Source organism: Oryx dammah, unplaced genomic scaffold (genome assembly GCF_014754425.2).
Source record: "Oryx dammah isolate SB20612 unplaced genomic scaffold, SCBI_Odam_1.1 HiC_scaffold_16, whole genome shotgun sequence".
Classification (NCBI taxonomy): Eukaryota; Metazoa; Chordata; class Mammalia; order Artiodactyla; family Bovidae; genus Oryx; species Oryx dammah.
The window spans coordinates 905244-967513 of NW_024070200.1; the positions used below are offsets into that span (position 1 = coordinate 905244).

General features: G+C 57.9%; 2 protein-coding genes across 3 annotated transcripts; one reads left to right on the top strand and one right to left on the bottom strand.

Moving 5' to 3' along the window:
- The first annotated feature begins 35166 nt into the window (after positions 1-35166).
- TMEM179 (transmembrane protein 179) lies at positions 35167-46989 on the top strand. Its single transcript, XM_040256821.1, has 4 exons — positions 35167-35603; positions 41483-41620; positions 43214-43292; positions 44727-46989. The coding sequence occupies exons 1-4, from the start codon at positions 35299-35301 to the stop codon at positions 44904-44906; spliced, it is 702 nt and encodes a 233-aa protein (XP_040112755.1). The 5' UTR covers positions 35167-35298; the 3' UTR covers positions 44907-46989.
- A 1439-nt stretch (positions 46990-48428) lies between these two features.
- On the bottom strand, positions 48429-55227 carry CUNH14orf180 (chromosome unknown C14orf180 homolog). Of its 2 annotated transcripts, XM_040256822.1 has the most exons (5): positions 54888-55227; positions 51027-51153; positions 50581-50707; positions 49084-49119; positions 48429-48723 (listed from the first exon to the last, which is right to left on the bottom strand). In XM_040256822.1, exons 2-5 carry the CDS (start codon positions 51135-51137, stop codon positions 48518-48520), a joined length of 480 nt encoding a protein of 159 aa, XP_040112756.1. In that variant the 5' UTR covers positions 51138-51153; positions 54888-55227; the 3' UTR covers positions 48429-48517. The 2 variants fall into 2 exon arrangements, with proteins under 2 accessions (XP_040112756.1, XP_040112758.1); XM_040256824.1 differs by lacking the exon at positions 54888-55227 and having other exon boundaries at positions 51027-51911.
- Positions 55228-62270: the final 7043 nt, after the last annotated feature.

A 62270-nucleotide genomic window follows, 5' to 3' on the forward strand; every position in this document is an offset into this window, starting at 1 on the left:
AAAAATATTTCTCCCTGTTTCTTCTTCTTTCCGTCTTCCCCAGTATATCTGCCTAGGGCATCTATTATACAGCTTTTGGACCTTCTCTTACTTCTCTCACCCTTTCCTGGAAAGGTTTATTCAGCTGCAAGTGACAAGCCCCACGTGTGAGTGGTTTGAGACGCGTGGTCGTATACTGCAGTGCTTTGTGGACAGCTCCCACTTATTTATCAGGAAGCTGAAGGACGGAGGTCCCAGGGTGGGTCTGGTGGCTCTAGAATGTCGGCAAGACCCGAGGCTTTTCATTCTCCGCCTGTCCTGCCATCTTCAGCGTGGAGATTTGTTGCCTCTTTGTGACAATTTGGCTGCCAGAGCTCCAGCCATCAGCTTCACAAGTGTTTAAAGGCAGGAAGCAGGGGATGCCAGGTTGGCATGCCTTTCCATATGAACCTTTCTTCTTTTGTATGAAAGAAAGTTCTTGCCCAGAAACCCCTCAGCAGATTCCCAGCTGTGCGTTGTATGACAACACTTGCTCCGAGAGAGACTGGGAAAATGAAATGCTGACCCTTTCCAGACCGCAGGCTGGGAGCTGGGCAAGGGGGGAAGCTGGTGGCTCTAACAAACCGCAATGCCCCTTCCTGCTTGCGTCTCACGTCCAGATAGACTTTCATGACCACACTTCCTGGGTTCCTCCCCCAGTGCTCAGCCCAGTCTGAGCTGCTGGCCTTTCCGTGACCTTCACCTGTGGACTTCACGCCAGGGGCTCTGATGCTCTTCCCTGGCAGCCGTTTTGCCCTCTGGAATCGGGATCTCTCTGAACTTTCCCGTTTCCTGTGACAGCTCCACCTCCTCACGAGTTGATCTGTTTATGATTTTAGTGCGTCCCTTGCACTTTGTTTGTGCTCGGTCGCTCAGTCGTGTCTGACCCCTCGTGACCCCATGGAACCCGCCAGGCTCCTTTATCCATGGGATTCTCCAGGCAAGAATCCCGGAGTGGGCTGCCCTCTCCTATCCGGGGGATCGTCTCCACCCAGGGACTGGGCCCATCTCTCCTGCGTCTCCTAAGCTGGCCGGCAGGTTCTTCACCATTGAGTCACCAGGGAGGCCTGCCCTCTTGCTTTCGCTCAGTTCTCTGGGGTTTCCTAGTTCTGAGTTTGCATTTGTAAATAAAAGATCAGGCTGATGACAGTGTATCGTGAATGGTGCAGCTGACAAGTCACGAGTCTGGCTGTTTTTAAGGTGGTCTTCTCTGTCTCAGATAACACCACCCTTATGGCAGAAAGTGAAGAGGACCTAAAAAGCCTCTTGATGAAAGCGAAAGAGGAGAGTGAAAAGGTTGGCTTAAAGCTCAACATTCAGAAAACGAAGATCATGGCATCTGGTCCCATCACTTCATGGGAAATAGATGAGGAAACAGTGGAAACAGTGTCAGACTTTATTTTGGGGGGGGGCTCCAAAATCACTGCAGATGGTGATTGCAGCCATGAAATTAAAAGACGCTTACTCCTTGGAAGGAAAGTTATGACCAACCTAGATAGCATATTGAAAAGCAGAGACATTACTTTGCCAGCAAAGGTCTGTCTAGTCAAGGCTATGGTTTTTCCTGTGGTCATGTGTGGATGTGAGAGTTGGACTGTGAAAAAAGCTGAGCGCCGAAGAATTGATGTGTTTGAACTGTGGTGTTGGAGAAGACTCTTGAGAGTCCCTGGGACTGCAAGGAGATCCAACCAGTCCATTCTGAAGGAGATCAGCCCTGGGTGTTCTTTGGAAGGAATGATGCTAAAGCTGAAGCTCCAGTACTTTGGCTACCTCATGCGAAGAGTTGACTCATTGGAAAAAACTCTGATGCTGGGAGGGATTGGGGGCAGGAGGATAAGGGGATGACAGAGGATGAGATGGCTGGATGGCATCACTGACTCGATGGACGTGAGTGTGAGTGAACTCCGGGAGTTGGTGATGGACAGGGAGGCCTGGCGTGTTGCGGTTTTTGAGGTCGCAAAGAGTCAGCCACAACTGAGCGACTGAACTGAACTGTCTCCCCAGAGCCGTGACCTTGGTGGACACCTGCAAGTTGGCTGCCGGCTCCCCGTCTGTACAGCCTGGGGGCCTGCGGGCCTGGGGTATGACCTTGTTCAGCTGGGCATGGCTCTCGCCTCCCCGCAGCCTCCTTCAGCCGGGTCTCCAGGATCCAGTGCCCCCTGGGACCTCAGGGGAGGAAGCGAGTCAGACCTAAACCCAAGCAGCTGAGACACAAGTGAGCCAGAGGGAAGCTGTTCCAGACGGGGAACAGAAATTCGGGGTGCTCTGAGGCAAGAGAAGCGCTTGCCTGGAGGAGCTGCAGGGGTGGGCAGGGCCTGGCGGGGCGCGGCGTGGTGGGCCCTGGTCTCTCTCCACAGAGCCAGAGATGGCCTCTAAGCAGGGTGGTGCTGGGACACACTGGTATCTAAGGAGAGCAGGAGGGGCAGGTGTGGGGTGGGCATCCAGGGGACAGAGGATGGTGGATTCCAGGCTGGGGGAGGGTGAGTGGGGCCCAGGGATGGTGCTGACCTGGGGAGAGCAGTGAGGAGTCTTGCGGGGTCTGCCGCCCCACCCCGCAAACCTCAGGAAGGACTTTTCCCTCCTCCTCCTCTTCCTCACAGGTGGGGCAGATGGAGGAAGCGGGCGCTGCGGCTCCCCCTGCCTTCTGCTGAAATCCACCAGCCACCTGCCAGGGGGTACGGAGGGGGCAGGGCACAAGGCCCAGGCCACAGGGACCCAGCCTTGGTGAGAGCCACTTAGGAGAGGCTGGCGCCCCAAGGATGCAAGCGGGTCCCCCAGCACAGAGGTGACCCCAGAGTGTTTCTGGGGGGGAGGAGGAAGGCCAGAAGGCCAGGCCCCCAAGGTGGGGCGGGGCTGCCTCCTGTGAGCAGGGGATGGGGCGTAGGGGGCAGAGGTTCTGGGTTCCTGCCCCGGTCCTTGTGGACAGTCCCCGGGCCGCCGGACTAGGGTCGTGGGAGGCAGCCCGGGCAGCTGCCGCAGGTCACGCGGTCAGCGCTGGGTCGCGGGAGTGGGCGGCCGGCCGCTGGTGGGGTTGGCGCTCGTGGGTGTCCGGCTGCCCCCCAGCCCGGGGCCCGTTCCCGTCGCGTCTCTGCTGGAGTCTTGCCGGCACTGGCCACGCGAGGGGGCCCGAGCTCCACCCACGGCCCTGGCTCCCGAGACAGGAGGGCGGTGGGCGCGGCCTCCGGGACCACCCGGCTTCCGGTAGGAAAACGCGGCCCTCTCCCGGCGCCAGAGCAGCCGCGGGGGCTGGGAGCGGCCCCCCCAATCCGAGTCCGAGGGGATCGTTGGGCTTGGCGCCCCCAGCCCGCGGAAGAGGGCGGGGAGGAGGGAGGAGGCGGACTCTGCCCCAGGGGCGGGGGGCTTTCTGGGGGAGGCGGCACCTCTGGCCGCAGCCCCGGTGGGGGTGAGAGAGGGGCTGGGCGGTGGGAGCGCACCCCGCCCGAGGAGGGGTGTCCATCTCATGGACTTAGCAGCCCGGGAGGTCGCGCCAGGGCCCCTTCCGCCTCCGCCAGGAAGTTCTCCTCCCCACGAGCCCCCGGAGCTGGGGGGCAGATCCACCCGCTTGCTGGGGCTGGAACTGAGCTTCTGGGTGAATAATGGACGCTGCACAAACAGGTATTAACGCGGCTCCTGGGGCGGAGGAGACGCATCCTTATTAATATTTATTAAACCCGCGGCCCGTCATTCAAGAGCCTCATAAATATTAATTTCCAATTAAACATTTATATGAAGGAGATTGTTTCTCCTCCCCCTCAAAGAACCTGTTTGAAGCTGGGGCCGCTGGTGGCCGTAGGGGACGTGGGGTCTCCAGGGAGGGGAGCAGGGGGCGGGGCTGGCAGTGGGGCGATCCCCTGCGTGCCTGGGCCCTGGCCAGCGCCTCTCCCACCACCCCGCACGCCGAGTCTTGCAGAGGGGCCGCTGCTGACCAGTCAGGACACCTGCAGCGGTCCGGGCTCCCGTGTCGCTGCCCAGCTGGTGAGTTACCAGTGAGGTTTAGGGGGCAGGGCTGCGGGTGAGGGTCTGGCAGAAGGGGGACGGGCTGCCCCTCAGACAGGCTGGCGAGGCCCTGGAGGCCCCTGCAGACTCCAGGCCACAGTGGCGGGGTCTCCTGCCCCGTGGGCCTCGGGTGTTGACATGGAGGGCTGATAACCGGTGACCCTCAGCCCCTGCCCGGAGCTCCCACTCCCAGCGTGTGTGACAGAGCAGGGTGGGCTCTGCCTAGGCCGGGACACTTGCACTAGGCCGGGGCGGTCGGGGGCCGTCTCTGCGGCCCTCTGCTGGGCTCCGACCCCAGACTCCACTTGCCAGGGTGGCGTCCTGCAGCACCCCGCCTTTGATGAATCTCGGGGCGAGGATCTCCTGTCTCCCTGCGCGGCAGGCTTTCTGCAGTTGTGATGCATGCGACCGCCTCCCCGCGTCCTGGCCCACCCTGGGCAGCGCCAGCTTTCTGTGGGCCAGCCCGGTGGGCGGGAGCCACAGCCCTGCGGTCTCCACGAGTGTGGCTCAGTTGTCGCGGTGCCCGTGGGCAGTCGTCCTCCAGGCGGCCTGTGCCCACACTTCTCTCACACTCGCCCTTGCGGTCCTGCCTGCGGCCCATCTGGAGCCGGCTTTTTATAAAGACCAGTCTTCTCTCCCCAGTGAGGAGCTGCGTTCCCAGCACCGTGTCTCTCTGGCCGGGTGTGGGTCACCGGTGCCCTCTGAAGCCCATGTGTCCCCAGGGGTTCCCCCGTGGGGTCATCTGTGTTTTCAGGGAGCCAGCGCTGTCTCCCTGCTCTTTTCCGGTCTGTGTCCCCATTCCTAGGCCTTCAGTTTGTGGGCAGATTTAGGAGGAGTTTCCTAAAAAAGCCTGCTGGGGCTCGGATTTGCAGGACGCTGGTCTGGACACTCACCTGGGGACAGTCAGCCCAGCCTTGCTGACGGCCTCTCTTTCTGGCTTCGGTCAATGTCAGCATCCTTCCTTTGAGTCCTAAGATGCGCAAGCGCAGTACGCTTGGCTGGGCTTAATTCCTGGCTTGGCTGCTGTTTGTACTCTGAGCCGTGGCTCACCTCCTGCGTGTTAGCAGCAGTGTGGAGTCTTACCACGATTTCTGGAGGTTTATCTTGTGGCCCGTTAGTGCCAGAGGCTCTCGTGTTGAATTGCTTACATTTTCTACGAAGACGCTCACATTATCCATGCATCACGAGGGTCTTCTCCAACCCTCCCTTCTCTGACTTCAATTTTTCTGTCCCACACGTTTCCTGAGTCTTTCAAAATTATGTTCAAGAGAGCGGTGGTGGAGACATTCTTGATTTACCTCTGATCTTGACGAGTCTTAGATTTGTCCTTTAAGCCTGCTGTCTCCTGAGGGGTTTTTGAAGATTGAGTTTATCAAATAAGAATGTTCTCTTGCATTCGAAGCCTTCCAGGAGTTTTTAGAGATTAGTAGGTGTTGAACTTTGTGCAGACCTTTGCTGTGTCTGCCGAGATCACTCGTGGTTTTTTCCTCCTTTGCTCTTATCAGGAGACTCCGCTCGTCTGAGGGCGAGCTGTCCGGACCCTCTGGACCGGAGAGTTGGTGTTATTTTGAAGCAGGTCTTGTGGACTGGTATGGATCACGAGGAGCACCATTACTTCATGAACCTCTCAGAAAGAAAAAGAAAGCGCTGCCCGTGAACCCAGGAGCCGGTGCCTGTGGTGTACAGCCCGAGTTTACGTTCACGTCTGGACCTCTCTGACGCAGGTCTGCACAGCACGTGCTCGTGCAAGCGTAAAAAGAGAGGAGACGGAGACAGATGGGCTCGGAGGCCCTGGGGTCCTTGTGCCAGGAAGGGCGCTGCCGACCACTTCCCACCCTGAGCCTTCAGGCCTCTGTTTTCCGCACAGAATGGTCCCGGGTCCCCGGGAAGGTGGGCAACGCCATGCTCTGGAGAAGATTCACCCCCGCTGTGCCCAGCTTCAGCAGCTGGAGGTTTGATGCTGGTGCTTCTGGAAAGGTGGCAGAGGCTTTCCAGAACCTGTCCGGGACAGCGGTCAGATGGTGGCTGGGACTCGAGCTCCTTCCTCAGATGGCCGTCCTGAGCTTTGTCCCCGCCTCCCTGGTGGGACGGGAAGCTCCCCGAGGACCCCAGCTGTCCCGTGTCCTGCCCCGCCCCCCTTCCCTGCGCACACACTGACGTGGTTCTGCGTGGACCCCTGCAGGTGGCACAGCCTCGTGGTGAAGGGTGTCCCCACCAACACCGCCCTGTGAGCGGCCTCTGACCCCCCGGCCACACCCACGTTCCTGGGGTTCCTCAGGGTCCCTGAGTCACTCGCCCGACTCAGAGAGCCCAGAAGGCTTTCTGCCCACAGTGATGGTTTTATCATAAAGGACGCAGACCAGGACCAGCTGAACGAGGAGACACCTGGGTGAGCCCTGAGCTGCTAGCCTGGCTCCTCGTGGCTCAGGACGGCCCCCTCCTGGCCCAGCCCTGCAACCCGCCCGGAAGCCCACCTGAGTGATTCTCACGTGGCCTGACTGCCAGATCCGGGCCACGCAGCTGAGTTAGGCTCCAGTCCCCTCCCTCCCCTCACGCCTGATCTGCTGGTGTCGAGTCCCCCGCCAAAGCCACTCCTCAGCGTGAGCTCAGGTGCGGCCCTGGGCCTGGGGTCTGGGGAGTGCAGACACCCTCCCCCCCAGGGCTCCAGGAAGGAGCTCTTTGATTCCCCGTCCCCCTAGCCTGGCCCTAGGGAGGCAAGTGACACCCTGCAGCTTGGGCGGAGGGAGGATGGGAGGGAAGACGCAGGAGGCGCGGGGCCCCGAGGACGTCTGTCTGTCATCCCCATTCTGTTCAGAGGCGTGTGAGTGAGCGGTGGTCCTTCCTGTTCTTTGATTGCGGACAAGCTTGTCCCAGCCTCTCTCAGGGAGTGTGGAGAGCCCGGTCTCCGGGGGTACTCGGTACTGGGGGCGTGATCCTGGGTCAGCTGTGAGGATGAGGTGCCCCAGGGGAAGGGAGTGCCGCCCGGGCCCCCAGGGAAGGCTGCCCTGCAGGACGCTGCCCTGGTTAGTGCTTCCTGCCCCTCGGCTGGGTCGCCCTACCAGCTTGCCTGCGGGTTCACACACGTGGCCCCGTGCAGGGCGGAGAAGTCAAGTGGGAGGTGGGGGTGCAGGTTGGCGCGGCTGGGCTGCCAGGCTGTGCCCACGAGGCTGGGCACCCAGGGATACTGCACGGGGTGTGGTGGAGGTCTGAGGGGCTTCAGCAGAGCCCGCGCCTCCCCTTGTCCTTTCCGGAGGGGGCGTCTCTGCAGGGGCAACGGGACCTGTGTCTGCCATGTGGAGCCGGCTCTCACGGGGAGGCAGTGGTGATGCCTCAGCCTGGTGCTCAGGGACACACACTGTTTGTGTCCCCCAGGTTCAGAGTACCGTTCAGTTCAAAGCACCGAGTGAAATGTCTGTGTCCATAGCTTAGGGCGGGCAGGGCGGGGGCAGGGCTCAGGGCTGGGCGGGTGGGCCCCAGCTAGGGCACGAAACTCGCGTGTGGCCACAGCTGTCCTCCCCCAGCCCACGTGGACCTGGAGCCCGCTGTTCCGGCCGCCTGTGCCCCCTGCACGGCACCCCCCCATCCCGTGCTGCTCCTGCCTGCTCTCCTGGCTGATCTTGGGGAGGGTCCGGGCAGCTGCAGACGGGGGCTGCGAGCTGCCCCTCACTCGGCAGGGTGTGCCCTGTCCTGCTTCCCCGCCGTGTGCCACCTCCGGGGCCAGCTGGCACCACCCACAGGTGCTGGGGGACAGGCTGCTGGGCTGAACCCAGTTTCCTCCCCTGCCAGGTTCCTGCTTGAAGCTTAGCCTCCAGTGTGGCTGTGTTTGGAGAGAGAAGGTAACTAAGATTAAGTGAGGTCAGGAGAAGGCTGCTTCGGTCCACTCTCCACAGGGCTGAGGCCCGCAGCTCGGTTGAGGCCCACGGTGGGGCTGCAGAAACCCAGGCTGGGGCCATTGGAGCCTAGGGCTTGGGTCTCGACAGCAGCTGGGCAGCCAGGTCTTCAGTCACCCTGCTGCCCACAGAACCCGAGGGTCAACCCATGGCGGTGATTTTCCATGGCACAGATGTTCTGATACAAGCATTTAATCAATGCCGCTGGGAGTGAGAATGGATTGGCCTGAATGTGTCCAAATCCAGGCAGAGGACTTCAGAGCCCGGTGAGTGGCAGCACGTGCAGGCTGGCCACGCCGATGGGGTGACGGCCGAGGCCGGGGCTCTGGTGAAGCCGGTGTCCGCACCCAGCAGGAGGCGGCGCGCAGCACTGAGAGGCGCCGGGGCCGTCGTGGCCCCTGGGCCGCACCCTCGGCCCGCTCTTCAATTACGTGTCCTTTTCCCTTCCAGACCGTCTTTTGTCGGAGTTGCTTTTATCTTCTGGATTCCACCAATTCACTAGTCACGCGCATGGCAGTGCTTTTATCCAAGTCTCTGTTTGCTTTTCACTCTGTGGGAAGCTTCTGGTGCTCGTTCACGCTGGACGACTCATCACTACGCTCCTCATTGTCGGTTCTGTGCCTCGTGTAAGAAGCACGTTGCTCCACCAGTATCACAGTATGCTCTGTTCCCTGTAAAAGGCTCAGAAAAACCTGAATGAACTTTTGGGCCCATCCAGTGGTTTGGTTTTTCACGTTTCAAAAAACTTAAGAGTCTTTAAGGCGATTTTCATCCCCCTGCAGCTCCGTGTGCCTGTGGCGGGAGGCCGGCACTGAACCGATCCCTCCTCCCGTGGAAAGGCGGTGTCCTTGCGCCACTTGTGAGAAAAGCAAGCTTTCACGCCTACGCTGTACGGTGTGGCAGCCCAGAGCCACGCGTGCCATTTACATGTAAACAAATTGACATGAAATAAAATTTAAAACTCGGTTTCTCAGACCCCATTGGTGGTATTTCAAATGCTCAGTAGTCACACAAGCTGATAATTATAAAAATGAATAAAGGTAGAAAAGGTGTAGAAACAGGATTCTGTAATTGCATGAATGCACGTGGACATCAGCACTGAGTAGAGGTCATCCTTCTGAAGGATGGAAGATTTACAAAAACTGGCCACATTTCAGAAATATCAACCTGTGGGGCCTGCAAGATGCATTCTCTGCTGAAAGAGTAGTCAACTTAGAAATCAGTAGTAAATGGTATTAGCAAACCCCACAGTTTCAGAATAAAAAAAAAATGCTTCTAAATAATCCAGCTTCAAAGAGGTGTTCATCGGGAAATGAGAAAATAGTTCTGAACAGTAACTGCTTAGCAAAACTTGTGGACAAAGTGGGGAAGAGCCCGTCTGTTTTATGCATTTTTGTGTAAAGCCAGTATTTTGGGATCTTAGTTTCCTGACCAAGGATAGAACGCACACCCCCTGCAGTGGAAGCACAGAGTCTTAACCACAGACTGCCAGGGAAGTCCCCGTACCTGAGACGCTTTGGTCTGGGACTTCCAGCCTCCAGGATATGAGAAAATAAATTTCTTAAAAATAATTTCTTAAGCCTCCTGCTTTGAGATATTTCTTTACGGCAGCCCTAGCAAACTAAGACATATGCTTTTCTCTCTTTGCTTTTAATATATTTTCTTTATCATGAAGTTCTGCAGTTACACTGTGGTATAATTAGGTATGTAATTGATTTTAAAATTCTGCCTGGAACTTATGAGTCATGGATCTGAGAATAGACCTTTCATCAATTCTGGAAACTTCTCAGCCCCTGTCTGTGCAGAAGGGAGCTCGCAGAGAGGGGCTGAGACTGCTGTCCTTGCAAGGGTGACCTGTGGCTGACCTCTGGGGACGTGGGTTTCTGGAGAGTTCCCGCCACCTCTAGAACTTGCTGTGGCTAAAGCGTTTGTGCAAACAATGTTGTTTATTGAACCTCTGATAGATAGAGACTGCTGGCATGAGCAGCCCCTGATAAGAACCCCGGGCCTGGGGTCTGTGTGCTGAACCACTGCAACTAAAAAGGCCGCTTTCACTCTCTGCTTCTTCTGATCTAGTTCTCTCCCCACTAACAACCAAACAGGAACCATACTTTGAGGCAGAAAGTCATTTTAACACTCCAAAATATTGGGTCTGATTTTAAAATGTTGAAACTCGGTACTATGATTCTGCACTAGGTGAATATATGCAGACACACAGTCTCTGTGTTCCACACACATTCTACACCCCTGCCCTAAATCCTTTGATCATCCACATCCTCCAACAATAGAGCACAGAATGGATTTAATTAAGTATGCAAATACTAAGCTAGAATTTTGAGGGTGGGGGAGAGAGGAAAAGATGTGGGTATTTGGGTTGCTTCTGACATTTTGCAACTACGAAGAGGCTGCAGTGAGCCACCCTGTGCCGTGGTGTTTTCCGGGCGCGTCCTGGACCGTCTGGGTCATGCGGGAAGAACGTGTGTAGCTTCGTAAGACGCCGCCCAGCTGCTGCCCCAGTGTTTGCTCATTTGCATTCTCCCAGCGTGTGTCAGGGCACCTCTTCCCCCACAGCCTCACTGGCAGAACGAGCTGTCACTCCTCCTGGTTTCATCAATATGGAATTGTATCTGAGTGCACAGTTTTTTGTTTTTTGTTTTTGGTGTGTGTGTGGAGGAATAAACACCTGCAACTGTAACCATTAAAAAAAACCTTGTGGGTTTTTGTTTCAGTGTTTTGGCTGCGCTGGATCTGGGTTGCTGCCTGGGCTCTTCCCTAGTTCCCTGCGGGCTTCTAATTGCAGCAGCTTCTTGTCTCGGGGCCAGGCTCTGGGGCGTGCCGGTCCAGGAGTTGGGGCACACGGGCTTAGTTGCCCCTCAGCATGTGGGATCTTCCCGGACCAGGGATCGAACCTGCGTCCCCTGCATTGGCAGGCGGACTCTTCACCCCTGGACCACCAGGGAAGCCCTTGCCCACTTTTAAGCGAGCAGCTCTGTGGCACTGGGTACGCTGGCACCGTTGTGCACCCAGCCCCACTCTGTGGCGCTGGGTACGCTGGCACCGTTGTGCACCCAGCCCCACTCTGTGGCGCTGGGTACGCTGGCACCGTTGTGCACCCAGCCCCGCCGTCGCCTCCAGGACTCTCTGTCTCCCTGAACAGAAGGCCTGTCCCTGCCGAACACTGACCTCTCACCCCTCCTCCCCAGCCCCTGCCCTGCCATCTACTTTCGGCCCATGAATCGGGCGCTCTAGGGCCCTCCTGGGAGTGGAATCACGCAGGTCTCTCCTCTGGAGACTGGCTTAGTTCAGTGAGTATGATACCCTCAGGGTCTGTGCGAGTCGAAGCCTGTGTCAGGAGTTTACTCACTTTGAGGCTGCATGCCTTACTGTGGTTTTAATCTGCGTTCCCTAGTCACGTGTGAGGTTGAGCGCTATTTCGCGTGTTTAAGGCCACTTTACATCTTCGGGGGGACTTTCTGTTCCTGGTTTTCTCCATTTGTTTCCAGTGGGTTTTTGTTCTTCCTTCCGTCTTCAGCATTTAAGAGCTGTCAGTGTTGCTCCGGTTTAGTCACTAAAGTCTGACTCTTTTGCGACCCTGTGGACGGCAGCCCACCAGTCTCCTCCATCCGTGGGATTCTCCAAGCCAGAACTCTGGAGTGGGTTGCCATTCCTCCTCCAGTGGACCTTCCCAACCCAGGGATCAAACCCACGTCTCCTGCATCGGCAGGTGGATTCTCTAAGCCACCTGCCAATTCTCTGAGCCACCAGGGAAGCCCGAATTGGGAATATCACCCTGTTATCTGGACTTCCCTGGTGGGTCAGCTGGTGAAGAACTCGCCTGCATTGCGGGAGACCCTGGCTCGATTCCTGGGTTGGGAAAAACCCCCGGAGAAGGGAAAGGCTACCCTCTCCAGGGCTCTGGCCTGGAGAAATCCATGGACTGTACAGTCTATGGGGTGATGCGTGTGCTATGCATACTTTTTCTTAGTCTCTCAGTTTGTTTTCTTCTGACTTTGCTCACAGTGTCTTTTTCTATGCAAAATTTTAGCTTCTGTTTACTCAGGTTTATAACCCTTTTCTCTTATTGCCTCTGGGTATTGAGTCATGGCATTCACTCCTAGGTCCTTCTGCACTGGTCTGGTTGGAGCTTACTGTTGGGTATGGTGTGAGGCATGATCTAACTCATCTTTTTCCAAGTGGCTTCTGAGTTGTCCCAGCACCATTTGTAAAAAGTGCGTCTTTTGAAGAAGCCGCTAAATTCCGGCGTGGCTGTGCTGCTTTGCATCCCCGTCGGCAGTGTCTGGATGAGCGACCCAGTTTCGCTGCAGCGTCAGCAGCATTTGGTGTTATGCATTTATTTTTAGCCATTGTGATATGTGTGGTTTTAATTCTTATTTTCCTAATTATTCATTATATTGAGCATCTTTTGGTGTGCTTATTTGCCATCTGTGTATCTTCTTTGGTGAGACGTCCACTTGCGTCTTTTTCTCGTTTCCTTTTTTCTCAAGCTTGCTTATTTAGCCCCACTGGGTCTTGGTTGCTGCGTGCAGGCTTTCTCTAGTTGCGGCGAGCAGGCGCCACTCTCTCGGCTGCGGTGTGCAGGCTTCTCATGGTGGCGGCGTCTCTCGTTGCAGAGCACAGGCTCTAGGTGCTTGGGCTCAGTAGCTGTGGCCTGGGGGCTTAGGTGACCCAAGGCGTGTGGAGTCTGCAGCATGTGGAATTTTCCTGGACCAGGGATGGAACCCATATCCCCTCACTGGACCACCAGGGGTGTCCTGCCTGTTTTCTAATTGGATTGTTATTTTCTTCCTGTTTAGTTGGAGAGTTCTTTATATATTCTAGACACAAGCCTTTAGTCAAGTATGTGGATTGCCAATATTTACTTCCAGTCTGTAGCTTTTCTTATTCTCTTAACAGGGTTTTGCAGAGATAAAGACTTAAATTTTGATGAGGTCTAAAAAGTGGATAAAATGAGGTCCATTTTATCCACTTTGGGGACAGTTTCTTTTCAAACTAGAAACGTACTCATGATGCAACAATTGTCACTCTTTGGCATTTATATCAGAGAAATATACACTTCCTGCTGCTGCTGAGTCACTTCAGTCGTGTCCGACTCTGTGCGACCCCATAGACGGCAGCCCACCAGGCTCCTCCGTCCCTGGGATTCTCCAGGCAAGAACACTGGAGTGGGCTGCCATTTCCTTCTCCAGTGCATGAAAGTGAAAAGTCAAAGTGAAGTCGCTGAGTCGTGTCCAACTCTTAGCGACCTCATGGACTGCAGCCCACCAGGCTCCTCCGTCCATGGGATTTCCCAGGCAAGAGCACTGGAGTGGGGTGCCACTGCCTTCTCCGAATATACACTTAAGTTCATGCAAAAACCTGTCTGTGAATATTCACAGCAACTCTATTGATAATGTCCCCAAATTAGGAACAACTCCGGTGTCCTTCAGAAGTCACACTGGCAAGAGAAAGGGACAGACCGTCGGTGCACTGGGCGTGGGCTCTGCGAAAGCAGCCGGCCTCTGAAGGCTGCCTGCAGTGCGGCTCCACGTCACAGGGTGACGCCGTCAGCGGTGGAGGCAGAGGAGTGGCTGTCAGGAGTTCAGGTTTGGGGCGGGGAGGCTGGGGGGCTGTAGAAAGGTAGTGCGAGGCAGCCCTCTGGAGGCCTCTGCACTGTGATTGTGGCGGTGGGTGGACGAGGGCCTGGGATGCATTCGGAAGTGCATGGAGCGTGGTAGGAGGGGCATAGACCCCCCCCCATCACACGTGTGTGGCTGCGGCAGTCTAGATGGGCCTTGCGGGCTGTACCGACGCCAGCTTCACAGTGCACACACACTGCAGCTATGCACGGTGCCAGCCTTGGCAGAGATGCGCCGTGGCTGCTCGGGACCTCCCCGGACATCTCTTTGCAAATTCTTGTGTCTACAATTATTTCAAAGTAAAATACTGAAAAACACATATAGCATACAGACAGACTCCATCTTTGCCCCTTGATTTGAGATGCTGGCTTTACCATATGCTAAGCTCTCATATATGCACATGCTTATTTCTGGACTTTCTATTCCATTCCCCAAGTCTGTTCATCTACTGTTGCTCCAGGGCCCGGTTACAGCAGCTTTACAGGATGTTTTAAGATCTGGTAGAGAGTGCTGCCTTATAGCTTTCTTTATCCCTCGCAAATGTTTTCCTGGATCTATTTGTATGTGTTCTTTTCCCATACAAACTTCAACTTGTCTCAGTTCAGTTCAGTCGCTCAGTCGTGTCCACCTCTTTGCGACCCCATGAATCGCAGCACGCCAGGCCTCCCTGTCCATCACCAACTCCTGGAGTTCACTCAGACTCACATCCATAGAGTCGGTGATGCCATCCAGCCATCTCATCCTCTGTCGTCCCCTTCTCCTCCTGCCCCCAATCCCTCCCAGCATCAGGGTCTTTTCCAATGAGTCAACTCTTCGCATGAGGTGGCCAAAGTATGTGAATTTCAGCTTTAGCATCTTTCCTTCCAAAGAACACCCCGGACTGATCTCCTTTAGGATGGACGGGTTGGATCTCCTTGCAGTCCAAGGGACTCTCAAGAGTCTGCTCCAACACCACAGTTCAAAAGCATCAATTCTTCAGTGCTCAGCTTTCTTCACAGTCCAACTCTCACATCCATACATGACCACAGGAAAAACCATAGCCTTGACTATCAGTCGGCAAAGTAATGTCTCTGCTTTTGAATATGCTATCTAGGTTGGTCATAACTTTCCTTCCAAGGAGTAAGCGTCTTTTAATTTCATGGCTGCAGTCACCATCTGCAGTGATTTTGGAGCCCCCCAAAATAAAGTCTGACACTGTTTCCCCTGTTTCCCCATCTATTTCCCATGAAGTGATGGGACCCGATGCCATGATCTTCGTTTTCTCAATGTTGAGCTTTAAGCCAACTTGTCTAGCTCCATAAAAAGCCTTGTTGGCATTTTATTGAGATACCATTAAATTCATCTTGTAAATTCACTGACAGGGAACTGAAGTCTTTTTGCTGACTCGTTTTATTCAGGAACAGGGGCTGTCTGGGGCTTCCGTGGGGGGCAGTGGCTATCGCTGTGGCCCTTCTAGTGGGGGGATGGCTCAGACCCCTGGCTGGGGAACTAAGGTCATGCATGCTGTACAGTGTGGCCAAAAAGTAAAGAAAGAAAACAGGGAACAGGGAACCCTTTCCATTAGCTTCAGTCTTTCAGTTTTAAGGAAAACATTTCAAAGTTTTCTTCATAAAAGTTTTGCACGTTTTGTTGATTTTTTTCCCCAAGATTAATACTTACTGTTTGTTGCTACTGTAACTGGTGTTTTCTGTACCATTATATCCTCTAACTAGGCTGCCCTGGTGGCTCCAAGGATGAAGAATCTGCCGGCAACGTGGGAGCCGCGGGTCCATCTGGTTAGTGTTTTGGGTTTCAGTTCAGTTCAGTCGCTCAGTTGTGTCTGACTCTTTGTGACCCCATGGACTGCAGCACGCCAGGCTTCCCTGTCCATCACCAATTCCTGGAGCTTGCTCAAACTCATGTCCATCCAGTCGGTGATGCCATCCAACCATCTCATCCTCTGTCGTCCCCTTCTTCTGCCTTCAATCTTTCCCAGCATCAGGGTCTTTTCCCATGAGTCAGTTTTAGCATTAGATGGCCAAAGTATTAAGAGTTTCAGCTTCAACATCAGTTCTTCCAATGAATATTCAGGACTGATTTCTTCTAGGATTGACTGGTTTGATCTCCTTGTAGTCCAAGGGACTCTCAAGAGTCTTCTCCAACATCACAGCTCAAAAACACCAGTTCTTTGGCACTCAGCTTTCTTTATGGTCAAACTCTCACATCCATACATGACTACTGGAAAAATCATAGCTTTGACTACACAAACCTTTGTTGGCAAAGTAATGTCTCTGCTTTTTAATATGCTGTCTAGGTTTGCCATAGCTTTTCTTTCAAAGAGCAAGCATCTTTTAGTTTCGTGTCTGCAGTCACCATCTGCAGTGATTTTGGAGTCCAAGAAAATACAGTCTGTCACTGTTTCCATTGTTTCCCTATCTATCTATTTGCCACGAAGTGATGGGACTGGATGCCATTATCTTAGTTTTTTGACTGTTGAGTTTTAAGCCAACCTTTTCACTCTCCTCTTTTGGTTCATCAAGAGGCTCTTTAGTTACTTTTTGCTTTCTGCCATAAGTGTGTTGTCATCAGCATATCTGAGGTTATTGATATTTTCCCTAGCAATCTTGATTCCAGCTTGTGCTTCATCCAGCCTGTCATCTTGCAAGATGTACTCTGCATAGAAGTTAAATAAGCAGGGTGCCAGTGTACAGTCTTGACGTACTCCTGTCCCGATTTGGAACCAGTCTGTTGTTCCATGTTTTGTTCTAACTCTTGCTTCTTGACCTGCATATAGATTTCTCAGGAGGCAGGTCAGGTGATCTGATATTCCTATCTCTTTAAGAATTTTCTGCAGTTTGTTGTGATCCACACAATCAAAGGCTATGAAGGCTATTGGTTTCCATGTATTAATTCTACGTTCTGCTACCTTGCTGAAATATTTATTTGAGTTAGTTTTATCAGTGGTTCCTTATGAGTGTTCTAGAAATATGAGCCTCTCATTTATAAACATAGTTTAAATTCTTTTCTCTCAGATGTTAAAGAATCTGCCTGCAATGTGGGAGACCTGGTTTCAGTCCTTGGATTAGGAAGATTCCCCTGGAGAAGGGAATGCTACTGACTCCGGTATTCTTGCCTGCAGAATCCCATGGACAGGGGAGCCTGGCAAGCTGCAGTCCATAAGGTTGCAAAGAGTGGGACAGGACTAAGTGACTGACACTTTCACTTTCACATGCTTCTGTTTAATTTCTCTTGTCTAATTGCATTGGCTAATACCGCTAGAACAACGCTTAACAGTGGCAGAGATACTAGACATGCTTGCTTTACTCCTAGTCTTGGAGGAAAGTCTTCTCGATATTGAACCAACGCTGTATTCCTGAAATTAGTTTCGCTCAGTTGCGGAACATTACCCTCTTTATGTGGATTTGACTTCTGTTTGCTACTGCTTTACTTAGTGCTTTTGCATCACTATTTACCAGTGGTACTGGTTTGCCATTTTCTTTTTAAACTGTATTTATAAGATTTCAATGTATCACTAAAGGGATTTATATGTCTACCTTATTTTTCAATGACCTGAAAAATCTATGAAACATTAGAACTATTTGGTCTTTGGAAATTTGGTAGAAATTCCCTGTGAAACCATCTGGGCCTGATGGCTTTTTAAATGGGGAAGTTCCTTGACAACTTTCTCAGTTTCTTCTCTGGAAATTATTCTGTTTATGTTTCCTATCTCTGGTTAGGTCAGTTTTGGTAACAGGCAATTCTTTAGGTGAATGCATGCATGCTGTGTGCTAAATCATATCTGACTCTTTATGACCCCATGGACTGTAGCCCATCAGGATCCTCTGTCCATGGAATTTTCCAGGCAAGAATACTGGAGTGGGCTGCCATTCTCTACTCCAGGAGATCTTCCCGACCTGGGAACATTTCTTTAGGAATTTTTCCCTTGTATCAAGTGTATTAGTCTCCCAGGACTTCTGTAACAAAGTGCCACAAACTGGGCGGCTTAGAATTTTACTGTCTCAGTTCTGGAGGGTACAAGTGTGAAGCAAAGATGGCATCAGGGCCAGGCTCCTGCTGAGACCTGCGGGGAACTTCCTGCCTCCTCCTGGTTTCTGCTGGTTGCTGACTGCGCTTGGCTGTGGGCATCTCACTCCCGTCTCTGTCTCCAGCTTCACCTGGTGTCTTCCTTCTCTGCGGGATGCTATCCGAATTCCTCTCTTGTTTTTTAAATTGTGTATTTATTTGTCTTGCAGCACATCTTAGCTGTGGCACGCGGGGTCTTTTTCTGCAGCATGAAGGCTCTCCAGCTGTGGTGTGCAGGCTTAGTTGCCCCTTGGCGTGTGGGCTTTTAGTTGCCCAGACGTCGATCAAACCTGCATCCCCTGCATTGGAAAGCGGCTTCTTAATCACTGGACCGCCAGGGAAGTCCCAGACGCCCCATCTGGGGGCTCTGTGAGGACAGCAGCCGCACTGGACAAGGGGCTCACTCGACTCCAGCGAGTTAAGGAGAGTAGAGGTGACCGCGCCTTAACTAACTACCTTGGCAGCGACTCAACTTCCAAATCAGGTCACATTCTGAGGCACTGAGGATGCGATCTCATACCAACACCAGTAACTGTTTTTTTTTTTTTTAGTCAGGGACACAATTTAACCTGAAACATTGGGGTCTTAAATTTTATTTGCATGGACGTCCACAAAGTGGTCCCATGATTTTAAACATTTCTTATGCGCCAATGGTTAATTTCTTCTTGTCGTTTCTTATTTTGTATTTGATCTTTTCCCTTTTTTATGTTCAAGTTAGTTATTACTTTGCTTATTTTGTTAATTAAAAAAAATCAGGTTTTGATTTATTAATCTGCCAGTGTTTTCCTGTTCTCTGACTCATTAATCTGAATTTTATCTTCATTATTTCATTCCTTGAGCTTTCTTTTGGTTTAGTCTGTGGTTCTTTTTTCTAGATATTTGAGCTGGGAATTTTGCTCCTTCTTTCTTTCATGTTTATTGATAAAAGTGTTTGGAGTTATGAATTTTCCCCTTGATCACCACTTTAAATATATCCCTGGGAACCCTATATGTGGCATTTTCCCTTCTGTTATTTTTAAAATAAAGTACACAATCTTAATGTGTGTTTCTACTTTCATTTAAGAGCTGTTTGTTTCCAAAGAGAAGATGTCCAAGAGGAAGGACCTTTCCCCGCCTCATGTTGCTGTTAAATCCCAGTTTTATATTATGAGCTGATTTTTTATTGTAGTTCCTGTGCTTTATGGAGCTTACTGATGTTTTAGGACCCCATCTAGGACCAGTTTCTGTGACTGTTCCATGAGTGCCTGAGAAGGTTCTCCCTAGGCCTATGGTGTGTGTGTGTGTGTCTCTGTATGTGTACGTGTGTGCATGCACACGTGTCTGTACATGTGCACGTGTGTGTCTGTGTGCACAGGTGTGTCTAAGTGTGTGTGTGTATGTATGTGTCTGCATGTGTATGTGTGTCTGCATGTGAGTGTGAGTGCATGTATGTATATGTGCATGTGTGTGCGTGTGTCTATGTGTATGTGTGTGTGTCTGCATGTGTATGTATGTCTCTGTGTGTGTGTGTGTCTGTGTGTGTGTGTGTCTGTGTCTGTGTGTGTGTGTGTCTCTGTGTGTGTGTGTCTGTCTATGTGTGTGTCTCTGTGTGTGTGTGTCTGTGTGTGTGTCTGTGTGTGTGTGTGTCTGTGTGTGTGTGTGTCTGTGTCTGTGTGTGTGTGTGTCTCTGTGTGTGTGTGTCTGTGTGTGTGTGTCTGTCTGTGTCTGTGTGTGCATGTGTGTGTGTGTGTGTGTCTGTGTCTGTGTGTGTGTGTCTGTCTATGTGTGTGTCTCTGTGTGTGTGTGTCTGTGTGTGTGTCTGTCTGTGTGTGTGTGTCTGTGTCTGTGTGTGTGTGTCTGTCTGTGTCTGTGTGTCTGTGTGTGTGTGTCTGTCTGTGTCTGTGTGTGCATGTGTGTGTGTGTGTGTGTGTGTGTGTGAGACCTCTCCCCAGGCCCTGCCCTGTCAGCTTGATGTGAAGCCGTCTGTTTGCTGTGCGGGTGTGGCCCTCAGGCACCCTGACCAGAAGCGCCTGCGGGGCGAGCAGTCTCCTGGGCCTTGGGTGCAGAGCTGGGTACAGCTGTGTGTCTGAGCCACGGCCACATCCCAGCCCGCCCCCACCGGGCGCCGTGAGAGCCTCAGTGCCGGCTGGGGCCCTGGGGCCTGCCAGGGCTGCCCCACGTGGCTCCCCTGCCGCCCGGCTTGACTCCCAGGTGGCCCGGGGGTGGGAGGAGTCGCCTGGGTGTGTTTCCTGGTGAGAGTAGCGAGTGCTTTCCTCGTCCCCGTGTCCGTCTGGTCCTGCGAGGATGCGGGGAAGCCGAGTGCCCCTTCTGCTCCACGACCCCGTGCGTCCCTGATTCTTCTGTTAGTAGCTGGCTGCTCTGTTCTTTCCTGCTTGGCTGTTCCGCTTTGTTCGGGATTGCGTCTTCTTGCATTAGAGGCCTTCTGTCATGCTTAATGCTTTCTGTTCTGACGTTCACTGTGTCCACTCTTTCCTTACACTGTCTGTGTGTCTGTTACACCTTTTTAGGTGGGTCCCTCCTGTAGTGTGTTGAGCAGGCTGTTGCTTGTGAGCCAAATTGAATACTTTTCTTTTAATGGATGCACCGAACCCGTTAACACTTCTTAATGTGACTTGCGTGTTTGGTGTTGGCTGCCATAGTCTGTAATTGTGTGCATGTTATAATGTTTGCTATGCTGTGGGTTCTTTGCTCTTGTGTGGCTTTTGTGTGGCTTTGTATTTTTGTTGTCGTGGTGACCTCTGTGCTCGTACTTTCTAAGTGCCCGTAGTCTCCTGTTTTCTTATTCACACCCTCACTGGTAGTTTCTGGTGGTAACGCCCGCCCCTTGCTGCCTGTGCAAACAGATGAACACATTCTCTTTCTCTCCTATGAAGGCCTGCTTCTAAGCGTGGCCCTATTGCTATCACGACACACACATAGTATTACTGAATTAATGTTCCACCCTCCTCCCCTCCACCACATCGGTCCAGCTGAAGTCTTCTGAGTCATCCTTTGGGTTGGATGAAGTTAGTCATCTGGAAGTTTCCTCAAGAAGGGCTCCTGGTCCAGAATTTCCTAAGTTCTAATATGTTTGAGACCGTTTCCTATGGCCTTGATACTTGAAAGATACCTTGACTGGATATGGATACACTGTTGTATGTGAACTTATTTCTCTCATGCTGAGTGTAAGTAGGCGTGGGGTCCTGAACGGCTAAGCGTGAGATCTCTGGGTTAGAGGAAGGCCTTGGGTTTGCTTGCGGAATATCTCTGCATCTGCTCCCAGCGACGGGTTCCCACCCGGGCAGCAGGCGAGAGTGGGATGGACCCTGTCACGCAGAAGGAGATTTGCTCACTGGAGAGGTACCCAAAATTATGAATCCCGCGGCTCATATATGAACCACTGTACAATCACTCCCTCCCCAGCCCAGCACTCCCCTCCCCAGGAGCCTGGGAGAAGCAGCTTCTCTTTCTAATGCCGAGAACAGAAGGGACCGGCCCTCATTTACCACCTTGGGGATGTAATGGGATAGCTCTCAGTTTTATCCCATTTTGAAATCTAAACACGTGGCAAAGGGAGAGAGACCTGGATCCTCTCCCCCGGGTATGTCACTGTCTGAAACTTCAAGGCTGGTCTGTCCCCCTGGCATTCTGTAACCCAAGTCACCAGCACTTCCAGCTCAGAAATCCACAGCATTGCAGAAACAAGAAGTGTTTTCTCTACAGATGCAGACTCCTTGGTTCAGACTTTGACTGGTATTTTGGGAAGATTGCCCCACTGCTGCCTTGCTGTTATTTTTGATGCCAGGAGAGCTCTTTCGCTCTTGTGAGTCGTCTTGAGTTGTTCTGGAAGTGTGGCTGTTTCTCCAGGAATCATCTCAGAGTGGGTCATTGCAGGTCAATCCTCCCTGGTATCCTCGGGGATGGGCTTTCACCGTAAGAATCCAGGCTCTACTTCTGGACTTTTCTTGGGCTGTGGTTGTGAATGCTGTTCCTGCCCGTCTCTGTCCTTCGCGGCTGCACTCGCGCCTTGGAGCCCCTTCTTTGCTGGTGTTTCTCGCCCCTGTCTCTCTCTGGCCCCTCCCGCCTCTTGCATGCTCTCGTTTCCAGGCTCCTGGCCGCCTCCCCCTTGCCCTGACGCCTTCATTCATCCTGCTCTTTCTCCGGGGTCTTGACTTTGATCTTTACTTCGTGCATGGTTTCCCTGTTCCTTCCTTTTCTCTTCTGATCTCCACCAACCTTTTCACTTCTTCCCACTTCTGTCCATCTGTGTGTTTAGAGTTTGAATTTCTGACTCAAGATGGTTTCCGTATCCCCCAATGCTTTTTTGAGTATATTGGTGTCTCTAGAAGTAAAGAACCCTCCCGCCAGTACAGGAGACATAAGAGACTGCAGTTTGATCCCTGGGTCGGGAAGACCCCCTGGAGGAGGAAATAGCAACCCACTCCAGTGTTCTTGCCTGGAGGATCCCCATGGACGGAGGAGCCTGGCGGGCTACAGTCCACGGGCTTGCGAAGAGTCGGACACGACTGAGGGACTAAGCATGCGTGCGGTTCTGTTTGGAGTATTGCCTCACAGTATTTTAATGCTTCATGTTTTTTCCCAGGAAGTTTTTTTGTTTGTTTGTTTTAATCAGCCAAATTGTGTCAATGTTCATGGTCTGATTTTTGTAGTAAGGAGGCTCAGATGGTAAAGAATCTGCCTGCAATGCAGGAGACCTGGGTTTGATCCCTGGGTCTGGAAGATCTGCTGGAGAAGGAAACGGCTACCCACTTCAGTATTCTTGACTGGAGAATTCCATGGACAGAGGAGCCTGGCGGGCTACAGTCCATGGGGTCACAAAGAGTCGGACCCGACTGAGTGACTAACACTTTCACTTTCACTTCAGAATAGAGGTAATTTCGATCTGTTCATTTTGTGGATTTGGAGGGGGAGTGTTGACAAGATTGCTGGTTCAGTGGCCCCCCTTCCATCTGTGCAGCAAAGAGCAAAGTCCGGGTTCCTTAATAGATTTATTTCTGGGGTGGTGGGGGTGGGACAGGCAGTGTGTCCCCTGAACTACGGGGGCCTGGAATCTCCCTGTTGCACTCCTTTCTGCCTTTACCACGTGACTCCCACAGGGCAGGGCTTCCTTCTGTTTCACTTCTCCTGACGCATTGCTTCTCAAAGCTCCCACTTTACGCAGGTGTCTCCGCAGTATGTGTGTTGCTGTGCAGGCACGTGGGGCCGCCCGCTGCCCTGTTGCCGGGGGTTCTGCTTCTGCGCTGGCTGCCCGGCCAGCCCTCATCTGCAGCCCCCTCCCCAGTGCTGGACTGCTCTCACTCGCTGCAGAGCAGGGGAGCCTGCCTGCTGGCGTCTCGTGTCCTCTCTCCCTTTCTTCTGCACTCACAGTTGTTTTGAAGTTGCGGCGGTCTCATCTTCCAGTCGTGCTGAGGGCGCGGTCTCTGTGCGGTTGTGTTTGTTCTTGATCTTCGTTGTTTCTGGCTGCTCTGCAGGGGATGCAGACCCAGGCCGCTTCCATCCTCTTTGGTTCCCCAAGTCCTGTTCTGGGAGCTTTAGAGCACATTTCTTATGCGAGTGATTTAAAGATCCCGTTCATGTGTTTAAGACTCAGTGGGTTTTATTTTCTAATGCTTTGTCTCTGAAAATTTCTTTCTGCTGGCTTGTGGGCCTTCTCTTACTGGTTTTCAGAAGGTCTTTATGTGTTCGGAGTACTGTGACACGGCCGCATGACTTCCCCCGGGTTCTTAGGTTTCCTGTTGAGTTTGCTGATGGAGAGATGTTGGCAGCGCTGAGTGCAGGGCGAGCTGTTAGGCCTTGACTTTCACTTGGGGATAGGAGGTTTGAGAGCAGGACCTGCATGTATGGAAGGAAGGAGGCAGGATTCAAGGAGGAGATCTTGGGGCAGAGGAGCTGAGGAGGAAGGGGGAAGGAGGCGGCAGAGCGGGGCCCGCAGACTGCGGAGGAAAAACACAGGAGAGTGTGCGGTGGGGGTCCGGCTGAGGTGGTGACAAACGGGGATGTGAGGGCATTATCTGCACAGCCTTGCAGAGTGGGAGACCATTTGCATAAATATTGTTCGCAAAAAGCAATTAACGGTTCATTTACATGCAGCGAACTAGCAATTTGCACTTTTTTTGCAGGAACAATTTCTTTGCCTCTGTGCACAGATTCGATGCATTGCAATTGGCCTTTGATTGTAGGGCACGGCAGTTTTTTGTTTGGTTCTTCTCTTGGTTTCCTGGGCTATAAACATTTTCTTTTTAAAAAGGAAGTGCCAGATAAAGGGTGGAAGTTCTCCAGACTGGTGCTCCCTGCACTGGCCCCTTTACCTTCTCCTGCGCCCTGTCTCATCCCCCCAGCCCCCGGATGTTCCCCATCTGGAAACTGTTTCCACGTTCTGTCTGTGGCCTCAGCCTTCTCACAATAGTGAGTGGGGACATCCGCTCGGTGGGTGGCAGACAAAGCCGTCCCTGGGTGTGGGACAACCTAGAAATCAAACACGTTTTGATCAGGGCAGGGAAAGGGCCCTCAGTTCCATAAGGGCTTCCCCCACCCTACGCAAGCCGTTTCCTTGATCTCTTATGAAGTGGATGCTTGTGTGTAAGTGAAGCTTTCTCACCTGGACACTGATTGGCTGCACTTGTCCCCTGCCCACCCCCCCAACCTGGGGTCAACCTCAGTGATCAAGGGTATGTCTAAACTAGGATCAGCGGCAGGGCATGTCCGGGTGTCTGCTGGCTCTGGGAGGGTATGGAGCACTCACACCCAGTCTGGACCCAGTAACCTCAACCAGGCATGACCTGCCCTTCCACTCTTACTGGAAACTGAAGTTAAGTCTCAGCCTTTAGCCTTCCTTTTGTAAAAGAGAAAAAAATTACCCTGGACACGTTTAGAAATGGCAAGGAAGACTTTATTCAAGACTATTGCAATAGGAGAGAGAGACTGGGCTCAACTCTGAAAACACAGGGACAGGTGGGCAGGGTGAGGGCACGGATGGAAGGTTACCCAGAGGGACGTGGGGCGTGTCCCAGGTGGGAGAGGTGGGGCTCGGCTGGGTGTCAGGAGCTGGGGATTCTTTTCATCTGTTCACTTGGCTGCTGTTTAGTCAATATGTTGCGTCCAACTCTTTGCAACCATGGACCGCAGCACGCCAGGCTTCCCTGTCCTTCACCATCTCCTGGACTGTGTTCTGGTTCATGCCCGTTGGGTTTGGCTGTGCCGAGTCTTAGTTCTGGCATGTGGGATCTAGTTCCCTGACCAGGCGTGGGACCTGGGGCCCCTGCATTGGGAGTGTGAAGTCTCAGCCACTGGGCCACCAGGAAAGTCCCGGGGCGGGGGCGATTCCTGATGAGCTGGACTCAGCCGGCCAAGGACAGGCTGATTGGTGAAGAATGCGCAGAGGTGACTGAGGCTGGGTCGTGAGAGGCCGTGTCGCCCCCAAGGGCGTGGCAGGCGACACAGCAGGGGCCTCATGGGAGAAGCTGCAGCTAAGGTGAGCTCACTGTCACACATCGCCCAGTTTCCAAGGGATGTGAGCCTTTGTGAGAACAAACGACAGCAGAGCCAGCAGAGAGGGTCTGAAACGCAGGACTGGAGTCCGGGAAGTGAGACGGAGGGCGTGTCGGAGAAACAATCGGGGGTAAACTAACCTCGCCGGAAGAGACCACCGGGTGCTGAGCAGGATAAAGGCAGACAACTCCCCCACCCCCCACACACCAAACCTGCTTCTGGACACATCAGAGTGCAAAATGATGATTCAAAGAAAATCCTAAAGTCTTCCAAGCTGGGTGAGGAGGAGGAGGAGGCAGGGGCTGCTGCTGAAAAAGGGCAGGGATCTCACTGACACCTGGCTTCTCCACGCTGGAGGTGATAAGACAGAAGAGTCTTCCCTGTTCTGAGAGGCAATGCCTGGGCAGTCCGTCATTTCTGTGTGAGAAAGACATTTGGCTCATCACCCACCTTTCGGAAAGAACCGCTGGGAGATGCGTTTCAGCAGGAAGGAGGGTGATGCGGGCGCTGCTGGCGACGGGGATTGTTGGAATTCTGCTAAGTGCTGCACACAGATGACCTGATTTGAGCCTCACGGTGAGGCTGTGGCTCAGGGGCTGCGGCTCAGATTTCACAGGTGAGGGTGAAGGTGCAGGTGAGGGTGAAGGTGCAGGTGAGGGTAAAGGTGCAATTAAAAAAAAGGTAGCACATTGTGACGCTCAAATAAATAGGTATCAACGGTAAAAATGTTAACAATCTGAAGCTAAAATTTCATGTGGGGTCAACAGGGGAGGCTTGGGGGAGATGTGAGACATGGAGAGAAATAAAATTACACTGCGAGCCTTGCCTTGTTCTGAGGGCATCTAGGCCCAGACCACTGCCAGAAAATTGTAAGTTTAAGTCTACAGGCAATCGAAAGAAGATTGGAAATAGAATGTAAATATTTCAAAGCCAGTTAAGGAAAAAATGGAATAAGAAAAACTTTGTCTGTAAAATAAGGTAAGGAAGGGGAAAAACAAATAAAATAGAAAATATAAAGTAAGATTTTATTTTATCACAAATCACAATAAATGTCAATGGGTTAAGTAAATGTGTTAAAAGATTAGGACTTTCAGATGGATTTAGAACAAATTTCAAAAAAAGCTGCAAAAAAAAATCCCTATAAAAATACCAAAAAAATGTAAGTAATGCAGTATTTATATCATAGAAAGTAAAATTCAGGGCAAAATATTTAAGAGGGCCAAAGGAGGGTATTTCTAACTGGCAAATAGAAAAGCTCATCAAGAGCACAGGAAAGCCGTAAACTGCAAAATGAGACAGACAAAGCAAGAAGGAAGGTGCAAATCCAGAACCCCGGAAGGGGGCCGTCCCCTCCAGCTGTGTGTCCCCCTCCTGCCACCAGCCCCCCAACTCTGCCCCCCCAGGCCAGAGGAGGTGGTGAGGCCTGATGGGGGCGTTCCTTCCAGAGTCTTCCATCTGTGACTCTCTGACTCTGAAGAGCTCCCATTGTGCCTTGACCCCTGTGTGTCTCTGCCTCTCCCCCTCAGGCCCCTCCCAGATCTCCTGGATCCTTCTGGGCCCTCATCAGGGCAGCCTCTTCCTCCAGCTCAGCGTGGCCCATGGCTTGAGCACCTGTGGTACCTGTGTCTCGCAGAGTTAGAAGTCGGTCCCTCATCCTCCATGTCTGGGAGCTCTGGAGGGGGAACCGGCGCTTGACTCAGGGCCATTATGGAGCAGGTGCCCAGACACGGTCCATGGAGGAGAACAGCTCACGGATGTCATCCTGAGAACAGCTCTGGGTCGTGGCCCTGCCCCCGCACACGCCTGGCCTGCGTTGGGGAGATATTAGCCCAACCTGTAGATGAAGACGCAAAGGTTCAGGGAGGCAAGGTTTGCAGCCTATTGGCCACAGGCCTGGGAGGAGGCCAGGAGGAGGCTGGGCGCTCCTCTGCACTCCGCTCTGGGGACAGTCTTGCCTCAAGGATGCTGGGGGAGCTGCCGGCCACCGGCAGGCCCTGAGAGCGGCCTCCGTATCTGACTCCAGGGGAATGGCCTTGAAGCCACACAGTGCTCCTTCAGACCCCCGCAGCACCAGGCACCTGTGGGCCAGAGGGGACAGACGGACGTGGGCCCAGGCCACCTGCAGGCTCCGTCCCCCCCGAGGCTGTGGGCTGGCCTGCCGCCTCCTGCTCTGGGCACACCCATCTCACGTGTGTGTCGGATAAACAGCCAGACTGCCTGTGCAAAAAGCGCAACACTGCACACGTTGCTTTGCAATTTGCTTTTCAGATTTCGCTCTGTGACGGTTCATCCTTCAAGCCGGAGCCCGGAGCCCTGGCTCCGTATGTCTCGTGTGTACATTTCTCCATCGAGAGGAGGCACGGGAGTGTATCCAGCCTGGCCCTTGTTAGTAAACATTCTGCTTGTTTCTGCGTTTGGGAGGCACAGAGCGTTGTGATAAACATTCATGGACATATGTCCTTACAAGAGGAAGATCTGGGGAGGGGTTGTGTGTGTGTGAGAGGACGGAGCAGAAGGAGCTTCTCAGATGTGCCCCCAACCCCCAGACCCAGCCGCTCTCCCTCTGCAGCCGGAACCCCGCCCCCTGGCCTGGACACACCCGCCCCCGGCACCCACTACTGACCTTTTGCATTTGGAGTGATTTCCATTTTGATTTGCGTCTCCTCACTGCCCGAGAGTGCAGGCACCGTTCCATATCCAGGCTTATGTTTCCACGTGCATGAACTCTCCATTTATCCTTCATCTCCTCAGTCTGCGGGAGCTCTTTGTACAGGCGGGGAATTAAACCTCCTGATTACATGGGCTGCGCGTGTTTTCTGTTGCAAATGGAGAGACAGCTGTGCGAGTTACAGGCCCCGGTGTTTGTTTTTAGATTCAGTCCTCATATATTTTAAACACACAAATGTAACATTTTTATATTTAATATGTAATATACTCATGTAATAGGCTTCCTTGTAGCTCAGACAGTAAAGAATCTGCGTGCGAGGCAGGAGACCAGGGTTTGATCCCTGGATTGGAAAGATCCCCTGGAGAAGGAAATGGCAACCCACTCCGGTATTCTTGCCTGGAGAATCCCAGGGACAGAGGAGCCTGGTGGGCAATAGTCCACAGGGTCACAAAGAGTCAGACACGACTGGGGCTACTAAGACACACACAGAGTAATGTAGTGTTTAAAAAACCGCTAATGTGTTTTGCTTTGCCGTAGAGGATTTAACATTTGTATAATGGTTGAATCGTTCTCTCACTTTTTGTTACTGGACCTCCCGTCTTGGCCGACAGTGTCACCCTGACCTGGAATTATGCCAGTAGTCTCACATTTTTTTCTTATTGCATGTCTTTTGCTTTGCACTGCATGCTGGTCCCTTAAAAATACTGAGTTTATTCTTGTATTGCGGTGAGGTACGGGTTAAGCGTGCTTTCCTCCCCACCTCTGATCGGCTATGGCAACGCCGCTGTGCAGTGAGCGCGCCCGCTCCCCGGCCCCCGCAACTGGACGGATGGGCCCCTCTTTCCTCTGCAGGTCTCTGCACTTGAACCGTGTCTGCCCCTCTAGCCCGTTCCCCTGGGTGGTTCCATACCTGCTTCATGGCAATACTTAACACTTTGTAGAATGTTCTGACAATCACGGAAAATCCATTCTTTATAACTAAACTTTAAAGTAAAAAACTAGGAATTGGGTTGAGTGGCAACACCCCTGCAGGTTTCTCTGGGAAGGACTGGTCTTCGGTGGTGGCGGGAGGATGGCTCACCCAGAAGCTTGGTGCCTCCCTCCGGGCCTCCAGCCTCGTTTTCTGTCCGTCTGGGGCGTGGATGTCCCTTTGTCTCGGCCATGTGCCCCCTGTTCGGGGACTTTGCGGCCGGTGTTCCATTCCCAGCGGTCGGGATGGGATGGTTCCCGGGGGGCTGGGATGGGCCACTCGGAGGCCCCGCAGGACCGAGATCACCTGCCTGTGCCCACCAGCCGCCTCCCTGTAGGCCAGTTTGGGGGCAGCTGAAGATGGGGGCCAGCTCCTCCAGGGCCTCCTGGGGTGGAGTCCATGTCCAGTGACCGGCCAGTCTGGGGGTGAAAGGTCCAGCCCCAGCTCCAGTCTGGGACCCTTCTCGGGGGGCCACTGCGAGGGGGCCGGCTGGCTCGTGTTGCCCCGAGTCGCTGAGCGACTTCTCCAGGTCTCGTCCTGCTGCTCCCGCTCACTCACGGCTGTTTTCCTAGGAGGCCCCTCACCCCCTCCACAAAGCACAAAGCCCCGCGTCTGTTTCCCTCCCACGAGGTCCTAGGAGTCAGTTGCAGACACGGGGTGGAGGCGGGAACGGTGGCCTCGGCGCCGCTGCTGGTGGCGAGGTCATGCTGCGACCCTGCAGCCCCGGTGCCTGGGGTGTGACACTGGGGTGGGGCGAGTCGTGGTTGCTGTGCCCCATGCTGGGCACTTGGTGGCAGGAACAGGGTCACAGCAGCGCTGCGGGATCAGCCGGCTCCTGCCGCCGTGGGAGAAGGCTGTCGGGCAGCTGAGCCACCTGCGGCCCGCCCGAAGCCCAGTGTGAGAGTCCGTGATGAGGGCGGAAACAGTGGCGGACCAGACCCAGGGCTTGGCTTCAAGGAGGCGGGGCTCCTGACCTTGGCAGGCCTGCGCTGCGGCGCCCGAGCTCCCTGGCGGAGCTGCTTCAGAAGCTGGGCTCGGTCCCCCGGCTGCCCGGAGCACTGCCCTCTCCCTGCGCCTGGCAAGGGGCCACCTCCGTCCGGGACCGCTGCTCCCGCTGACTGGTCAGTACTGGTGGCCAGGGGAGACCCGGGCCCCAGGGGCAGCTGGGGCCGCCCTGGGAGCCCATCCTGGTCTGTCCTGACCTCCCCACTGTGGGTTGCCAAGGCCTTCCCCGACGCCCAGAGTCTGCTTCCCAGGGAGCCTCCTGGGACGAACACTTAGGAGCCCCGGCTCCCCCAGCTCCTTGAGCCCCGGGCCCACGGAGGATGACAGCGGACTTCCACAAACGCGACCACGTAGAAATCTGAGCCACAGCTCCGCCGGGAAGCGCGTCTCTGCCGGAGCAGAGTGACGGGCCCGCGGCCCTGGGCACCGGGCCACCCCTGCGGTCAGTGCGTTCCTTTCCGCCCCGAGGCGACAGCTCGCCCTGCGAGTGAGGAGCAGCAGCGCTCGTCGCGGCCTTGCCCCAGGGCTGCGTTAGCTCCTGTCTCCTGCTTTCGCATCACTGAAGGGCCTGAACCGTCTGGACAGACTTCACACGCTCACAAGGTCCGCCGTGACTGTGATCATCCGATGGAAGGAGCTGGCGGGGCAGGCGTGCGAGGCCTCGGGGAGGTGCCGGAGCCGTGCAGGACTCAGGGCCTGCCGCGCTGGCGTGCAGAGTCCCGTGGTCTACGGCATGCCGGGGAGACGTCTGCAAGGCCAGAGCAGACCACCCAGCCCAGTACCTGCTGCCGCTGAGGAGGAGGAGGGAGTAGGCTCAGAAGCCTCTGTGGGCCTGAAGCTCACACGTGGGGGCCCAGCTCCAACTCATTTACTGAGTCCTGTGGAAGGAAGGCTGCCAGGTTTGGCTGCTCCTGGAGCAGGAGAGAGCCCACAGAAATTCTGAGCTGGGATGTGGGCAGCCCTGTGCTCGGGCCACACTAACGGGCTGGTCTCATGCCTCATGTTAGAGGTTTTTAGGTGGGAATGGGTGCTTCGTGGAGTTCATAAGCCCAGTAGGGTCAGAGAGCAGACACTCGGGTTTGGAACAAGGGCCTGCTGTCCACACAGGAGAACTGATCACTGTTTATGCAACAGCTCCGGACCAGCCACTGGCCCTGGTGGAGACAGAGGGCCTGACACGGGGCCTCAGCCGACCACACGGCCAGGCCTGCCCCGCACAGGCTGCCTCACAAGGTCATGTCCACCAGCGGCAGTCCGCCTGAACATAGAACTAGCTCACTTCAGTCGAGAGGGGTTGCAGTGAAAGTCACAGGTGAGCTGTACGGGTGGGGTCCCACTGGCATCTACCTGGGAAAACTCAGGAGAGGAGGGTGTGTGGGCCAAACGCGCTCAGCCTGTGAGTCCAGGCCTGGCCACGAGAGGAGGGAAAACTCCGCAGCAGGTAGAGCTTTCGAGAAGCCCGGGGTCGCTGTGCAGCACGTGGGTCGGGGCTGCTCAAGGCGGGGACTAGGCGCATGCTGTGGTCTGGGGCGCACACCCGCTTCAGGACAGCGGGACCTGCTCAGGGGCCACAGCCCAAAGGACTCTCTAGAAACTGCCCTCTGTCTCGGGAAGCTGCCTCGCCCAAGACAGTTCGTGCCCGCATGGCCACATCCCTTGGCGTGGTCTCCAGGCCTCGGCGTGGGACCGTCCACCGACGGTCAGGGCCTCCTGCGGGCCTGGCTGAGGCCTCGCTGTAGCTGCGACCCGGGCCGACAGCCCCTCTGCCCAGTCCTGCCGCCTCATGCCTTCACGTGGGCTGCTGCAGCTGGATTTCAGTCTTCAGCGTCTGTTTCCCAGGGAAGCAGACCTAAGCTTCTGGCTTAGAGGAGGGTGGCTGTTGAGTTTTGTATGTTTGTGTCCTGTCTGTCCATTCATCTCACAGAATTCTCTTGTGAATTCGAGTGTTTTCTTAGCAGAGTATCTGGAGGGTTGTAGGTATACAGTTATATGTGCATGATGCTAAGTGGCTTCAGTCGTGTCTGACTCTTTTGCGACCCCATGGACTGTAGCCTGCCAGGCTTTTGTCTGTCCGTTGGATTCTCCACGCAAGAATACTGCAGTGGGTTGCCATGCCCTCCTCCAGGGATCTTCTTCACCCAGGGATTGAACCCGGGTCCCCTGCGGCTCCTGTGCTGGGAGGGAGGGGCCTTCCTTACCACTAGTGCCTCCTAGGAAGCCCCATATAGTCATATTATCCAATAAATATAATTTTGTCTGTTTCCATAGATATATAGCTCATTCTTTTCTTTGGCTTGTTTAATTGGGTAGACTTGCCAAACAAATTGTAATAGGTGTGAGAGTGCAACTTCCCATCTTCTTTCTGACTTGAATGGGTGCAGATTTTTGATGCTGCTTTTTTATATACACTGTTTCTAAAAATTAATCGATGGATTAGGTTGTGCTGGGTCCTGGTTGCGGTGTGCGGTGCCTGGGCAGTTGCTCTGCGACATGTGGGATCTTAGCGCCCGGATCAGGGATCGAACACGCACACTCTGCATTGCAAGGTTGATTCTTAACTACTGAAGCACCAGAGAAGTCCCTTGATGTTGTTTTAAGGTAGTTTTTTTTTTTTTTTAAATCATATTCAGGTACTTTTCTTCTTATTACACAGACTTTAAAAAAAGGAATGGGTATTCAGTTATATGAATGACTTTAGGTATCCCTGGATAAAAAATTAGCGATTTTCTCCTTTGCTTGTTGATGTAATAAATTATTGATAAATTACCTAAAGCTAACCTGTTCTTACATTTTTAATAACTTCTGCTTGATCACGTTTTTTTTTAGTTTCTTACTACATTGGACTGTATTCAAGATGCCAATACTTTCTTTGAAATTCTTTCCATCAGTATCTGTAAATGCACTTCCTCGTTACTTTCTTCACTTTTCTAAGAGGATTCTGGCATGAGTGTAACACTGACGTTTAAAACATGAATTTTGGAGTTTTCCACATTTTCTATAGATTGAAATTATTTTAATGCTGAGGGAGTCCCATGACTTTTGAAGGGCAGATGGGACTCATCTCTAAAGATGCTGGAGTCACGCACCTTTTACAGTGGCAGATGTTGGACTTCCCTGGTGGTCCAGGGGTTAAGCCTCTGGCTTCCAGTGCAGGGGATGCAGGCTCGGTCCCTGGTTGGGGAGCTCAGATCCCACGTGCCTCTTGGCCAAAAAAACAAAGCATGAAACAGAAGCAATATTATAACAAAGTCGATAAAGGCTTTAAAAAACGGTGGACATTTAATGATCTTTCCAATTTACTCTGCAGTTCTCCCGTTGGGCCACTTGCCTCTCAGTTGCTGTGGTCTCTTTTGTTTTGGCCAAGCTTTTGAAGTGTAAGACCCCTTCATGTGTGTTTTTTAAAAATAGATGTTATTCCAGAAATGTCTCTCTCTTTTTGAATTTTAATGCATTTTGAATGCAATTTGAATTTATGCATTTATGTCGGCCGTGCTGGGTCTTTGTTGCCGTGTGTGGCTTTTCTCTCGTTGCAGCGAGCGGGGGCCACGCTCCAGTTCTGGTGCAAGGATTTCTCATTGCGGTGCCTTCTCTTGTTGGGGAGAGCAGGCTCAGTAGTTGTGATGCAGGGGCTTTGTGGCTCTGCGATATTCGGGATCTTCCTGGACCAGGGATTGAACCCACGTCCCCTGCATTGGCAGGCAGATTCTTATCTGCTGGACCACCAGGATAGTCCCCTGACGTGTTTAAATTAGCCAATCCCCTGTATAACGGACTTCCTTGGTGGCTCAGACGGTAAAGCGTCTGTCTGCAATGCAGGAGACCCAGGTTCAATCCCTGGGTCGGGAAGATCCCCTGGAGAAGGAAATGGCAACCCACTCCAGTGTTCTTGCCTGGAAAACCCCATGGATGGAGGAGCCTGGTGGGCTACAGTTAATGGGGTTGTGAAGAGTCGGACCCGACTGAGTGAGAGGGTGTCTGAAATATGGACATAAAGGTAAGTTTGTATGACATTTTAAGAGATCAGTTTGCTCATTTCTGCCAACCCTCAAAACATGCAAACCCATGACCCAGCAATTCCTCTTCTGAGAATTTCTCTTCTAGGAAATACTTGTAAGAGGGCACACGCATATGTGTACGAGGAAACTCACCCAACAGTATTTGAAATAGCAAAAAGGAAAGGCATTAATCAGCTACCCAAAGAGGAACAGTTATGCAAATTGTGGAATCATCATAATTATCGACTGTTACACAGTTATTAAGAAGAATGAAGTAAATCTCTATATGTGGGCAGGGAATAATGTCCATGACATATTGCTGAATTAAAGAATCAACCTGCAGAATGGTGTGTATAGTATAAAGCATATGTGCAAATTGTGGGCGTGTGTGCTTGTGTGCTTAGCAGAATGCCCAGAAAGTAGAAGCCGGACTGTGAAGAGTGGTCATCCCGGTAGTGTGGCAGGGTGGGGTGGGGGGTGGGACAAGAAGGAGACACTGTCTTCTTATTTTATATGTTTCTATGTGGCTTGACTTTTAAAATGAGCATATATTACTTTGGCAATAAAACAAAGATTTTTTCATGCTTGCAACAAAAACGCTGATGTAATTTTAAACCACTTGGCAGTTTCTTTTAGGAGGAGGCTTTCTCTGCTCTGGGAATTGGACTAAACGTGCCTTGGTCTCAAAAGGAACTAGAAAAGGCGTTAATTCTATTAATTAATGCACCAGCAGATTCCGTCTCAGCAAAGGCTGTCTTAATGAGGTGCTGGGGCATCCATTGTTTATCTCACCAGCACCAGCGCAGAGCCCTGCTTGTCAGGCCATGTGAGAGATGGCCTTTCCGAGGGGGCCTGGCAGAGAAGCAAAGTAGCTCACAGACCCGCTCCTGGCTCCTGCCTCCCGGCTCCGTGGATGACCTCTGTGTCGTTTTCAAGACCCCAGCTCCTCCCCTCTCTGTCTCATGTCCCCTACACTTGGTGCAAGCCCAGAGTCCCGAAAAAGAGTCGTTCCAGCCTGGACCGCAGACCTCACTCCCACCCCTCCCTGTGGGCATCTGGGACTCGTCCCTCCGAGCGCCTCTCTCCCGGCCTTCGCCCCTTAACGCTGATGTGGGTGCTGGGGACCAGGGAACCGTTCCGTGTGAAGCCCACACACGTAGCTCCTGGTCCCGGAGTCGGGTCTCCGTAAGCCGACAGAGCGGTTCTCCTGCTTCCTGATTTTCGTTCTGCTTCCGCGTCGGTGCCCGGTTGCCCGGTTGCCCGGTTCCCCGGCGTGGCCCTCCCACGCCCCACGCCCGCTGTCCCGCTTTGCGGCCTTCCCGCCGGCAGCTGTCCGCGGTGCTGACCACAGGCGCGGCCCGCGCTCGGCCGCTGCGCACGCGTCCCGGGCGGGGCGCGCAGGACCCGCCGGCGCAGCCACTGCGCAGCCTCCCGCGCGGCTCCGGCCGGGCCTGCGCGCGGCGCCGGGAGACTCAGGCGGCCCCGGCTCCCGGCCGGCGCCCCTCGCCCCGCGTCCCCAGCCGGCCTCGCCGCGTCCTCCGGCCGCTTCCTCGGCCCGCCAGGCCTCGCCATGGCGCTCAACAATTTTCTCTTTGCGCAGTGCGTCTGCTACTTCCTGGCCTTTCTGTTCAGCTTCGTGGTGGTGGTGCCGCTGTCTGAGAACGGCCGCGACTTCCGCGGCCGCTGCCTGCTCTTCACCGAGGGCATGTGGCTGAACGCCAACCTGACGGTGCAGGAACGCGAGCGCTTCACCGTGCAGGAGTGGGGGCCGCCGGCCGCCTGCCGCTTCAGCCTGCTCGCCAGCCTGCTTTCTCTGCTGCTCGCCGCCGCTCACGCCTGGCGCACGCTCTTCTTCCTCTGCAAGGGACACGAGGGGTAAGTGGGGGAGGGGGTGTCTCACGGCTGCCCTTCACCGACAGACGCAACCCTCACCCCCGGCACGGCGCCCCTTCTGTGCCCACAGCTCCCCAAGGAGGAGCGCGAGCCCCTCCATCTCCCCACGGTTCCAGAGGCCTTAAAATATCAGTCAGGGCTCATCACTTCCAGGGAAACTGCCCTTTGTCTCCACGCAGAACCCAGGGGCCATGGCCGTCTCCGCACAAGGCCAGTGCTTCACTGGACAAGTGCGCGTCACCATCCACGTCCCCGCGGGCGCAAATGTTGCATCGTCATCTCTGAGCGGACTTGGGCCTGCTTCGCTGGCTCTGCGGGGCCCACACCCGTCAGCACCGCGGACAGCTCCCCGTCGGGTTGGGTGGTTGGGGAAGAACCGGGCAGGCAGAAGGCCCACCAGACTAACAGGGGACCCTCCCCGCGTCCCCATCCTCCTGGCAGAGGGAAGCTGGAGGGAAGCCCTCGAGGCCCACCGCCAGCACTCACACCTTGGCTGGGGGATGTGGGAGAGGGAGTGGCTGGCGAGTGAGGCCCCCGCTCGCTCCTGGCCTCTGTCTTCCTCTTCACCTTTCCCTGTCTTGGCTCTATTCTGTGAGAGAGGGGGATGTGGCTCCCTGGGGTGGGGGTCCTCAGTCAGTAACACTCCCCGGGCCTCCACACTTGTGGGACTCACTGTTTCCGCCCCCCCCCCCCCCCCCCCCCCCAACCCCGCACTCCCAGGCTGTGGATCGCCGCGTCCTGGAGTGGCCAGAGCTCCTGCACAGGAGGCCAGTCCTGCCTGTTGTCAGCCCTCACATCCACATGGAAGCTAAGCCTTCTCCCAACTCTGCCCCATCACCCCACCCATCATCTTCTGGCAGTTCTGAGTAGCTTTTCACTTCTTTTGGGGGGGAAGTAGGAGATGAGCAGAGGCCCCTGAGCACGCTCAGTTTTGGCTTTGGGGTGGAGAGAGGGGTGGAGAGATGACAGGAGGCTGCAAGCTGAAAAGGAACGGGGCGGCTGAGGCCGGGGGATCCCGACCCGGGAAGGTGTGAAGTCCCAGCAACCCACGTGTGTGAGCTTCTGGGGCTGCTGTAACAAAGCACCACAAACTGGGGGCTTAAAACGATTTATTCTCTCACAGTCCCGGAGGCCAAAAGCCCAAAATTAAGGAGTCGGCAGAGTTGGTTCCATCTGGGAAGAGAACCCTTTCCAGGCCTCTCCCTGGTGCCCAGTGGCCGCCTGCCACCCTGATGCCCCTTGGCTTGGGCCTCCACGACTCCAGTCTCTGTCCCCCTCTGCATGGGGCCTCCTCTCTGTCTCTTTCCTTCTTCTTAGAAGGACCCTAGTCACTGGACCTAGGGCCCACTCCAAGTCCAGGATGACCTCATCCTGAGATCTTGAACTTGGTGACGCCCACAAAGACCCTACTCCCCAGCGAAGTCTCACTCGGTTACTGCGGTGCCGACGTGGGCCGGTGCTGCAGAGGGTGCAGTTCAGCCCAGCACTCAGGCTCTGGGGTCTGCAGAAGCCACGTGTCAGCCGGGGGTCTCTCCGCGTGCTGCGGGCTGGGGGCTCTGTGGGGTGAGCCCAGGCCAGTCCTAGAGGGCACCTGCCCTGCTCACCCCGCTCTCAGCCTTCACAATGACTGTGTCCTGAGGAGACGTGTGAGGCGTCACTGGCACCCACATTGCCAAGCGCAGTGCCAGCCGGTCAGTGCCTCTGGCCCAGGTCGGGGCTGGAGGAGCAGCTCTGATTATGAGACGGGGTCTGAGGAAGAGAACGGGTGGCCAGCAGGTGGGGCAGGTGGAGGTCCCTTCAGTCTGTGCAGCTGAGGGCAGAGGGCACTGTCCAGGTGGGGGCCGTGGCTTGACCATCAGCTCACACCCATGGTTCCTGCTCATTTCTACAAGATAAGTGGCCTCAAGTTGTTCAGCGTCTACCCGGTGAGCGCATGTAAGTGGCTCTCTAGGTGGGGCTCAGCCCCTGTGGCTCTGAGCAATGTGAGATTTCAGAGAGACCACCAGAGGCTGGTGGAGAAGGGAATGGCAACCCACTTCAGTATTCTTGCCTGGAGAATTCCATGGACAGAGGAGCCTGGTGGGCTACAGTCCATAGGGTTGCAATAGAGTCAGAAAATGACTGAGCAACTGACAGACACACAACACACACACACACACACACACACACACACACCCCAGAGGCTGGGAGCAGGCAGGGTACAGAGAGCCCAGAGCCCGCGAGAAAGGAGTCCTGGTCACGCATGCTGCCCGCTTCACACAAGCTGGGCAGGAACTGGGGTCAGCTTCTATCCTTCACTGTCTCATAGATGGTGTCCGTCAGCTCTGTGAAACCAAGAGCATCCTCATTTTTTTTTCCAACTAACTTTTCTGGGGGTATAGTTTCTTTATAATGGTGTGTTAGTTTCTGCTATATAGCAACGTGAATCACGTATACATGTGTGAAAGTTGCTTAGTGGTGTCTGACTCTTTGGAACCCCATGGACTGGAGCCCGCTAGGCTTCTCTGCCCATGGAATTCTCCAGGCGAGAATACTGGAGGGGGACCCGTTTCCTCCTCCAGGGGATCCTCCCCACCCAGGGGTTGAATCTGGGTCTCCTAAATTGCAGGTTCTTTACCGTCTGAGCCGCCAGGGAACTGAATCACTCACACGCATATATCCCTTCTTTTGCTTCTTTAGATTTTTTACCATCCCTGTTTTAAAGACAGAAAACTGAGGCTTGGCGGTGTGTGTGCCTCCCCGCGCTCCTTCCTTGTGCCTGTCCCCTGAGGGCAGAGGGAGCCTGCACTCCTCTGAGTTGTCCTGGTTGGAGGAACATCTTGAGTCCTCTGCCACTTTGCATCAGTTCCAGGGGCTCGCCTGTGCGGCCGCCAGTGGCCTTGACCCTGGGGGCCAGGGCTGAGCCAGCCTTCTCCCCTCCAGGCACATCTGTTGCGGAACGTCCTTCTCGGCCAACAGGATCGTGGCCGCGTGGTGGCCCACCTGTGTCCACATGCCCCACCCTGTCTGTCACAGAACTCGGTTGGCAGTCGGTCAGCTGTGCTGCCATCTGTCTCGAGTGTCATTCTTCCATCTTAGCTCTGGTTGCAGGCCCTGGTCAAAGCTCTCGTGGAGGTCATGGCTGTCCATCCTAGGGGACCCTGGGCTGGCTGTACCCACGGTGGGCGCATGCCTTGTTCACCTCTGTGTGCTCAGGGCTGAGCATCGGGCATGGTGCCCAGAAGGCACTAAATTAGTGATTGTTGAGTGAATGACAGAAAGATTGCCGCCTCTTGACGTCTGCTGCTTCACGGCCACTCATGAGCCCAGATGCCTTTGCAGAGTCACCGTCTGGTCAAGGAGTCAGCCCCCTGGGATTGCTGTGTCTGGACCTGCCGTGGGCAGAATGTTCAGCTGTGGGCAGCCAGTTCTAGTACAGTTGGTCAAGCTGTACAGACCAGGGGAGCAGATCTGGGGTGGGTCAGGGAGAGCCAGGAGGCTGGGAGGGGTGGTAGAGAGAGCCGTGTGATGGACAAGGCCCTTGGGGCGTTGGTGGCCCCTGGAGTCCAGCCCACGGAGGACCCACTGCCCTGGTCAGACTCGGGTTTTTAAGAGGGGCCTAGCTGCTCAGGGTTCAGCGTGCACCTTAATCTCTTAAGAGACCAACTTCAGAGACACCAAGGAGGCCCACCAAGACCAAGGGTGGAATCCCACCCTTCGCTCTGTGTGAGGGGCTCGTGGTTGGGTCTCATGCTCATGGTCTTGACACGGTGTCCGTGGCGCCAGCTCCCTCCTCATGCAGAGTGTGTCTGCAAAGTGGGTGCCCCTGACTTGTGCCTGGGGGGTGTGAAGAGTCATGGGTGGAGGCCGCTTTTGTACAGGGGGAGTCACCCTGCTTGCTGCCTGGAGGGAGGGGTCCGTGGATCCGTGGCGCCTGTGTCTTCCTGGGGCGTTGCTGTGTCAGGGCCCTGGCTGAGCTGAGGGTGAGTCTCAGGCCCGGGGGCCCGGGCGGCCTTGTGCGTCCAGGTGGCCGTGGTTTGTGATTGATGGCTGGGGAGTTCTGGGTTAACACAACCCATCTGCCTGCCCACACGTGTCCCTCAGCCTGCACATCGCTCCCAGGGCTTACCAGGATAGCTGTCACCATGGAGACGGCACATCCAGGCAGGGCACCCTGGGAGGTGGCAGGAGGAAGGCGGAGTTAACCCTGTGAGTGCCAGGCTCCCATTCCTATACTGTGAACTCTGGGGGGCTGGGTGAGGCTCTCACACACCCAGTTCTTCAAAAGCCTGTAAAGCCTGGGACAGATGCCGAGGAAACTGGCAGAAAGTGAGGGAAGAGTCGGAGGCGGCTGTCGGCCGGCGGGACCCCAGCACGGACCCTTCTCTGTCTCGTGGGATGAAAATGAAAAAGTCGCTCAGTCCTGTCTGACTCTTTGTGACCCCGTGGACTCTACAGTCCATGGGATTCTCCAGGCCAGGATACTGGAGCGGGTAGCCATTCCCTTCTCCAGGGGATCTTCCCAACCCAGGGACTGAACCCAGGTCTCCAGCATTGCAGGCGGATTCTTTACCAGCTGAGACATAAGGGAAGCCCGTCTTGTGGGATGGAGACCCCCAAACTGCGTCCCTTTAATAGGGATGTGGCTGGAGTGTCTGGGGCTTCTGTCCCTCAGAGACTGTTGTAAGTCACCCTCAGAGGTGGGAAGGGGCAGCTTTCTGATGGGCCGGCTGTGTCTCAGGCCTGCTGTCCAGGGGTTCCCTGAAGGTGTCTGTCCACACAGAGGGTGAGGAGCCCGCCCAGGCTTGTAGGATTCAGTAGAGATTGTGGGGGGTGGATGATGGTTGGATCGTGTCCATCACCCCTTGGCCTCAGCCAACAGTCACCATGCTCAGGGACAGTAACTTTGATGTTTTCTTGGCTGAGGTCCCAGCTGATACCTTGTTTGATGAATGTGCTCTGTGAAGCCATATTTGGCCAATCATTCCACTCAGATTTGATGTCCTGAAAGCACTGATGTTCACGTGAAATCTGCAGCAGGTGGGAAGCGGGCTGGGGCTGCCGTCCCACCTGAGGGAGTTCCCTCTGCCCCCTGGCCCTTCTTGGCGGGACAGCCCTGTCCCCCCGCCCCCTGCAGCCTCAGCTGGGCCACCTGCTCTCCTGCAGGACTCTGGGTCTCTAGGGGGTGGTTTGGAGAAGACAGGATGCTCATGGGTGGCCAGGAGAGTCCAGAGGGTGGGAATTCCCCCCACGGCCCCTCGCTTGCCCCATGGGAGGGCAAATGCTGGCGCCGTCTGAGAGCATCTCAGTGGGGACCTGCCCGTGTGCACCCTGGAGAGGCCCTGGCCCCCCGCGCAGTGTAGCCCCGCCCTGAGTGAGCTCTGCCCTCTCGGCCCTGCCCCCAGGCCCCCCAGGCGCCCGCCCTGGTCACCCCTTGGCCTTTTAGGTTCCAGTGGGGAAATCAGAGCAGGGTCATGTGGCCCCCAGTGTGGGTGCCACTCAGCCGCGCTGATGGCCGTGTGGGTAAACGGCCTTGGTGGGTGCCCATGAGGGTGAGCCACCAGGAAAGGCGGTCTGGTCTGCCAGTGTGGCTGCGGGCCTCGATGCTTTGGAACCAGGTGGACTTGCATTTAAACAGAGGCCCTGTCTCTGCTATAAGATGGTCCCCACTCCTGGGCTTTGGGAGGATGGGCTGGGCAGCGGGGCTGTGGGATGAGGGAAGGGAAGGGCAGGGACCCTGCCTGGCCCCACCCGGTCCTCTGGGGCCCAGAGCCCAGCTGGGAACCTGAGGGCCGGGGGCCGCCCCCCACCGCCGCCTGGCCCTGCAGGGGTGCTGGGGGCCCAGGCAGGCCCGGTGACCGCCCCTCCCACTCTCGCTGCAGCTCCTTCCTCTGCGCCTTCCTGAACCTGCTGCTCAGCGCCTTCGTGGTCTTCCTGGTCTTCATCGCCAGCACCATCGTGAGCGTGGGCTTCACCATGTGGTGTGATGCCGTCACCGAGAAGGGCGCTGTGTCCCACAGGTGCACTCTGGGCCCCGCTGCGACTCCCCACCAACCGCTTCCTGCACGGACCCTCCCGTGCCGCCCATGGTCCCCCCTGGCCTGCTCACACCTGGCAGCCCCTCCGCTGGTCCGCACCCCCTTCCCAGTTCAGGGAGCCTGCAGCAGCGCCACACCGGAGCAGGTCCCCCAAGGACCCTGGGGGTGGGCTGGGGGTGGGGGTGGAGGTCCCGGAGGTCAGAGGTTCCAGCTTCCCCTCATCGCCAGCATGTGGTCGGATGCCGGGACCCCATGGGCTGGGCTCCAGGTCCTAGGAGGAAGATGAAGATGGAGTGAGCGGGGTGCGAGGGGCAGGACTGGGACTTTCTGGTCAGAGGGTTGGGGACAGAGGCCTCGGGCCAGGAAGGATGCTCTGGGTCCTGAGTGAGGGGCCGTCTCTGGCTTGGGGGCAGCCCCAAGTGGAGCATGGTGACTGCTGGACCCTGGCCTAGGGCTGCCCACTGCCCAGCCCTCAGGGCAGTATCCAGTGCCCCAGGACAGGGCTCTGGAAAGGCAGGGACCCTTGGGTCACCTCTTCCAGAGGCTCCAGATTCTTTCTCTAAGAAAAATCTGATCTGGAACTTGAACATATAAATCAACGAAAGAGCTGAAGTGAGAGGCAGGGGTGGGGGCACCTACCTGCTACCCTGCCCCTTCACCCTGGGGATCCCCAGTGCCGCTGCAGAAGCCTCGGGCGCACAACAGAGGAAGGTTTGACCACCCAGGGTGGGTGACTCCCTCAGGGTCCACAGCAGGGCAGCCCCTCTGTGTGTGGGGGTCTTACCCATGCTGAGCTGTGTGGGCTCTCCCTGCTGAGCCCCCAGCCACTTACCACCCCCTGCCCCCTGTCCCAAGCCCTCAGAGCAGGGACGGGCCCCTGGGTATGGCCTTGGGCTCCTCTGGAAAGGTACCCAGCGTTTCTTTACCCTCACAAACTCCATTTCCAGCCCTCAGCCTCACCCCCCAGCTCCTTCCAGGTGTGCCTGGGCCTCTGGGCCTCCCTCTCTCTGGGCACCAGGCTCCCATTCCTGTGTCCTGATGTTGGAGAGGCTACAGGTCCCTGAGCCCAGGCCTCATCCACTCCAGGCTTCGGAGGCCCAGCCCGGCCCAGCCTGTCCACATACAAGGAGACTGTGGAGGTCGCTAGGACTCTGAGTAGCGTCCGGCTGGTTGCCTCTGGGTTTGCTGGCCTGTGCTGCCCACCCCAGGCGGTTAAAGGGGTGCCCTCGGATGCCCATTAAACTCAAGCAGGGCTGCTGTGCAGCTCAGTCTGGGGACTGAGGGGTCAGAAGCTGCAGCCCATACCTTCTGCAGCCCCTGGTCCTACAGTGCCATGGGGCCATGGGGGGCAGGGCCAGGGGCTTCAGGGGAGTGATGGCCTGGGCTGGTATCCCCCACTGTTCAGGGTCAGATGGGATCAGATCTACAGTGTCCCTGCTCCACCGATGGGGCCCGGCAGCTCCCTGTCTGCCCCGCCTCGGGGACAGTGCCTCACCATCTGGGGGTGATGCTCTGCTGCCCGCCTGCTTGGCCCCCCCAGTGGTCACCGTCCTCTCCCGCGTCTTGCCGTTTTAGCTGTGAAGAGCTCCAGGGCATCGACTTGGAGCTGAACGTGGACAACTCTGCCTTCTATGATCAGTTTGCAATTGCCCAGGTAGGCAAGGCTGCCCGGGTGGGCGGGGCTGTTCAGGGGCGGGGCTTCTTGGGTAGGCAGGGCTGCCCGGGTGGGCGGGGCTTCTTGGGTAGGCAGGGCTGTCTGGGTGGGCGGGGCTTCCCGGGTTGGCGGGGCTGCCTGGGTACCAGGGAGGGGACCACTCTCGGCTGAGCGTTCACTGAGCGCACAGCCTCGCCCCATCCAGGAGGAAACAGACTCTTGGTTAAGGATGGTGTCATGGTAGAGGAGACAGTGAGCGCAGTGCTGGGGGAGCAGTCAGGAAGGCTTCCTGTAGGAGGGCTGGGTCTTGGAGCCAGAGGATTTTGTGTGGGTAGGGAGGAGTGAGGCGTGGCGCATCCTCGGAGGAGGGAACAGCCTGAACTAAGGGCAGAAGCGGGAGGCCTGGGGGGTGAGGGCTGGCTCTGTGCTGCTCATCTGAGCCTGCAGGCTGGGGCTCAGAGTCTGGATCCTGGTTCTGGCTCCACGTGGGCCCTCAGATAGATGCCTGAGGACCCACAGTGAAGCCCCAGCCGGAGCGGCTGGGGAAGGGTCTGAGGGAGGGGGTCCCTAGAGGGGATCCGGCTTTCCCATTTGGAGGAGCCCCTAGCCACTGTCTGGGGAACTCTGCTCTGCCAGTCCTGCCTCTGGATCAGCTTCGTCCCCTGCCCTCCAGGAGACCATGGGTCAGTCTAGGGACCCCGTCTGCTGGACACAAGCGTGTCGGGACGTGCAGTCAGAGAGGGCCTGTCCCTCAACATCCGCGCCTGACCCTGATGATGACCCTGATGGCAGGGCTGGTGGGGTGCCTGGGCAGGTGGGTTCTTCCGGCTCCGGGCAGGTCCCGCCAGCCTCCGGGTCCACTTCTGGTCCCGCATTGGCCAGTGGCCAGCCTGAGGATCCTTTCCATAGTGAGGAGCCCTCTGGGGTGGAGGTTGGGGGGCTGGACGTCAGTGGGTCCAGCTGAGATGAGCCGAGCCTGCCAGAGACCCCTTCATGTAAATTTAGTGGGAAACGCTCCCGCCCGAGTTTGTGCTGGTTAGATAAGGAAGGTGCAGGCTGAGTGATGACAGACACCTTCCACTGAGCCAGTTTAATTGCGCCTCGAGCCTGGTTCTGATTAAATTGTTTCCCCTCCAACTGTTTGGAAACAGCAGATAAAGGTCAATTTGTTCCAGTGATTGGAAGAGGCTCCCTTACAGAAGAAATGAGCTCTGCTTGGAGCCGAACCGGCCAGTACCCGCCCCCTGCCCCGGGGGCCCCACCGGGACGCGAGGATGGGCAGTGTTCCCGAGGCAGGGGCGTGGCTTGGGGCCAAGGGCTACCAGACACTGGGGGTGACGCCCCCATCCTGTCTGGCCCTGGGGGGTGGGCAGGTGCCCCCGGCAGTGTCCCTTGGACCTGGCTGGCCCCCTGACGCGCTCTCCGCCCCTGCAGTTCGGCCTCTGGGCCTCGTGGCTGGCCTGGCTGGCCGTCACCGTCTTGGCCTTCCTGAGAGTCTACCACAACTACCGCCAGGAGGACCTGCTGGACAATCTGGTCCACGAGAAGGAGCTGCTGCTGGCCCGGCCCGCCCCCCGCGCCGCCTTCCAGGATGAGAAGAGCGCCGTCATCTAGGCCTGGCCGGCCCCCAACCTGGGCTGGGGGGCCCGTGCTGCCCTGGGCCTCGGCCCTGGCTCTGCCCAGCCCCCACGCCTTGCATGCCTCCCCTCGGCTCTGTGTGCAGTGCTGAGCGACCCCCTCACTGGGCGCCCAGTTCCCACCCCGGACTGCCCTGGCAGCCAGCGGGGGTGGGGCTGCCCTCAGCCCCCAGGCTCCATGCAGGGGCCTCCGCCCATCCTGGGGTAAGCCTTGCGGAGGCCCCCGGCCAGTGGGCTTGCTGTGGTCACGCCTCCCCGCGGGCCTCGGCTGGACGCCATCCGTGTGACCTCCTTCCAGGTCCCATGGCAGCAACCTGTGACCTCGGTGTGACCCCAGCAGCCCGAGATGGCCACACGTCACTCTCATCACCTGCTCCTGAACCGTGCGGAGGAGCCCGCCACCCGTGGGCCAAGCGCCGCGTGTGGGAAGGAGCGCCTCGCCCAGGCGGCCCCCAGGGCTAAGAGCCCCCGACTCCGGCTCCAGAGCCCCTGGGAAAGCACAGAGTGGTGGGTCAGCCTGGAGTCAGGCCGCAGCGGTGGCGCGGGCTCCCTGGGGGCCTGGCCTGGGGAGGCCCCAGGGGCCCCCCTGTGGGCTGGGCCTGTGCTTGTGGGGTGGAGACGTGGGCTCTGGATGTGGGAGTGACGTCTTGCAGGGGAGAGGGGCCAGGTGCACTGAAGGTGTGTGAGTGCATGTGAGGCGCGTGAGGGTGTGGACGTGTGTGTGCTGTGAGTGCACGTGGCCAGTGTGTGCGAGCGTGCATGAGTGTGCACGTGAGCCTGCATGGCGAGGTGTGAGCGTGTTGTGTGTACACATGAGCGTGCCCGTGGACAAGTGTGTGTGCAAGCGTGTGTGCAAGCGTGTGTGACCAGAGCAGGCAGCTGTCTGCACCCCCATCCCCAGGGCCCCCGTGCCCCAGAGGAGGGGCCGCTTTCCCATCTCAGGGGGCCCTGAGGGTGCATCCCGCCCCCGTGGCGGCAGGCGGAGGAGCTGGGGGGGACCCGGGGCCCGGGATTTGGTGCTGAGCCGCCTGGGGCTGCCTGGCTGTGGACGCCGCTCCGGACTCCCGGCTCAGGAGGCAGGTCTGGCCTGCGTGCTGGTTTGCAGTGGCTCCATCTCCCTGAAAGGAGGGGCCCGGGGCATCCAGAGGGTGCGGATCTGGGCCTGGGTCTAGGGGCCCCCTGCGGCAGGCAGCCTGGCCCTGGGAAGCAAGGTGCACGTCACCTGTCATGATGTGCTCAGCTGGCACCTTTTGGGAGGGGGGCTTGGGGCGCAGGTGATGGAGGCTCCTGGCATCTCAGATGCTCTGGCCCTTGGCCTGGCAGGGCTTCTGGCCAGGGGAGCAGGGACCTTGGGGCGGGGTTCTGACAGAGCCTGAGGCCCTCAGGGGGATCTGCCTGCCCGTCCACTGGTGCCTGAGAGCTCCTGGTCTGTTCTCCGCAGAAGGGGGTGGCTCTGCCTTGCCCCCCAGCAGGCGGTAGCCATCTGGGCCCTGGAGGGCGGAGCAGGCCCTGGATGTGGGCTTCTGGACCGGAGGCGCTGCTGCAGGTGTGGGTGTGCCCGGGCACTTGTGGGTGGCCTGGAGCCGGTCTGGGCAGCCCTTCGGTCAGACCAGCAGAGACCTGTGTCCACTTACAGGGCCACGTGCAGAGCAGGACGGTCACTGACACACAGGCTGTCCTGGGCCAGCTGCACTGGCACCCCCAGACTTCCCATCCTGGGGGCTCCCGGGAAAGGCATGGCTGGCCTTGGGGAGGGTGTGCTGGGACAGGAGCCGGTGGCCTCGCAGTGGGCCGGGAAAGGCCCCCTGGGGCTGGAGGGGCCAGCCCTGTCCTGGGGCCCCTGAGGACGGTCTGCCCTGTCGCTTCCTCAATGCCTGCTTCTCCCCAGTGCTGTTTGATAATGGACATCCTATTTTAAGTCTACTCCAGCTTAACTGAAAGTGAAGGTTCTTCAGTGCAAATGTATTTATTTCTCAAGTCAAAATAAAAACAAAAATACCCGAGCCTCTGATGTGGAGGAAGGATTAGGTGTCTCTTTATCCATCTTTTCTGCCTCTTCAGTTTGCCTTTCTTTCTATTGTTCTGTCTGCTTTCAATTGAAGACTGAAAACACTGCCTTCTGTGTTTGCTCCTGGAGTTTCCCAGACTTGCTGGGAACCGGGAGCACCCCTCACCCCCGGCGGCTGCAGCCTCCATCTGCACGTTTCCTCGTGGGCTCTGTTCTGTCTGCTTCCCGTCACTGCTCGGGTGTGAGGATGGATTTCGTGTTTTAGAATTCTCAGCGTTCTCGGGTGCACCTTGAGCGATACTTTCCCAAAAGCAGCGGGGGTCCAGGTCTTGCAGACCCGCCAGAGCTGAGCGGGTCTTTGCAGAAGCCCTGAGCTGAGAGCGGTGGGCCTTGAGGAGGGGTGTCGGGGAAGCTGGACACCCCCGAGTGCTCCCCTCACGACGGGCTCAGGGCTGGTGGGGCTGAGCCCCGTGGGTTCAGGTCTGCCACTTTGCCTGCCCGTCCTCTTCAGGGGGTGGGTGGGCACAGGGGGCGGCGGGTGTCCGTGAGGTTGGCAGCTGTGATGCTGGAGGGTCCCCAAGGGCCACTGCCCCTGGAGGCGGGCCTCTGTCTGCTGGGCTCCCGGCTCAGGGCTCCCTGAGTTCTGAAGCCTGAAGGGACCCTGGAGATGGGTGCCCCGGCCCCTGAAGCCCCAGGGGGCCGGCTCACACGGCACCCCGACCTCTGCAGCGGCTGCCGAAGTGAATCCACAGCAAGTTGGTCCCAACTTCCCTCCTTGGGGCCGATGTCTCCGGGAGGAAAGAGGTGGCAGTGTTTCAACAGAAAACCGGTGTCTCCCCACTTAACCCATGGGGGCAGACGGCAGGAGCCCAGGCAGCGTGGGGACGCCCGTCTTCAGGCTGTGGGGGGCTTCTCCCCCGGTGGGGCCTCCCTGCTTTGCTCAGGCCCCTCTCCCTCCCTGCATCTGAGGGGGCCCAGGGTCTGTCTCCGCAGGGCCCCCTCAGTCTGGCTGCGTGGGCTACGTGGTCACAGGGCTCCCGGGCTCCACATAGCCCACGCGGGGCCGTTGGGACCCAGGCCCAGACGGCCGCATCCCGAGGGCGGCGACCCTGCCTCTCAGCCCTCCCGTCCCCTCTGCCTCCCCCAGGCCAGCAGCTTCGGAGGTGCCAGGTGGCGCACATGCCCTGGACAAGTGGGGCTCCCCAGGCCGGGGGCCCAGCGCTGGTGGCAGATAAGCTGGGGTGCCGGGCCCCCCTCACGTGACTGCAGGAGAGAGTGCACCCCGAGCCACCTCTCCCGGTTTTGGGGTCTGGGCTGCAGGTCCCCAAGCAGCAAAGCCGTTTTCTTTCCTTCTCTGGGTGCCCTGGAAAGAGGGAGGGTGCCCCCGGCTCCTGGGGCTACAAACAGATGCTTCTAGGCCCAGCCCAAGGTCACCGAGAGTTCCTGCCGGGGTGAGGAGGCGCCTGAAGGGTAGCCCTAGGGGCTGGAACCTGTGGGTGCCCGGGTTTCAGTGGTGACATTCTCGTTTGAAGAAGACCTCCCAGTGGATGCCCCTGGGCCCTGGGGGGCAAGCGTCGCCGTCAGAGCTGCAGCAGGCAGCGCCAGCAGTCCAGGGCAGCCAGCCGCAGGCGCAGGAGGGTGGCGAGGAGCCGGGCACGGAGGTCCTCCAGGGCCCCGGCCATGGGCCCGGCCCGGCTGCAGCACACGCCCAGCACCAGCGCCAGCAGGACGCAGGTCGTCAGCCGCAGGAGCAGGGAGCTGCCGCGGGGCCGTGGCCGACTGGGCGCTGGGGGCCGAGGGGGGAGGTTAGCAGGCCTGACCCTGGCCCCGGCGGGGACCCCGCGGGCGCCCCTCCTCCCACCGGCAAGGGCCGGTGCCGACACTGCAGGGCTCCCCCAGGGGCTGGCACCTCAGTGACCCTTAAGGTCCCTGGTGGGGCTGGGTCTCCCTGTCCCTCTCCGGCCAGTGGGCTCCTTGCAACGGGGGCCTGCTGCGGGCACCCCGCCCTGCGCCCTCCCGCGGGGGGCAGTGAGGGGCAGAGGGCGGCCCTGGGGAGCTGCTGAGGGCGGGGCCCTGCCAGGGTCCGGGGTGCTGGAGCCGTGGGGGCGGGGCCGCTGGGGGTCGAGGGTGAAGGCTCTGAACTTACCCTGCGCAGCGGCGGTGGGCTCCCTGCAGGCGATGTCTGGGGAGGAGAGTGAGAGTGGGCTTGGGCGGGGAGGGGCCTCCCCTCTCAGAAGGTGAGCCCACTCCACCAGCCAGGCTCCCCCAGGGCTTCCCCCATCAGTAGCCCTCCTGAGGACCCTGAGTCTGACCAGGTCAGACAGAGCTCCCCGCTTTGCCGATGGAGACGAGCTCCTGCAGGTCCTGACCTGGCCGGGTGGTCCACCCCCTGGCTGGCCTCTCTGCCAGTGCCCCCGGGGTCCCACCCAGCCTCTTAGGCTTCAGGTTTCAGCTTCCAGATGCTGGGAGCCTCCTGGGGGTCCCGGGGGAGGGGTGTGTGTGGAGTCTGCAGGGGTCCTGGGGCAAGGGTGGCCGGACGCCTGGCCTCCTATCCATCCTGCTCGGCTCACTGGAGGCCCCAGGCCGATGCTGACCAGGCCCGGACTCCCCATCTGAGGGTCTCTGCTTTCGGGTGTCGGGAGCTCCTGGAGGTGGGGCCGATCTGGGAGGGAGGGGCAGCTGAGTGTTGGGGCAGGGGCCCTGCTGGAGGCCTCTCCCGCTGTTTACCACCGGCCTTCACAGGAGGCGCTGACATGTGTCGGGGCGGCGAGCTGCACTCACAGCTCGGCAGGACTCGGAGTCCCGTCCTTAGGGGCCGTGGCAGCAGAAACTAAGATGCCCCCACCCCCGCCAGGTCCCTGCCTTTGTGTGGTCCCCGCTTCTTAGCGTGGGGGCCTGTGACGCGCTTCCACCAGCAGGACACAGTACTGGGGCCAGGGTCCCACAGCTCCGACAGGAATCCCCATGGGGCACCGAGTCAAGAGACGGGGTCGTGGGTGGGCCTGGCCCCATCGGACGAGCTCTCCGGGCAGAGGGTCTGGAGGTCAGGGAGAGGCTCCGCTGCTGCCCTTGGAGGTGGAGCTTGGAGGACGTGAATTCTGTAATAACCCCTGTGTGCTTGCACCAGGGACCTGGGCCCCGGGTGAGGCCCAGTGCTGGCTGACTCCCTGAGGGCCACCTCCCTGAGGGAGGGCTGCCGTGGCTGTGCCCGGGGCCCTGACCCACAGGGCTGCTGAGATCATCAGCGCGGGTTGCTGAAGCGGCTGAGTCTGTGGTATTTGTCACGAGGCATCGCTAGCTGACACAGGACTGTGGCCCATGGGCAGGGCTGGAGTAGGAGTGAGCAGTGAAGGGTGGGGGGCAGGGAGGAGCTTCGGGATGCGGGAGGGAAGAGTGGGTGGGCGCGGGGAGCCCTGCCCTCTGGCCTTTCCTCAAGAAGACAGGGATGGCCCAGGCGGCTCTGGTTCTAGTTTTCTTGTCGGTTGTGGTTTTCTTGACGGCCACTCAGTCCTGACCGGCCCCACGGGCCTGGGTTTTATGTGAGGACAGGGCCATGACTGCGGTCCCCGCCGCGGCCCTCCACGAGGTCCCGGGCGATGGCCCCCCGCCCGCCCCACTGCGGCCCGCTCGCCTCCTCTCTTACAGTGGACGGCCACCTCCAGGGGCTCTCGGAACCGCACGTGCCTCGTGGTCCTCCGCGGCTCATCCCCACGGCCACAGCGCTCCTGCGAGCTTCGTCTCAGGATTGAGGCGGGGCCCTTGCTGCCCTCCTGGAGGGTGGGAAGTAGAGGGAAGCGAGCAGAAGTGAGTCCCTCCCTTCTGGCCCCCCGGAGGCTGGAGAAGACAGGCAGCCTCGCCAGAGCGTCTGCTGCTTCCTCTGGGCTTTGGCAGGGGGACCCCTGGGCGGGCGGGGGGCCAGGCCTGCTGGGTCTCCCAACCCGGCCCTCTCCCCCTGGGGTTCCTGGGGCAGAGACCACCCCCTCCCTCTCTGCTTCTTCTCCCCGCCGGCCACGGAGGCCCAGCCCTTGGACCCGGTGCACGGGGCCCTGGGTCCCCCAAGACCAGTGCCTGCCCCGGGCCCTGCCGCACCCTCCCCGCCCTGGGTGTTGGTGAGCCTGGAGCTGCCTCCTCATTCTTTCTTGTCTGATGTTGAGTCTCTGGCTGGGAGTCGGGGCTCAAGGCGTGCGCTGCAGTCTTCATTTACTGGGACATGGTCCTGAGATAAGCACAGACGTTATTTATTACCCAGGGTGCACGCATAGGAATAAAATAAAAGTGGGGGAGATTCTTTCCAGAAGCTGAGCTGGCATCCCCCGGCCCCTCAGCCGCCCTTCGACCTGCTCCCGGCGAGGAGGAGCCTTGCTTGCTCAGAACCGCGTGGTCAGCGTCCTCCCCTGCTGCCATCTGCTGAACCATCGGCTTTACTGGCTGCGTAATATTCCGCAGGGCTGACCCTGTGATTGACGACTGCACTCCTTCATTAGTGGTGATGTTCGGGAGGTTTGCATTTGACTGTTGCCACTTGCAATTTTTTTGAGGCCACAGATAAGACTGCAGTAAACATCACTGCTGCTTCCTTCCTGGGGATGCTCCAGGCTGAAAGCCGGCATCCAGGGCTGGGCTTCAGCAGGGCTTCGTGTGGGCTGGGAAAGGCTTCTCTGGGGTTCATGGGGGCTGGAGCTGCTGGGCCCACCCCTCAGGCCCACCCAGACTCTGTTTTTCCCTCTGTCTTTTTGTCGCTCCCTCTCTTTCTCCCCGGTTTTTAGATTGCTCATGTACTAAGTGTAAGGTGGTACTGCCCCCTCTGGGAGCCTCTGAGTGCGGTCTGTCTAGCGTGAATTTTCTTTCACGTCCTTTGAAGGGTCCTTGACTTTTGAGGCCTCCCTCAGTCCTGTGCGGGTGAAGCCGGGCAGCCCCAGGCCTGCTTTGAACCTGTACAGCAAAGTGGGTGCCAGGGGTGTGGCCAGGCCCTCTGTGCCCCGTCCCCATGGATAACAAGAGCGGGGTGGCGTGGGAGCTTCTCCCCTCCCATCCCCAGCCCCAGGCTCTGCAGGGGCCCTACTCTGGAGTCCTGGGTGGGCCTTCCTGCTCCCTCTCTACGGGGGCAGGTGTTCGTGCTTTATGAGGGGTGTCCGGGCTTCCAGCCATCCTCCAAGGACCCCGCCCCCAAGGGTGGAGGTGGGGCTGAGTGAGGTGGGAGCTGCCGGGTCAGGGAGGGGTGCCGGGGGCACCTGGTCTGGGGAAGGGCTCTCTCCATCTGCGAGATAACAGCCCGGCCATTCAGTTATTTCAAAAAGGAGCAATTTTCTCCTGTCTCAGCGTCAGGCTTTTTATTGCAAACAGGGTCACGGGGGTGGGAGGGGTGGGGGGGGAGGCTTGCTCTTGCAGAGGACCTGGGGGGCCAGGGCTCTGCCCGTGGCCCAGCGGTTGAACCCCTACTGGGGTTCCCAGGGCCCTGCCCCCAGGCCGGGGGTGGTGGGATGTGTGAATGTGTGCACACTTGTGTGAGCACTTTGGTGAGTGTGCACGTGTGGATGCCCGTAGATGCACACGTGTAAGTGCTGTGCGCACACGTGTGTGTATGTGGGTGCACACGTGTTCCTGCATGTGTTGGGCAAGAGTGTGTGCACAGCTGTGCGTGACCATGTTCACTTGTGTGTGTGAGTGCACACGTATGTGGAGCATGTGTGAGGACGAGTGTCAGTGCACGTGCCTTCTGTCTGTGCACACACGTGCCAGTGTGCATGTGTGAGTGTGTGAGTGTGCCTGTACACGTGCGTGTGCCCGTGACTGGCTGTGAACGTCCAATGCGGTGAGTATCCCTGGCAGCTCCAAGCCTCCGGGGCAGGCAGCCTTACTCAGCTCCATCCTGTGCCGCCTGCGACCTTGTGTGACCTTGGCAAGCCCCTTAACCTCTCGGAGCCTCCCGTTCCTCAGCTGGAAACACCCCACAGCTCTGGTTCGAGTGAGACTGGCATCTCTTGCGAGGGTGCAGGGGTGACCAGGACCCGCCTGGGCTCACAGCCAGTCAGCCTGGGTCAGCTCTCAGGGAGAGGGAGCGACCATGCCCAGCACGGAGCCTATGTGTACGGGGAGCTCCCTGCAGGGTCCCCTGCCCGCCGTCTCTCAGGAGCCCCAGGCCCCTCTTGCTCCCATCGGAATTCAGCCGCACCTGCAGCCTCGTCCAGGCTCCAGCTTCTGTTAAAGGATCCCCTGGCCCCTCCCCAGCGGGGAGGCCCCCAGGACTGGCCTGAGTGCTGGGCTCCGCCCTTCTTAGGCTCAGTGGCCTCGGTCAAGCCGAGGGGCTGGACCTCAGTTTCCCCCCGCAGGAACTCAGAGGAAGGCGTGGCTCTGGTCTGCCCAGCGGGTAAGACTACTCTGGGCCCTGCCTCCCACCTGCCCGCAGGCCCCTGTCCTCCCCGGGGTGGACACCCTGTGTGGGGGCGGGCAGGCCTCGGGGCCTCCGGCAGGGACAGCATGTAACATGAGTGTCCTCCTCCGAGGCCGCCTTGTGACAGGCGGGCGATAAGGGTGGAAAATAGCTCTGGGCCTGCAGAGTGTCACCCGCTCCTCCGCCCCTTGTCGGGGCAGGCATGGCCTGTTAGGCCACTGCCTGGGGGGGACCCTGTCCTTCCCTGGGCTGGAGACCTGCCCTGGGCACCCCCAGAGCTCCTGGTCCAGTCCTGGGGGCCCTGAGGGGGCCAAGCGAGGCTCCTCAAGGTTCTGCCTGCTTCCCAGGAGAAGGGGTCTGGCCAGGGTTGTACCCCCAGGATCCCCACCCCCCGATGGCCTGCAGGCTCTGGCCCAGCACTCTCCCTCTGTGACCTGACACCTTCAGGAGCTGGCGACAGTATCCACAGCAGTCCCCCGACCTGCCTGCTCCCCAGCCTCTGGGGGTGCAGGGTGGGCTGGTCTGGCCAGTTCTCATCTGGTTCAAGGCCTTGGACAACGCCGAGCCCCGGGCCCCGGCCCCCTGGCGTCTGACCCTGCTCCACCGGGCTCCTGCCTCCTGCAGGCCAGGCGGTCTGCACCCTGTGTCTGTCCCCAACCCTGCCCCTGGCCTGCTGGCCTCTGTCCTCATCGGGGGCCCTTCCTCAGCTCTGATCCCACCGTTGCTCCATCCCCCTCCAAGCCTCCCTGTGTCTGGGTGCTTGCGGGGCCCTGGGCTCAGGCGATGGCCACGCTGGGCAGGTCCTGCAGCCCTCAGGGGCCCTGAGCCCGAGCTGGCAGGGCCTCAGCCGGCCTTCCTGCTGTCCTGTTCCTCGGGACACTGCCTCCAAGGGTGCCCAGCCAGCGGAGGCGGGAGAGCCAAGCCAGCCAGGACCCCAGCCCGGAGGCTGAGCTCATGCATCCCCCAGCTCACACATCGTGTACACGTACACACAGCACACAAGTCATACACACGCCACACACACATGTACACACACACACACTATGTACACACACACGCCACACACATGTACACACACACACGCCACACACACATGTACACACACACACACTATGTACACACACACGCCACACACATGTACACACACATGCACTGTGTGTACACACACACGTACACACACATACCTCCACACTCACACACTATATACACATACACACAGCAGACACACTCATATATACCACACACATGTACACACCACACCCATATACACACACATGTACACACATATACCTACATACTCACACACTATATACACCCCCACACACACCCCACACACATGTACACATTCACACATACCTAGACACACACACACACCCCTCCATTCTCACACACCATACATACCACACACACACACACACTCAGACACACGCATACCACACACACCATACACCACACACGTGTGTACACCATACATATACACGTAACACAGCACACACAAGTCACACACGTGTCTCCACACTCGCTGACATGCACGCACTCATGCCTGCTGCCTGGCTCACCTGGGCTCCTGGCTGCCGCACCCGAGGCAAGCTTGCCCACCTGCACCCACAGTCCACTGGCGATCAGAGCCTCTGGCAGAGAGGGAACCGGAGCTGGGGCAGCTTGCGAGCAGCCGAGAAGCTTCTCTTACACTACGGGGTGGCGGCTTCAGTGGCCCTCTGGACGGCCCTGCTGGAGGAGGCTGTCGCTGTGGGGCCGGTGGCCGGGTGGCGTTTGACCCCCGCCCAGAGTGGCGGGCTGAATTCAGGGGCCTGACCCCACGGGCTGTGCCTTTTCTGAGCTGGGGAAGGAGACAGAGGCTGTGGATGCCCCTGCACCAGCTCGCTGCAGGCGGGTGGGAGTAGGGAGGCCGGCTGGCCAGCGTCCCTGGCAGCTCTCAGCCTGGCAGCTCCCCAGATAGCACCGTTTCTGAATTGAGCTGGGGGAGGACTCCTGGGAGCCCCGTGGGCTGGTCTCACTCTCTGGGGCTGCCCGCTGCCTCTGGCCCTGCCTGGAGCGGGAAGTCAGGGAGCGGGAGCTGGCCAGGGGTCCCCAAGGCCCCTCCACACTGGGATGCTTGGCCTGCACGTTTCTGGGGTGCATTTAGGACGTGGGGCAGCAGCAGGCCCTGGTGACGTCTGTGTGACCGAAGCAGGGGACAGCCAACCTCGGCCTCGAGCACCCCAGGTGATGGGGCCCATGGACCCCCATCCAGACCCTGACCACACTCACCTTGAGTTCCACCCCTGGGTTTTGCCCACTGTCCAGAGTTCTAACATCAGGTTGGAGAGCTAATGCTCCCCGGGTGCCTGTGCACACCAGGTGCCAAGTGAGTGGTGTGTCCTGAGACCCCCACGCGCACAGTGGGAGGGATGGGGATTCCCTCTGGCTGAATCAGCTCAGAAAAGAGCTGTGTTCCTGGGGACGCCCAAAAGCTGTGGCCTGGGCTCCAGGGACCCTAGGAACGCATCTGTTCCCTCCGAGCTTGGTCCTCAGCAAGTCCTGAGACCAGAGGGCTGGCAGGGGTCAGGGTCCCACCCTGCCATCCAGGCTGTGGTCCCTACTGGATGCCTGAGCCGTCCTGTGCCTCAGAAGGCCTGACCTGGGGTGTGGGCGGCGTGTGGAGGGCCCTGCATGGCTGCTTTGCCCACGCATGGCCTGGCCTCGGGCAGGAGCTCGGATGGAGGGCCAGCAGGGCCCTCAGCTCAGGCCTGGCCCCTGGGGAGGCACTCAGAGCACTGGGGGCTGGGATGTCCCTGAGGGCACTCGCCACCCCCGCCAGGCAGACCAAGCACACGGTCTAGAGGGGTCAGGCTCCTGGCATCACAAGCGCCTGGCTCGCCTGGGGCTGTGCCCAGGTGAGCCCTGCAAACCCCCAGCCCTGTTCAAGGAGACGGGCGGCCCCCAGCCCCAGGGCAGGCCCCAGTGTGTGCTCTGCCCGCCTACCTGCAGCAGGGTCCCCGCCTGCATCCGTCTTGGGGCCTCTCCACCCTGAGCCTGACTCCTAAACGGGAATGAGCATCCCCTGCTCCCCGGAGCAGCTCTCACCTGGCTCCCTCCCAACTCTGCGAGGGGCGGTGCGGGCCGAGCTCCACGGCTGCCCCAGCGAGAGTCGTCCAGCACTGTCCTGGCCCAGCTGGCAGCGCCCCTCCTATGCCCTGGAGAGGTGGGCACTGGGTTGCTTAGGTGAACGGGGCCACGCCTGCCTGGCCTCCCACGGCTCCGGTCTGGAGCTGCTGCCTGCCTGCTCGCGGGGCTGATTTCTGGCCAGTCTATGTTCCCGCCCCAGGCCCCTCTGCCGGATTGCAGAGCTCGGTCAGCTGGCAAAGGCTGAGCTATAATTACTCTCCTCTTTGGCAGAAATAGCAGCGACCCCGAGGACAGGCCGCTGGCCCCAGAGCAGGGAGGGGTTGATCGTTTCCCAGGCCCTGAGAGCACAGGCCGAGCCTGCAGACAAGACGAGGAGTCAGTGCCCTCTCACTGCCCTCCAGGCCTACGTGTGTCCTCCCGGGCTGGTTCTGGAGACAAGCAGTTCTTGGAAAACACAAGGGCAGCGTCAGAGGTAGAGTGTTGCAGGGAGAGGAGATGGGGGCTGACGTGGGGGCCAGGCGGGGTGATCACAGTGTCCAGCCGCTGACTGACCTGGCCCAGAGTGGAGCCCCAGAATGGGCAGCGGCCCGCCCTGCCCCCTGCTCCTGCACCCCACACATCCTGCCTTGGCGTTCTCCGGAGCAAAGGGCAGAGCACAGATCCCAGGCTGCGGGTTCAGGGCACCACGTCTGAAGCCCAGCATTGCCCCGGGGTAGACGGGCCGCGGGCCTGAGGGCCCAGCTTTCCCAGGGTCTGACCTGGGCCGGGAGCTGGGGGTTCAGCTCTCTGTTGTGTCCTGTTGCCTGGCAGGCGCAGAACCCCCCCAGACCTGTGGATGAGGAAAGAGCAAGTGAGCGGGGCAAGGTGACTTGCCCGAAGTCACGCAGCCTGGAGGGGCCGGCCTGGCCCGGTCGGTGCCCCCTGTCCCCCGGCCCCCAGCCCAGACCACCTCCTGATATGCTGGCTCACGTGGCAGCCCCCATGGAACGAGGTCTCAAGGCGTGGAGACCCAGCTGCTGGGAGGGTGTAGGTGTGGCCATTGGCCGCTGCCTCACACACGTCTGCACACACCTTGCACAGCTTGCCTGACACAACCCACATTTCCCGGTCCGTGGCCCCGGCCGTCCTCAGAGCCCCCACTCGAGCCGCTCCAACCCCCTACCAACTCCCTTTCAACAATAAAGACCCTGTGACTATGCTGCCCTGCCCCCTCAATCCGGGATCATCTCCCTGTTTTAAAGTCGTGCAACTTTGGTTCTGTCCTCAACCTAATTCCCTTTGGCTGTGTGACCTAACACATGACAGATGTAGGGGCTTTGCACGTGGACGTCTTTGGGGGCGTTATTCTGAGCCCTGGCAGATGGCAGGGGTGCAGGTTTTGGGGGTGCTTGGGATTACGAGATGAGAGCCAGTTCATTTGAGATGCGTGGGGGTTTCCTGGGGTGGGGCAGTTAGATGTAAGTGTCTGGTTTCAGGAGACTCTAGCGGGAGATGTGAGTTTAGGGTTAACCTCTTGGTAGCTTGAAAGATGGTCCCCCAAAACACAGCCGTGTCACGGTCTGAAGCCTGCTAATGTCAACAAACTTGGGGCCAGCACGTGCGTCCCCATCAGGGGGAGCATTTAACACAGAAGAGGAAGCGGTGATGAGATCACAGATGCAGAGGTTGGAGGAAGGGGGCTCTGAGCCCAGAGCTCTCGCAGCCACCCAGAAGCGGAGAGGGGTGGGCGGGGCCTTCCCCTCGAGCCCCCAGAGGCCGTGTGCTCCTGCCAAAAGCTTGATTTAGGACCCCTCCGATCCCTGAGAGAATCGGTTTCTGCTGCTTAAGTCAAAGGATTTGTGGCAGTTTGTTATAACCGCTACGGCCAAGGAACCAGTTCATCTCAGAGATGGTACAGAAAGCCACGGGGCTGGGGGAATGACCTGGGGGGCTCTGAGCACCAGCCCTGAGCCCTGCCGTGTGATGAGGTCAGGCTGGCGTGGTGGGCAGAAGCTGGGCAGGGAGGTGCAGCTGGGGGGCCTGTGGGGTGGGGGCAGGGAGAAAGGGGGTGCTTCAGGGCCACCGCCAGGCCAGGGGGGTCGAGGAGTGAAGATTCACCCCAGGCAGGCTGTGAGGAGGTCGCAGGTAGACCTGGTGGGCTGGTGAGCATGAAGCCTGAGGGTGGGGGGCTCAGGAAGGCGGGAAGGGCAGTGAGGAGGGGAATGTGGGCTCTGGGTTGGAGGGGCTGATGCGCAGTGTGGGAGGGTCTGGGAGAGGAGCCTGGGGTGGGGTTCACAGGTGCAGGTAGGGGAGAATTTCTACCAGGAAGGAGTAGCCGACAGTGAGGTGGTGAGTCTCCTGTGGCTGGAGGCAAGCAAGGGGGGGGACTCCTGCCTTTGGGGCCTCTCCGGGATAGTGTGCACGGTGGGGGTGTGTGCAGAGAGGGCAAGAGCTGGAGGTCAGGCAGGTTGGGGTCTGGCCCCTGTGGGCGCCCAGGAGAGGTGCTGATCTTCTGGCGTGGGTGCAGGTTGAGGGTCCACCTGAGGTCACAGCCTGGACCCGCCCCATCGATGCCCTTCATGGGAACACACAGACTGTCATCCTCAGCTTCTGGCGCTAGGGGCCGAGTCTGCTCACTGGCCAGGACCACCGTTCACAAGATGGGGTGCCCGGGCGGTGTCCCCTCAGAGCCTGGCGGGCCCTGGTCCCCGTGTCGGGCACTGGCGTCCTCAAAGCTGTGGTAATGGGAACCTCTGGGCCCCATTGTTCGCTAACAGAGAGGCCCGTTCTCCCGTCTCCTAAATTATTCATGACCTCCAGGAGGCCGTAAAAGTCCTCCGCTCTCTACAGGAGCCGTAATTACAATGATAAATTTTATTTATAAAGCCCGTCCCTCCCAAGGGCCAGCTGCCTGGGGGGCCGTACATAAGCCGTAACCGACACAGGGGCCACGGAAAGCTGCCTGTCACAGCTGTTTTTCCTGGCGGGGTCTGAGCAGTGGAGCGGTGTCGGGGGGGCAGTGGTGGGAGAGTGGAGCTCGGGCTGGTGGCCTGAGCTACTGAGGGGGCCGTTTGGGCTTTAATGGGGCCATCGGGTGACCCCGGCTTGGGCCCCCTGGTCAGACGTCGGTGGGGGCCGACCCCCTGTTCTGTGTGTCCCTCCCTTTCTTGGGCTTCCCTGGTGGCTGTCAGTAAAGCATCTGCCTGCAATGTGGCAGACATGGATTCGATCCCTGGGTCGGGAAGATCCCCTGGAGAAGGAAATGCCGAGCCACCCCAGCATTCTTGCCTGGAGAATCTCATGGACAGAGGGGCCTGGTGGGCTAGTGTCTGTAGGATCACGGCGAGTCGGACACGACTGAGCGACTCACACTTTCTCCTTCTCTTGGTCTCGGGGACCTGGCTCCGGCTGGTCCCAGGGTTGAGTGTACACACCCGTCACACACAGCCCGGATTCACACACAAGGACAGTGCGTTACCCCCACCTCCACACACACACACACAAGCGAGGGCACGTGCTTCGTCCTCAAAAGTGAAGTGTGTTTGCTGGGCGAGGACGTGTGTGAGCCTCGGGTGTGAGAGCCCCGGGCACGTGAGCCCCGGGCACGGCTCTGAGCCTCTCAGGCCCCTCGTGGATGGACCCCCAGGGTAGGCCTAGTGTTGGCCCAACTAGGATGTTGTCTCCATGGGGACGTGCCCACACAGGGCCCCAAGGGGGCAGCTCGGATCGGGGTTTGAAGCAGGGCCATGGGGTGTCCTGGCACCTCTGTGCATGGCTGTCTGGATCTACACGGGAACATGACGAAGAACATGGTGCTGGGTTCAGTGGGCAGGTCCCCCGCTCCCCTGACCCTGCCTGCACGGCCCTGGGCCAGCATCTGCCCGAGAGCAGCGGACGCCGGGTAACAAGAAGGCTGCCCACGGGGTGGTCTAGGTTCCAGGGGGACCCAAGGGCCACGCTCTGCAGATGGCAGGCAGGCGCTGGGCCCTGGTCCGCAGTGGTGTGGGCCCAGAGGCGGGTGGTCAGCGGGGCCCTGGAGGCCCACGGGTCTGTGCGGCCCAGACTTTCGGGCACGGGGTGCTGGCCCAGGCTCTGCCTAAAGCCGCGGGCCCAGGGTGGGGAGGGCTGGTCCTTCAGACGGTCCTCGCCACCCCTGGCGGAGATAGTCCTCTCCGAATGTCTGGCCTGATGAGGCAGGAGGAGCCTGTCCGCAGGTCTCCAGAGAAATGCTGTGCCGGGAGGAGCCAGAGTCAGAACTGCCGGGGGACGGGGGGTCTGGGTGGGCGTGGGTGTCGGGGACCCGGGCCCCTCAGGATTCGCATGAGGGCTCCCAGAGGCCAAGAGGCAAATGAAACGAGCTCGAGCCCCTCGCAGTGGGCCCAGCGACATGCAGACGGGCCCTCCACCTTGGCCCGGGCCCCACCTGCCCCTGGGCCGTGTGACCTCAGCGGCTGCAGAGTCCCCTCATGGGTCCCCTCACCTGGGGGGAAAAACCACAGGGCTAAGAAAGACCAAACCCAGCCAGCCAAAGAAGCAAGGAGATGCTCCTGAAACTGCCCACCCAAGAGGGTCATTCCACACCCCCCGAGCGGTCAGAGCCGTCCTATCAGAGCCGTCCCCAAAGACTCCAGAGATACAGGGCTGGGGGCCCCGCCGTTTCCCCCTCAGCCGAGTGTAGCCCCTGCTTCCTCCGGGGGGACATGGCGGGGCAGCCTGAGCGGCAGCTGCCCTGACCGGGGCGCCCGCGGACCAGCGTGGGCCCCCTCCTCCGCAGGCGCTGAGCCGCTGGTTTGGGCGGTGCGTCCTTGCTTGCGTCAGACTCACGGCTTCGCCCCGGGCAGGACAGCAGGATGCACGGCCTTGCTTCCAGATTCCACCGACTGTCTTGCTCTCCCGCTGCCATGCAGCCCACCCAGACCCCTGGTCTGCAGACAATCCCGCCTCTTCGCCACGTCCAGCCAGTTGCGTTGACCAGAGCTGGAGATGCAGCCGGTCCACACCAACACCTTGCTTTCAACTCTTATGGATGGTCTCGAGGGGCGGGGTTGGGGGAGTGCATCTCTGTGCTTCGCTAATGAAGGTGGAAAACTCCAGCCTGGGTCCCGGGAGCCGGCTGAGGGGGTCAGTGTGAGGTGAAGCTACTAGTTGACATTTGCTGTCCCCCAGTGGTGGGGGCTGGTGTCCCTTGGGTGGGGAGAGGTGGCCAGAGTTTTCTGATGATGGAAATGTCGGGGAGGGTTGGTCAGGGTCTGAGAGGGGCAGAGGGAGGCTGGGACCAGGGGTCGGGGGAACAGTGGGGTAGGAACCCTGCGTGGGGGTCTGAGTTGAGAAGGTGGGCTGGCGGGGGGCTGACGCAGGTCACAGGGGATGGGGAGGGGGCTTCGAGGCTGTGCCTGCCTCCCAGGGTCAGCCCTGCCCTGTCCTTGCTTTGAGTGTGGGGCTCGGGGGAACCATTCCATCCTGGGCTACGTGGCCTCAGGAGCTGCCCCCGTCCTCCCCCACCCCCGCTTCCTGCCCTGATGCCTGGCCCCAAGCTCGCTCAGAGCAGGGCCAGCTGGGTGGGCCAGCACAGGCTGAGCCCTTGGGGAGGTGCCCCCAACCCCAGGGCAACCAGACTGGCACTGACTGACCGTGTCCCACGTCTGGGAGTCCCAGGCTTGGTCATGACAGGTCCACATCACTGGCTCACTCTGGAGCCGGGACCCTGAGATATCCTGGCTCACCCTATTCCCATGTGTTATTTGTTTACTTGGCTGTGTCGAGTCTTAGTTTCGGCAGGCAGAATCTTTTTTTTTATTTTAGAGGCAGAATCTTTTTTTTATTTTAGAGGCAGA

Excerpts from the sequence above, each read along its gene's own strand:
- TMEM179 (XM_040256821.1), top strand. The coding sequence starts at position 35,299 with ATGGCGCTCAACAATTTTCTCTTTGCGCAGTGCGTCTGCTACTTCCTG. Across the intron at positions 41,621-43,213 it reads AAGGGCGCTGTGTCCCACAG|CTGTGAAGAGCTCCAGGGCA; the intron begins GTGCACTCTGGG and ends TTGCCGTTTTAG. Across the intron at positions 43,293-44,726 it reads ATCAGTTTGCAATTGCCCAG|TTCGGCCTCTGGGCCTCGTG; the intron begins GTAGGCAAGGCT and ends CCGCCCCTGCAG.
- CUNH14orf180 (XM_040256822.1), bottom strand. The coding sequence starts at position 51,137 with ATGAAGACTGCAGCGCACGCCTTGAGCCCCGACTCCCAGCCAGAGACT. Across the intron at positions 49,120-50,580 it reads CCTGGAGGTGGCCGTCCACT|ACATCGCCTGCAGGGAGCCC; the intron begins GTAAGAGAGGAG and ends TCTCCTCCCCAG. Across the intron at positions 48,724-49,083 it reads GCCCACCGCCGCTGCGCAGG|CGCCCAGTCGGCCACGGCCC; the intron begins GTAAGTTCAGAG and ends CTCGGCCCCCAG.